The sequence below is a fragment of the Leucoraja erinacea genome, chromosome 24 (assembly GCF_028641065.1).
Source record: "Leucoraja erinacea ecotype New England chromosome 24, Leri_hhj_1, whole genome shotgun sequence".
Lineage (NCBI taxonomy): Eukaryota > Metazoa > Chordata > Chondrichthyes > Rajiformes > Rajidae > Leucoraja > Leucoraja erinaceus.
In genome coordinates, this window is record NC_073400.1 from 29577103 (window position 1) to 29648816 (window position 71714).

At 44.6% G+C, this 71714-nt stretch overlaps 4 protein-coding genes and 1 long non-coding RNA gene across 5 annotated transcripts in view; all 5 read left to right on the top strand.

Annotated features, from left to right (window-relative positions):
• The first annotated feature begins 469 nt into the window (after window positions 1–469).
• LOC129708890 (CMRF35-like molecule 1) lies at window positions 470–7148 on the top strand. Its single transcript, XM_055654940.1, has 3 exons — window positions 470–796; window positions 5127–5447; window positions 6817–7148. Exons 1-3 carry the CDS (start codon window positions 739–741, stop codon window positions 6945–6947), a joined length of 510 nt encoding a protein of 169 aa, XP_055510915.1. The 5' UTR covers window positions 470–738; the 3' UTR covers window positions 6948–7148.
• A 1895-nt stretch (window positions 7149–9043) lies between these two features.
• Window positions 9044–14859, top strand: LOC129708891 (uncharacterized). The gene is made up of 3 exons (XR_008725427.1): window positions 9044–9644; window positions 10511–10557; window positions 11158–14859. It is a non-coding gene; the product is annotated as an uncharacterized LOC129708891 (long non-coding RNA).
• Window positions 14860–16268: 1409 nt separating this feature from the next.
• LOC129708888 (polymeric immunoglobulin receptor-like) lies at window positions 16269–34801 on the top strand. The gene is made up of 6 exons (XM_055654937.1): window positions 16269–16926; window positions 25424–25744; window positions 27588–27893; window positions 29091–29193; window positions 30439–30529; window positions 31306–34801. Exons 1-6 carry the CDS (start codon window positions 16869–16871, stop codon window positions 31339–31341), a joined length of 915 nt encoding a protein of 304 aa, XP_055510912.1. The 5' UTR covers window positions 16269–16868; the 3' UTR covers window positions 31342–34801.
• A 12049-nt stretch (window positions 34802–46850) lies between these two features.
• LOC129708889 (CMRF35-like molecule 5) lies at window positions 46851–57571 on the top strand. The gene is made up of 5 exons (XM_055654938.1): window positions 46851–49978; window positions 52197–52529; window positions 54178–54202; window positions 55045–55154; window positions 56537–57571. Exons 1-4 carry the CDS (start codon window positions 49840–49842, stop codon window positions 55139–55141), a joined length of 594 nt encoding a protein of 197 aa, XP_055510913.1. The 5' UTR covers window positions 46851–49839; the 3' UTR covers window positions 55142–55154; window positions 56537–57571.
• Window positions 57572–67684: 10113 nt separating this feature from the next.
• Window positions 67685–71714, top strand: part of LOC129708991 (CMRF35-like molecule 1) — a 20373-nt gene continuing 16343 nt past the window's right edge. The window contains exons 1-2 of the mRNA XM_055655120.1: window positions 67685–68042; window positions 69704–69740. Coding sequence (XP_055511095.1) covers window positions 67685–68042; window positions 69704–69740 — 395 coding nt within the window. The remainder of the gene's footprint in view (window positions 68043–69703; window positions 69741–71714) is intronic.

Here is a 71714-nt window from a genome sequence, read left to right on the forward strand (position 1 = left end):
TAAATTGGCTTGGTAAAAGTAAAAAAAACTGTCCCTAGTGTGTGTAGGATAGTGTTAATGTGCAAGGATTGCTGATCGGCATGGACTCGGTGGGCTGAAGGGCCTGTTTACTAAACTAATCAGAACTAAATTTAACTGACTAAACAGAACTAAATCTAACTTTGATTAAACACCTCCGAACACCTCCGCTCGGTCCACAAGAACCTACCTGACCTCCCGTGGCTCAGCACTTCAACTTCCCCTCCCATTCCCATTCCGACCTCTCTGTCCTGGGTCTCCTCCATTGCCAGAGTGAGCAACACCGGAAATTGGGGGAACAGCACCTCATATTCCGCCTGGGGAGTCTGCATCCTGCGGGCATGAACATCGAATTTTCCCAATTTTGTCAGCCCTTGCTGTCTCCTCCCCATCCCCCAGCCCTCGGACTCCTCCTCCTCCTTTTTCCTTCCTTCTCCCCGCCACCCCCTATCAGTCTGAAGAAGGGTTACGGCCCGAAACGTTGCCTATTTCCTTCGCTCCATAGATGCTGCTGGAGCCGCTGAGTTTCTCCACCATTTTTGTGTACCTTAAATTTAACTGAGACAACTTCAAATTCTAAAGTTTCAGATTTTATCATCAGTCTCATTCTGGTTTCACAATCAGGTTTCCTGTTCCCTTCTTCCTCATTCTTAATACATGCCATATTTGTCAGACCGTTCAGTCTGAGGACTAAGAGCTGAGCAGCAGGTCAGTGCTAACATGGTCTCCTTGGATAAAACTATGTGGATTCCAATGCTGCTCATTTATTCCCTGCCCGGTAAGTAACAGCTTGATTTGGACGGTCATGTGACCAGACTCTACGGGAAGTACGAGATAGTCACAACGTGCTGGAGTAACTCAGCGGGACAGGCTGAAGAAAAGTCTCGACCCGAAATGTCACCCATACCTTCTATCCAGAGATGCTGCCTGTCCCTCTGAGTTACTCCAGCATTTTGTGTCTATCTTCGGTGTAAACCAGCATCTGCAGTTCCTTCCTTTACATATGCTGGAAATACTTAGCAGGTGTGCCGAGAAAAAGAGTTACCCTTTCAGATCAGAGATCCTTCGACCTAAAACCTAACTCTATCTCTCCCCACAGATGCGCCCTGACCACCTGATTATTTTTTTGTTTTTGTGTTAGATTTTGTTAACCTCCGTAGTTTTATTTTGATATTCATTTTGGTGATCAGAATGTATCTGGGTCTTGTGCACCATTTCTGCAGTGGAGATAGTTAAATGCTTGCAGATGTAAAGATAACTGAACAATATTGGGGCGTGGATCAAGAAAGAGGAACTCAGCGGGTCAGCCAGCATCTGTGTATGTGAAGAGGACCCTGTATCGGGACTGAGCAAGGGAGGCAGGAAAGGTTGAATCAGGATCGGCAGGTGGGCTTGTGTGGGAGGAGAACACCAGAGGGTGTGAATTACCCAAAATTGGAAAATGTAATGTTTGTACCATTGAGTTTTGAACTATCAATCAACATCTTGTGTTCTGCTTGTGTATTCTCTATCAAACACATCCTCTTCATCCAGTTCCATCTTCCTCAACCAGCCCCAACCCTCCCACCCATTAGTACATCTATATGTTGCCAAACATATCTGTCCCCTCTCAGTCCTGATGCAGGGTCTCGATCTGAAAGAACGACTTACACTTTTTTGCCTTCAAACCTCCATGACCCACTGAGTCCTTCCAGTGTGCTGTTTGTTGTTCCAGATTCCAGCATCTGCAATTCTCTTTTGTCTCAATATTAGAGTGTGGTCTTCCAATCTCCTCCTGTCTCCATCACTGTGCCACACATAAATCATGGCCGCCAATGTATCCGACAGCACAAAGTGACAGTGAATGAAAAACAGAGACAATTACAAGTGACTGGGACAGTGGCACAGCGGTGCCTTACAGTACCAGAGATCTGGGTTCGATCCTGACTAAGGGGTCTGTCTATATGGAGTTAGTACCTTCTCCCTGTGACCGCATGGGTTTTTTCCCAGTCCTCTGGTTTCCTCCCACACCCCAAAGACACATGGGTTTGTAGGTTAATTGGACTCTATAAATAGGGAATATGGACTATGTAAATTGTCCCTAGTGTACAAGATACTAGGTCAGCACGGACAAGTTGGGCCGAAGGGCCAGTTTCCATGCTCCACCTTAAACTAAACTAAACTAAAGTAACAGTGTCAAAGTGCAAAGGGACCCTTTCTATTCATGAAACATTGTTTTATTGCTTGCTTGCACTCACTAACAGCAGCCAAGCAATAATGCCAAGACAATTGTCTCCATTTTACAACACTTCCTCTTATTTAAAGTTCAGATGTTGTTTGACGTCCAGTTCCTCTTGGGCTGTGGGTTGCTCTTGCAATGTAGCCATTTCCTTCTTGTTCTTGGACGTCAACTATGCATATTTGTCAAAGTCATCAGCATGCAATATTAATAATTTATTGTTACCAAGTAAATTCTTTTTTTCAATGTTATCACTGATGCTCAGATGCAGGTGAAGGCCAACATTGACTGTCTTCATTCACCAGATCATTTCCGGTAATCTAGTATCATTGCTATACTAGTTTAGTTTAGTTTAGTCCAATGAAGTCCAATTATTGATTGTTCACGGGGGTAAATAGGAGGCCAGGACTGCGCTCTAGCTAGTGAGAGGATGGGTCAGTTGCCTGATGACAGTTGGGAAGAAAACTGTCTCTGAATCTAGAGCATTGGGTTCAAACTTCTGTCCCTCGTGCCTAATGGTAGACAGGTAAAGAAGGAGTGACTGGGATGAAACTGCTCCATGATTATGCTGGTGGCCTTGCAAGGCAGCGTGAAGTGTAGGTGACTATTTCCTAGTTTATAGATGGGAAAGATGGCAAATAAGGTTTACCCTCCATAAAACAGGTCAACGATATACGTGCATTTGGGGGATAAGGTTGTTGTAGGGATCCACAAGCCTCAGTACTCATCAATAGACAATAGGTGCAGGAGTAGGCCATTCGGCCCTTTGAGCCAGCACTGCCATGTAAGATTATTGTAAGATTATTGTAAAATTATTTTAAGATTATTAAGGGTTTGGACACGCTAGAGGCAGGAAACATGTTTCCGATGTTGGGGGAGTCCAGAACCAGGAGCCACAGTTTAAGAATAAGGGGTAAGCCATTTAGAACGGAGATGATCAGCCATGATCACATTGAATGGCGTTGCTGGCTCGAAGGGCCAAATGCCCTACTCCTGCACCTATTGTCTATTGTCCATTGTTTATTGAATGTGATCATGCTTGATCATCCCCAATCAGTACCCCGTTCCTGCCTTCTCCCCATATCCCCTGACTACTATCTTTAAGAGCCCTATCTAGCTCTCTCTTGAAAGTTTCCAGAGAATGGGCAGAGAATTCCACATACTCACAACTCTCTGTGTTTCATTGTCTCCGTTCTAAATGGCTTACCCCTTATTCTTAAACTGTGGCCCCTGGTTCTGGACTCCCCCAACATCGGGAACATGTTTCCTGTCTCTAGCGTGTCCAAACCCTTAATAATCTTACATGTTTCAATAAGATTCCCTCTCATCCTAAGTTCCAGAGTATACAAGCTTAGCTGCTCCATTCTCTCAGCATATGACAGTCCCGCCATCCCGGGAATTAACCTTGTAAACCTACGCTGCACTCCCTCAATAGCAAGAATCATCTATGTAGATAAATGTAGGGGGCGTGGTGAAGTCCTCTGCAGATGAGACAAAGGTCAGCTGGATGGTTGACAGGGAGGAGAAGGCTTTTGACCCCAGGGCGTATATAGATGGACAAATCAGTAGGGCAGAAAAGTGGCAAAGCCAGTTTAATCCAGAGAAGTGAGAGGAATTACATTTGACAAAGAGGTCTAAATAAAGACATTAATATATGGATGTTGAGGGAGTGTGGAGGAACAGAAGGACCTTGGGGAATATTCTCACAGCTCATTAAATGCAATATGACAATTAGTTAGTTTTAGAGATACAGCCTTGAACAGGCCCTTCGGCCCACAATGTCCAAGCCGACCAACGATTACCCGTGCACCAGTTCTATCCTACACCCTTGGGGTAATTTACAGAAGCCAATTAACTTACAAACCTACTCATGTTTGGATTGTGGGAGGAAACTAGAGCACCCAGAGGAAACCCATGCGGTCACAGGGAGAACGTACAAATTCTGTACAGGCAGCATCCATAGTCAGGATCAAACCCGGGTCCTTGGCGCTGTAAGGCAGCCACTCTTCTGCTGTGCTACTGTGCTGCCCAACTAGTGTAAACAGTTAGGACCAAAGAACTGCAGGTGCTGGTTTGTACCAAAGATAGAAACAAAGTGCTGGAGTAACTTAGAAGGGTGTCTGAAGAAAAGTCCCAATCCCGAAACATCACGCATTCTATTTCTCCAGACATGCTGCCTGACCCGCTGAGTTACTCCAGCACCTTGTGTCTATCTTTAGTGTGAAGAGGACTCGGTGGGCCAAAGGGCGTCTTTCCATGCTGTATTTTTCAATCAATTCAATCAATAGAAAAATATCTTATGATCATTAAATTCTCCAATTTTACGTTGCACACCCCCCTACCCTCTCTCACTTTCCTGTGCACCATTTAATCCATGCCTCTTCCTCCCTTTCACCCTGTCCCCTACCAAATATACCCCTCCCTCTGTCTTTACATTTCGGTTCTCTTCCGTCCTTATCTGACAACCTTTTGACCGCTTTTCACCTCCAGTTTTTGTCCACTCGTGAACCAGTCAAAATTCCCCCCTCATCTGTATCCACTTGTTGTGCTGCCTGTCCCGCTGAGTTACTCCAGCAATTTGTGTCTACCTTCCACCTGTCACTTGCCAGGCTTTATCCCATCTCCACCTCTCTTCCAGCTTTCCCCACCCTACTTTAATCAGTCTGAAGCAGGGTCCCAACCCGACACGTCACGTGTCCATTCCCTCCACAGATGCTGCCAGATCTGCTGAGTTACACGGGCACTTTGTGCTTGGCTCAAGGGTAAGTGAATGTCCACACACGGGTTGGACCATTCGGCCCATCGTTGATTAGGGGAAGAGTGGGTGGGACAGCAAACGCTGTGTTAAGTAGATTTGTCCTGTACATGTTCTGATGATTTTTCTTCTCAGTTTCAGGTGCTCTGTGGGCAAAGACACCTGTAAGAGGAGTTGTGGGAAAAAATATCACAATCGATTGTCACTATGGAGCATGGTACCGTTCACACACAAAATACTGGTGTCATGGGTGGAGTCACTGGTGTTCAGTTGTAGTGAAAACAAATGGGCAACACAGACGGAGTGGAAGATGGTCAATCACAGATAACCAGACACAAGGAATATTTACTGTGACTGTGGAGGGTCTTCTCTCTAGCGATACAGGATGGTACAGCTGTGGAATTGATACATCTGGCTTGGATCCAATGTTTAACGTTCAGCTCCAAGTATCTGACGGTACGTTTTACATTTATACCAAGCCAATTAACCTGTAAACCTGTACGTCTTTGGAGTGTGGGGGGAAACCGAAGTTTTCAGAGAAAACTCACGCAGGTCAGGGGGAGAATGTACAAACTCCAGACAGACAGACAAGTACCCGTGGTCATGATCGAACCCGGGTCCCTGGCGCTGTAAGGCAGTAATTCTACAGCTGCGCCACCGTGCCGCCCTTAATGATGCACCATAGGGATCAGTGCCGGGATCTTTGCTGTTTGGCCGAATTCTGTTCTTACCCCTCCTGGGAGTGTGCAGATGATGCCCCTGGATCTTGAATAATGATGAAACGGCAAACAGGGAAATGTCTTTTATTGTGTTGGAAAGAACTGCAGATGCTGTTTTAATCGAACATAGACACACAATCTATAGAGCAGATAGATGCGTCACTGGGTGGCGCCGAGATGGCAGCCTCGCCAGCAGCCTGTGTGTTATTTCGACTTTTTTGTTATTTTCAGTCTGTCTAAAATGTATGTTTTAATGTTTCTCTCTGTTTTTTTTATGTGGGGGGGGTGAGGGGAGGGGGGGGGGGGGGTGGGGGGGGGAGGGGGGGGGGGGGGGGGGTACTTTCCGTTGCACCGCAAGAAGGGGGGGGGGCGAAACCGTTTTCAGTCACTTACCGCAACAGAGATGTGATCTTTCCCCGTGTCACGTCTCCGTCCCCTCCCCGCGGACTAACAACTGGATGGATGCGGCCTTTCCTGGAGACCGGGCTGCATCTTCGCCGCAAGGGCGACGCGGACTTTAACATTGCGGAGCTGTGATCCTTTGCTGAGGATCGCTGTGGAAGCTCTCCGACCGCGGGGCTTGTGGACTTTAATACCGTGAAGCCGCGGAGAGTTTCCGTTCCGCTCCGACGCCGGAGTCTCCATCATCCCGACGAGAGGGCTTGAACATCGGGCCGTCGGCAGTGGCAGTGCTGAGGGTTCAAGGCCCCGACCACCACGGGTAAACAAAGGAGGAAGATGACTGAACCTTGTTGCCTTCCATCACAGTGAGGAATGATGATTCCACTGTGGTGGATGTTTATGTTAAAACTATTGTGTATTGCGTTATGTTTTTAAACTTGTATGGCTGTATGATAACTCAAATACCACTGTACCTTAATTGGTGCACGTGACAATATGTGAACTTGAACTTGAAATGTTGGAGTAACTCAGCGGGACAGGCAGCGTCTCTGGAGGGAAGGAATGGGTGACGTTTCGGCCCGAGACCCATCCTCAGACCCGAAACTTCACCCATTCCTTCTCTCCAGAGATGCTGCCTGTCCCGCTGAGTTACTCCAGCATATTTTGTCTATCTTTAATTGTCTTTTATTTCCTTTTCTCAACAGAACCTGAACCTAATCCTGGATCGTCAACAACAACAGTAGCACTTACTTCAACTACAAAAGTAACATCCGAAAACAATGATCATGCGCCCAGTTCCTCTGACAGGTATAATTTTCACTTGCTTAAGTTTTGATTGGCCTTGCTTTTCAATATGAGAGGTGGAGACACAAGGAACTGTTGATCCATACATAGATACATAGATGGATAGACAATAGTGCAGGAGAAGTCCATTCTGCCCTTCGAGCCAGCACCGCCATTCAATGTGATCATGGTTGATCATCCACAATCAGTACCCTGTTCCTGCCTTGTCCCCATATCCCTTGATTCCGCTAGCCCTAAGAACTATGTCTAATTATCTTTTGAATGTATCCAGTGAATCATCCTGCACTGCCTTACGAGGTAAAGAATTCCCCAGATTCACAACTCCCTGGGTGAAAAGTTTTCCTCAACTCAGTTCTAAATGGCCTACCCCTTATTCTTAAACTGTGGCCCCTGGTTCTGGACTTCCACAACATCGAGAACATGTTTCCTGCATCTCGCGTGTCCAATCCCTTAATGATTTTATATGTGTCTATAAGATACCCTCTCATCCTTCTAAATTCCAGTGAATACAAGCCCAGACGCTCCATTCTTTCATCATATGACAGTCCCGCCATCCCGGGAATTAACCTGGCTGGATGCTGGAACCTTGAGTAGAACACAAAGTACTGGAGTAACTCTAGGTTGTCGAGGGTGGCATGGTGGTGCAGCGGTAGAGTTGCTGCCTTACAATGCCAGAGAGGCATAATCAAGGACCACTCACCCCGGTCACTCCCTCTTCTCCCCTCTGGCAAGATGTATGGAGGTTTGAAAATTCACACCTGCAGAGTCAGGGACATTTTCTTCCCAGCAGTTACCAGGCAACTGAACCATCCCCTCACCAGCTAGAGAGCGACCCTGACCTCCCATCTACCTCATTGGAGACCTTCCAACTATCTTTAATCAGACTTTATTGGACTTTATCTTACACTAAACATTCAACCCTTTAATCACAAATCTATATGCTGTGACAGCTTGATTGTAATCGTGTCTAGTCTTTTCGCTGACTGGATAACACACAACCAAAAGCTTTTCACTGAACCTCGATACACGTGACAATAATAAGCTAAACTAAATTAACGAAACAACAGTTAAACTTGGCAGGACATTGACACCCACCACTAGCCACATCTCCCCATCTCCACCCCTTTCTGCTTTCTGCAGAGACCGTTCCCTCCACATCTCCCTGGTTAACTCATCCCTTCCCACCCAAACTTCCCCGTCCCCAAGTACTTTCACCTGCAACTGCAGGAGATGCAACACCTGTCCCTATACCTCCCCCCTCGAATGCATCCAAGGACCCTGACAGTCTTTTCAGGTGAGGTAGAGGTTCACTTGCAGCTCCTCCAACCTCATCTACAGTTGCAGGTGTGGACTCCTATATATCGGCAAGAATACGCACAGGCTTGGCGATCGTTTCACTGATCTCCTTCGCTCAGTCCGCTTAAACCTACCTGACCGTCCGGTGGTGAACACTTTAACTCCCCCTCCCATTCCCACGCTTACATTTCTGTCCTGGGCCTCCTCCTTTATCAGCGAAAATTAGGGGTAACAGCACCTCGTATTGGGCAGCTTCCACCCCAGCTGTATGAATATTGACTTCTCCAACTACAAGTAACCCTTGCTTTCCCTGACTCCATCCCATTCCCTTTCCAGTACTCCGACCAGTCTGACTCTGCCCAATTATATTTTATCTTTGTTTATTTTGTTGTTACCGTCTCCCAGCTAACAATGATCTATTCTACATTTTCCTTGATCTCCACCCCCTTTGTTTCATTTTCACACCTTACACTTCCTTATCTCTGTATCTCCTTCTCCCCTGAAGGAGGGTCTCAATCCCAAATGTCATCCATTCCTTCTCTCCAGAGATGCTGCCTCTCCCGCCGAGTTACTCCAGCATTTTGTGTCTATCTTCTTCAGTTTTATACCAGCATCTGCAGTTCCTTCCTACACTTATTGACTGTCCACTGGTTTTGAACAAGGGGTGTTTCCTTTGTAAATCTGTAAGCTGTGAGCATTTGTAAACCAATCAGCAGATATATCGACCACGGACAATGCCACTGGCCAGATCTCACACACAATTAGTTTAGTTTTACTTTAGTTTAGAGATACAGCATGGTAACAAATCCTTCGTTCCTCCGAGTCCACGCTGTCCGTCGATCACCCTTTTATATTAGATCTATGTGATCCCGCTTTTTCATCCACTCGCTACAAATTAAGGACAATTTACCAAGGCCAATTAACCCACAAACCCGCACGTCTTTGTGATGTGGGAGGAAACCGGAGCACCCGGAGGAAACCCACTTCATCACAGGGAGAATATGCAAACTCCTTACAGACAGCACCTGTAGTCTGGATTGAACCTGGGTCTCTGGCTCTGTAAGGCATCAACTCCATGCTGCGCTACTGTTGGGTTGAGTTGGGTTTATTCTTTATCCAACATCACAATCATTGGTCGTTATCGCACTGCTGTTTGTGGAACTTGCTGTGGGCAGATTGGCTTTGGTGTTTACCACATTACAGCAATGTGTGCACTCCATTGACTGGGCTTGACTTATCCTGAGCTCATGAAAGATACCCTGCAGATGTTAGACTTTTGTTCTTTACCAAAGGATAGGAATCAATGATGAAACAAGAGTAACCTTTTTGCTTTCTCTGTCCCATAGACCCATAATTTGGCTCGGTATTGCTGGAGTTCTTCTCGTGGTGATATTTGCTGGTCTACTTTGGTGCCTAATGTGTAGACAAAGGAGTGAGTTTCTATGTTTCCTTCATCCTTTCATGATGTATGTGATCATTTCCTGCAGAGAGGGAGAGAGATACAGCATGGAAACAGGCCCTTTATCAACCATCTCTTTATTCCAGTCCTACAATAATCTTATCCAGTCTGAAGAAGGGTCCCGGCCTGAAATGTCACCCACCCTTTTCGTCCAGAGATGCTGCCTGATCCATTGAGTTACTACTTTGTATCTATCTTTGGTGTAAACTAGCATTCTTAACAGTCATTCCTAACTGTCACTGTTTGTCGTTGTCACTTGCGGGGGCGGAGCACCAAGGCAAATTCCTTGTATGTGAATACTTGGCCAATAAACTTATTCATTAATTCATTAATCTGCAGGTCCTTTCTACACACTAATTTTATTCAACTTTGTTCTCTCCATGTTGTTATCAATTCCCCCAAGATTCTACCCCTCGCCTACACACTAGGGGCAATTTACAGTGGGAATTAACCTACAGGCGTGCATGTCTTTAGGATGTAGGGGGAAACCGGAGCACCCAGAGGTAACCCACCTAGTTGGGCTTGTGGTTCTCATGAATAAAAGTGTAGGAAGGAACTGCAGATGCTGGTTATACACCTAAGACAGATTGAAGATGCTGGAGTAAATCAGCAGGATAGGCATCTCTGGAGAGAACGGTCTGAAGAAGGGTCTCAACCTGAAACGCCATCCATTTCTTCTCTCCGGAGATGCTGCCTGTCCCACTAAGTTACTCCAGCATTTTGTGTCCATCTTCGGTTTAAACCAGCATCTGCAGTTCCTCCCTACTCTATATGCATCAAGATGGCTGGTTAAAAATGTCCCTGACATGTTCTTTCAATGTTAACATTGTGTTTTCCAGAATCAGAAGGGAACAAACCTCCCGGAGCAAATAACAATGAAATGCAGGTAAAGACGGCAAAGTATGAATTCTCCGTGTATTGAGAACTTACAAAATTCTGTAATCCAACCTCACTAATCAAGTCACTAATCTGCTTCAATGGTTCTATGGTTCCTTTATCATCAAACGCATCAAGATGCATCAAGGTTATTTTATGCATACAGATCAGACGATTATTTCAAAGGAACAGGGTTCTAATTTTGGATGATCAGCCATGATCACATACACAGCAGCTCGTTCCATACACCCACCACACTTTGTGTAGAAAGTTACCCCTTGGGTTCCTATTAAATCTTTCCCCCCCTCATCATAAACCTATATCATCTGGTTCTCGATTCTTCTACTCTAGGCAAAAGGCTCTGTGCGTCTACCCGATCTTTTCCTCTCATGATTTTGTACACCTCTATCAGATCACCCCTCATCCTCCTGCACTCCAAGCGTCCTGGCCTGCTCAACCTCTCCCTATAGTTCACGCCCACGAGTCTGGGCAACATCCTTGCAAATCTTCTCCGCACCCTTTCCAACTTGACAGCATCTTTCCTATGACATGGTGACTAAAACTGAACACAAATCATCGGACAAACCTTGGTTCCTCTTTTGTTTTTCAGGGTTTGCCAGCAGGAAAACGGAGCATCGTTTATGCAACACTGTCAGACATTCGAAGCAACAAGGAAGCTGCCCATTGTTCTAATCAATATCAAACTGTGTATGCAGAAGTGCAAGTTCAAAGCAAATCGACAGGGTCTCACTCCAGTACTGGGGAGGACAATGTCACCTATTCAGAAGTTACATCTCAAAGCGTCAGCCAGATTGCCCGTCAGAAAGCTCCTTCTCCTGTGCAGAGTATTTATGCCACTGTGACTTCTTAGATAGACCATTGAGTCATTGATTGATTGATTGATACTTTATTACCACATGTGACAATGTCACGGTGATAATTGTTTTTGTTTTGCATACCATAAACAAGGTATATAAAGAGTCACTATGTATAGGGCGCCAACAGTTACAAACTATTCATTACAGTCCCTATTGGTCCCCCTTTGTTCTCGGCTCCCCCACCCCCCCACTCCATGACCCCCTTTGTTAACACACCCCCACCCCACGCCAGGTCCGCTATGTTCTCGGCAGCCCCGTACCTGGACCAGTGCTGTTTGTTGCCCCATCTTTGCGCCATGGTTGCATTGAGGTTTCTCTGCTGTAATCGACAAATCTAGTTACTTTGAAGAAGGGTCTCGACCTGAAATATCACCCATTCCTTCTCTTCAGGGATGCTGCCTGACCCGCTAAGTTATTCCAGAACTTTGTCTCTTTTTTTTGCAAACCAGCTTCTGCAGTTCCTCATTTTTCCACTCCCTTCCTTGGTCCCAATGATCAGCAATTGCCATAAAATTACTGAATCTGGGCCAGCTTTGCAAATAGCAGCCATTTTGCTCAATGCATTGAATGATACCGTCTCCTTCCTCAACCCCATCCCCAACATAGACTGAGAGGTGTTATGTTACAGTGCAAACATCTTCTCTCTACAACTCAAGGTTGTGAGTTCAAATCTCATCACAGCACCTGTGCAAGTAACCCACCTGAACACTTCAGTGCAGAACGAGTGAGTGTGTCGATCTACAAGGCACCTCCTGCATCGCAGGAGACACAGAAATAAAGGAAACAAAAGTTGGAGATGGCAAATATTGTATATTGAAGATGATGAATGTTTTCTTGCGCAGAGGATGTTTCTGCTTCCAGAGATCATGTTGAATATTGAGATTAATAAGACACAATAAAGCTTTTTTTTTTCTCTTCACGTGATGATTTTTGACTCGAGAGTCAAGTGTGTTTCATTGTCATATGTCCCAAAATAGAACAATAACATTCTCACTTGTAGCAGCGCAACAGGTTTGTAAACACAGTTTCGGAGTCAGTCTCAGTTTAGTCTATTGTCACGTGTACCGAAGTACAGTGAAAAGCTTTTGTTACGTGCTAACCAGTCAGCAGAAAGACAATACATGCTTACACTTGAGCCATTACAGTGTATAGATACATGATAAGGGAATAACGTTTAGTGCTAGGTTAAGCCAGCAATTGCTCAATGGATAAAATAACAAGCAAACAAAACAATAAGTTCAACAAATAAAAATAAATAGTGCCTATTGGGATCCATATTCAAACCACTCCAAAAGCCCTGGGTTATGAGCTGCATGACAGGGTGAACTATGAAGAGGATATAGAGAGTCATTGTGGAATGCAGTTGGGTTAACTGAATGCACGAGGATGTGGGAAATGCAGCATATGAGACACGAGGGGAAGAAAGCAGAAATGCTGAACCGTTTTATAAACGGCAAGCGATTGAAATGTCTTCATGTTTAGTTTAGAGATACAGCGTGGAAACAGGCCCTTCGGCCCACCGAGTCTGCACCACCAGCAATTAACACTACCCCACACACACTGGTGACAATTTACAATTTTACCAAGCCAATTATCCTGCACCTGTATGACGTTGAGGAAAGGAGTAAACCGGAGATCTCTAAAAAAAACCCATGTGGTCACGGGGAGTACGTACAAACTCTATACAGACAGTACCCGTAGTCGGGATCAAACCTGGGTCTCTGGTGCTGTAGATGTTGTAAGGCAGCAACTCCACCGCTGTGCCACCGTGCTGTGGAGCAGAAGGGCCCAGATATTCCAGTACATGAATCATTGAAAGTTGACCAACAGTGCAACTTTTAGGAAGGCAAACGGCATGTGGGTAATTGTTGCAAGAAATTTGAATGCAAGCATAGTGACACTTTGGTTCAATGCTATATAGGGTTCTGTTGAGACTGCGTCTGGAATGTTTTGTTGATCTGGTCTTTATACATAATGATGGATATATTTGCAAAGGAGAGAATGCAGCCAAGATTCAACAGAGCTGCTGCCTCACAGCACCAGAGGCCCAGTTTCAAAACTGACTATAGGTTCTGTCTGTGAAGAGTTTGCACATCCTCCCGGTGACTGTGTGGGTTTTCTCTGGGTCCTCTGGTTTCCTCCCTCATTCCAAAGATCTGCAGTTTTGTAGGTTGTTTGGCTTCTATAAATTCTCCCAAGTGTGTAAGATATGAATGTGGGATCACATAGAACTAGTACAAAGGGGCTGGATGGTCAGCATAGTGGGCCAAAGAGCCGGTTTCAACACTGTATTTAAACTAAACTAAAAATTCAGCAGTCTATATTCTGAAGAAGAAGGGTCTTGACCCGAAACATCACCTGTTCCTTATCGCCAGAGATGCTGCCTGACCAGCTGAGTTACACCAGCTTTTTGTGGATAATCTTATGGAAGCAGGTACAGGAGATGCCACAGCTAGTGCATCTGTCACACAGCTCCAGTCGTCTGGGTTCAATTCCGAACTTCATTGCTTTCTGTGTGGAGTTTGCATGTTCTCTCTGCGATTGCATTGTTATCCTCTGGATTCTCCAGTTTCCTCCCATACCCCAGAGCATACTAGGTGGTAGAATAACTGGCAACTGTAACATGCAAGAGAATAGGCAAAGGGATGTAGGATGGGGACAGATTAATGGGATTAATCCCAAAGCTGGTATGGAATCAATGGGCCTAATGGGCTCCATATATTAATAGGTTTTGATAGGGTAGCTGCTGGGATGAAGCTTCCCCTGTTTATAAGGGGCATCTGACTCAAAATATGAGGTCAGTCATTCAAGAATGGGACAAGAAGAAGCCTCTTTACAAGGAACATGGTGAATCCTCAAAGTTCTCTCACCAGGAGACCATCGAGGCTCAATCACAGTAAAAATCAATATTTTTATTAAAAATTATAGGAAACAAAGGATATAGAATCCATTCACAAAAGTGGTGCTGTGTCAACCATGATGCCATTGAGTAGCGGAGAAAAATACTGAAGATAGACACAAAGTGTTGGAGTAACTTAGCGGGTCAGGCAGCATCTCTGGAGATAAAGGATAGGTGACATTTTAGGTCGAGACCCTTCTTGAGACTATACTCTTGCTTTATGTTGTGTTCAAACTATGAGCACTGCATGGTATGATTTTTGGCACAGTGCTGTTATCTTAGTTGAATGTTGTTTCGAACAATAAAGGGAGTTAGATTAGATGCTCAGTTTTGTTAACAGCAATACAGATAAGATGCCCCCCAGAGCCTACAAGTGGACAGCTTTTTCTCCATCAACCTGCGGCACAGTGGCCCAGTTGGTAGAGCTGCTGCCTCACATCGCCAGAGACCCGGCATCCATTAATCCCTCAGCTACTTTGTCAGACATGATTTCCCTCCCATAAATGCACCATGATCCTGTCCCAATTGCTTGCTGAGATCACATGCTATTAGCATATTGAAGGCGTCCAAAACACGTCTCCTCCCAGAGATCCTTACTCATTGAATTTGCCGAACCTAATGAGTATTGAACTCAGACACAATCATTTGATGACCGCTATTAGTTCTTTGCTGATTGTGTGTCCAATCGTACACCTACTGTACCAGGGTCAAGACACAACTCCAAGTGATGCTTTCAAGTGGTTAGTAATTCTTATCGCCACACAGGCTAACTTTAAGGGCAGCAATCTGCCTTGAAATAGATTAAAGTGAGATATAATGATTTCATTACCTTCTTTGTCCATTATTAACACTGTGTACGATTGTATACCAACCTCCCTTCCATTGACTCCATCAACAAGACACGCTGCCTTGGCAAGGCCACCAGCATAATCAGGGATGAGTCACACCCTGGACACTCCCTCTTCTCCCCTCTTCCATCAGCCAAGAGGTACAGAAATGTGAAAATGCATATCTCCAGATTCAGAGTCAGATCCTTCCCAGCTGTTATCAGGAAACTGAACCATCCTCTCACCGACTAGATAGCGGTCCTAACCTCCCACCCACCTTATTGGAGACAGCCAGACTATCTTTACCCGGTCTTTACTGGACTTTATCTTGCATTAAATGTTATTCACTTTATCCTGTATCTGTACACTGTGGATGGCTGTTTGTAATCATGCATAGGTAGGCAAAAACGAAGGAATATGTGACGTTTCGGGTCTCGACCAGAAACGTTGCCTATTCCTTTGCTCCATAGATGCTGCCTCACCCGCAGAGTTTCTCCAGCATTTTTGTCTACCTTCGATTTTTCCAGCATCTGGAGTTCTTTCTTAAACAGTAATCATGCATCGTCTTTCTGTTGCAACAAACATCTTCTCACTCTACCTCGGTACACATGACGATAAACTAAACTAAACTAAACTTGCCAACTGGACAGTGAATGACATCCTGGCCAAAGGTTTTGTGAAATGAGCAATAAGAGATTTTTTTAAACTTACAATGTTGTTGAGGTTTAGTCGGAAATCCAATCCCCTTCCCAACCAGTAAGGCTTGCTGGGGAAGTCGAACTTTTGGCAATTGTGGGTCAGGTTTGTATTGGGTTACTTAGCTGGTTGCGAGAATCAAACTTGGAATGAAGCAAAACCCATCAGGAACAGTGGTGCAGCGGTAGAGCTGCCGTGTCACAGCGCCAGAGACCTGGATTTGATCCTGGCATCATGCGCTGCCTGTGTGGAGTTTGCATGTTCTCACTGCGACAGTCGGGTTCTCTCCAGGTGGTCTGGTTTCCTCCTTCATCCCAAATATGTACAGGTTTGTAGGTTCATTAGCATCTGTAAATGTCCCCCAGTGTGTAGGATGTGAATATGGGATAACATTGGACTACAATGGTGTGGAATTGGTTGGCCCGAAGGGACTATTTCCATGCTGTATCTCCAAACAAAACTAAATCGCCCACCATTAACAAGCTCCAGGCATGAAACGAGACCTGCCCTGAGATCAAAGTCCCAGCCTGGATCACACCCATCAAAGTTCAGAACAAATCCCGTCCAAATCGGCATGACTTGCCCACCACAATCAGCCATTTCTGGTCAAAGGGTGACCAGAGAGGTGGGTGTGGGACTATGCTACCTGTCCTGAAGACCTCTGTAGCCAACATCCAGCATAGATATGGTGGTCCTCTCCCAACTACAGAACAAGATGATTCCACAGGCGTTGGCACAATCCCTTCTGACTTTGTCCAGTTATCTGGACCTCGTAAGTTCATGCCATGGGAGTAGCATGGAGTCATAGCATAACTACATTCTATCATGTGATTAAAATTCACTTTAGATTCGTGAAATCATTTATAGCCAAGGGGAACTAGCTGGTTGTCAGCTATTGGCTTACTCTTGTTTCACATTCCGGTTCCTTGTTTCTTTCTTCATCATTTATATTGTAACATTTCCTCTCGATGGGCATTTATTTAGTTCTCTGGACTAAGAGCTGAACAATAAACGTCCCAGCATGGGGTCTGCATCTAAAACGATGTTGGTGCCAATTCTTCTCATTTGTTTCTTGCCCGGTGAGTAACATTCAGCATTGGACATTCTGATAATTAGTATTAGTTTGCACGTTATACACTGTTGCCACTGCAGAGATGCAGTGTTATTAATGTGTTATGTTTTATGTAGCATTCCTATCTGTCACTGTATGCCATTTTGTCATTTGCGGGCGGAGCACCAAGGCCAATTCCTTGTATGTGAATACTTGGCCAATAGACATTCATTCATTCATTCATTCAGATGGTTAAAAATGTGTCGCCACGTAAAGCTGCAAAATGTTCAGCACATAATAATATGACCAGTATTGGAATATAGTCATGTAAACACTCTCTCTCTGTAACATGGTACTACACAAATCATCACCAATGTATCCAATGTGTACTTCAAGTAGCCTTTGCTTTCCCTCTGTCTCCATCACCTCCCCTTCTCGCCAGAGATGACGTCTGACCCGCTGCGTTACCCCAGCATTTAGTCGATCAAAGACACACGGCACTCCCTCCACGTACTGCAATGGGAAATGTTGAACCTAAACCTTAGCACATTCAAAGAAAATTCTGTGAAAGCCAGCCATTGGGAACAGGCGGCATCTCAAATGAGGAAGCACCAGAGTGACTGTCCAATTTAGCATTTGGAGAAGTTGTGGTAATCTCTCCCTTCTGAGAAAAACCAGCTGCCTTACAACAGACTCTGCTGCTCGAGCTGTTCTACACACTGTGCTTTCCCCAGCCTCTGAGTTCTCCTTCAAGGCATTTGTCTTGTGGCTTGTGAGCCGACCTGGACTGATGTGATGATGTGTCTCCACCCCAGCTCCTGAATCTGCAGAGTTTCACATGTGTTAGAGTCATAGAGTGATACAGTCTGGAAACAGGCCCTTCAGCCCTTCTTACCCACACCGGCCAACATGTCTCAGCAACACTAGTCCCACCTGTCCACGTTTGGTCCATGTACCTTCAAACCTGTCCTATCCATGTACCTGTCTAACTGCTTCTTAGATTATGGGATAGTCCCTGCCTCAACTACTGCCGAAGTTTTTGAGGGAGGAAGTGTTATCGTAATCAACCAGTGGATCTGCTTTCACAAGAAACAGAAAGGTATTTGTTAACAATAACAACCTCCCCTGAGCTTAAATTAATATCGCAGTTTGTAATATTCTTTCTGCAATTAAATCAGGTTTATCAACGGTTTACAATAAAAAATGTTCTGAACTCCCTTGACCATTCTGCCGTGTGAAAAAGACACCTCATGATATGGTCACCGGATGTCCAGTTTGAAACATCAGTGGCTGATATCAATGCTCCACCACAGTGGAATGGGATTAAAATGTTTATTTCATTCCGGCAGCTTTCAGACCTGTTTGAGCCACAAAGTGCTGCCGTATCCCTCTTGGGGTTTCCGTGGTTGACCCATAGGCTAAGTATGTCATGGGTCACCACACTCAACCTGGACTGTGGTGGGTAGGCCCGGAATCCCACCAGTGAATTGGGCGTTCCTGGTCCATATAACCATATAACGATTACAGCACGGAAAACACAGGCCATCTCGACCCTACTAGTCCGTGCCGAACTCATAATCTCGCCTAGTCCCATATACCTGCGAGTTAGGTTTTTACCAGACCTAGAATATGAATGTGATGCGCTGGGGTAATCACCATGTTATCCAGTCTAGATTTATGGAGTGTACGAGAGCTATAAGCATGAGCGTTTTTAACATAGATTGAGCAAGCTGAGGGATCTGGCTGGTGCCATTCTCTGAGATATGTCAATATCACACCGATATCCCATACATGGTAGAACCTCCATGCTCTGCTGACGTTTTAGATAAGCAGACAAGGGCTCCATGCTGTATTTAGGCACTGTAACTCACCTTTTAGTCATGGTGTAGATGTTCCAGAACTCCAATACGTCAGTGGTTGAATAGTTTTGGTATGTTGTCCCTGCGTTGGCATTTTACCCATGTTAGCTCTTGGTGACTGTTCGCAGGGATGCCGACATGGTGGTAATGGTTCCTTTGGATAATCCCAGTCCCTGGTAAGGTCTATTCAAAACCTGCACCCAGGAGTTTGATGTTTTTCTGGCATGGGTGGCTTATGCCTGATACTGGGTTGAGTCAGCAACCATGGTCCATTAGGGAAATCCATAGGTGACTCGCCCACCATGTCGTGATGAACTGGGAACCATGGCTGTGTAGGCCGGTCGGGCACCTTCAATATCTCGGAGACAGATTCCATGGGACTGATGAGGCAGAAGGGAGGAAGGCAAAGCAGACATTCCCCCTTACAGCGTGTAGGCATCTATCGCTGCTGCCTCTGATCTGGTTCCTAAGTCACATACATAGGTTACTGGTGATTCCGTTTTGTGCAACCAAATTGATATCTGGCTTTCAAACTGCTTAATACCTTTAGCAGATATTTTGGGTTTGACATCTATTCAATGTTATCATAAATTTTTACCCGTGACGTGGTGTCTCCCACTGTGTTCTAGCTTCCTAGGACATAGGCAGCTGATAGTTAAAATGTCTTTTGACACACCATTGCCAGATCTGTTTGACCAATTTGTTGCACAATAATGATTTTTATGCTCCCCATATGGTTGATATAAGCCACCACCATAGTATTATCAATCCGTAACCACATATGTACGTGCTGCATTTGAAATGCATATGCTTTTTAGCCCAATAGGCGATCACCAATCCCAATAGTTGATAAGTGTAGTAACGATGTTTGTGAATTGGTCCATCTGTTACCTGTGATAGATATGGAGTTTAGTTGCTCCCCAGCCTAAAGTACTGGCATCGATTTTTAATAATCAAGTTGGGATTGGTGATGATAATAGGGCAGAGAACTATGCAAAATATATGTATGCCCACCACTGTAATTGTGATATAGCTTCAGTGGGTACAATCATGATTTGATTATAGTGACCCAAGTACCTTGGCAAAGTAACAGTCATATGGATGGAATTGTTATTGAAGCCCAGATAATCCATGGTAGTTAACGGCTTCAATTCTGGTTTATCTGGGCGTGGGATGGGGGAGCTTTAGCAGAGAGCTGTTTCGTAGCTAGAACTGCTGCCACAGCTAATTCCTTTGTTTCCCCTAATATGAGGATATCATCCAATATAGCCATGATTATGCTTGCTTTTTTCTTAATATTTTCATGGCCATTTTTAATATTTATAATAGTTTAGGGCTGAGGTTAGACCATTGGGAATGCTCTATACTCTCATAGTTGCCCTAACCGGGATATCCATTATCCAGGTAAAAATTTTTAGGTATCTATAATGATCCTAGTGTATGGGTATAAGATAGTTAGCATCTTCCATATCAATGCTCGCCATAGGTATCCTTTGGAGATGTCTGGCAGTGACAAAAACCCGTCTCCATCTTAAAGTGTATATACTCAACAGATTTATTTAGTGATATTAGATCAATGATGATGCTACATTCACCATCTTTTGTAGTTTTGGTGAATATATTCGATACAAATTCCAATGGTTCATGTTTACTCCCATGATCCGTTTAGTAATGAGCCTTTCTAGTTCAGATTGACCTTCTCACTTCTCTTTCTTAGAGGGAGAAAATGCCCTTTGGGCGCATTGCTGAACTGGCGGTAATATGCCCAATTTGAATTTGTTTTTTATCCACTAATACTGTTGAGTATATTTTAGTTATTTGTGACTTCCCATGCTTTATCAACTCCTGCCCCCCCCCCCCCCCCCCCCCAGTTAGTAGAACACCCTTATTTAGTGTAAAACTGGGAGGAACCAGACTACCTACCTCCATGTTTATTGTTTTTTTCATGAAGGCCTAGTTTTGCTGGTATGCTGGTGCTGTCGGTATTTTCCCACGGCTCCGCTCTGGGCCCCTGTCTAAAAAGAACTATGGGGGTAATGTGAAGCGGTCGCCAGGCTTTCACCAGCCTTGTTCGATATTGCTCGTGGGATGCCGAGGGGTGCTGCCAGCTGGGTGTTGGATGCGATGTCCTGCTCGTTCCATGGCCTGCCCTCATGAGGCGCACAGGTTTAGCTGCCTCTCTCTTCCCGCAGCAGCGGTTTGTATGCCCCGTATATTGGGGTTGTGGGCAGGTCGTATATGCACAAATGTCAGTCGAGTATCCCAAATTTGGGAACATCTTAGGCGTCAGCACACTCGTAGTGCAACGGGATAGTCTCATCCTGGGGAACCACCTTGGTGATCATGGCGTCTCGCCTGCCAGGTAAGTATATCCGTGGAAAAAAAACGAGCAAAGGCTGACATCTTGACCCTTCTGTTAGGAGCTTCAGATTCGCTGCTTTTAGCTCTTGTCTGCGAGTCTGCTGACCCAGCTGCCTGCGGATTTGCCTCTAGAAAGGCCTACTCCTCCTGCAGGGCTTTGTTTGGGAAGATGGTCGCGTGGAGGAGCCATGTAGTGGCCCACGACACCCAGTAGCTCTTCCTGATCCTGCTCCCCTGGCATACTGCTGTGTTCTCGTCCGCCTGCCCAGCGTTTAAGCCAGCCAGCCCAGCCCTGGCCTCCTTAGCTAGCCTCAAAAGAGGGAGCAAAAGGGTGTGCTATAAATTGGAGGAGGCATAGCTCAAACTTCCGCTGTTGCATCAATCCCTCGACAAGGGAGATGGCTAGTGCAATAGCACTGTCAGCTCCCTTGGCATTCAGCCAGTGCCCCTTTTTTCCTGGAGGTTTTGAACTCCATGACCTCCTCTGGCTTGGGGAGACATACATACTTATTTTTGCTGTCTCCACCTGTTCCAGTGTTGGAGGAAGGTGATTCCTGTAGAACCTGTAATTTTGGTACGTTTTTTGTCTTACCTGTAGTTAGAGGCTGCCTGCCGTTTTTCAGGCGGCATTGTAGCGGTTCCCGGGCGGCGATTCTCCTTGTCAGGAGTCTGCAGGGCTGCCGGTCGGGTTTTTAAACTTCCCGCCGGTCCGCTGCTGTTACCAAACAGCTGTTCAGCGGACCGGCATCAGCGCAGCTCTCTATCAGCGGTCCGCAGCGTGTGCGGTCCCGTTAGCGCCTATCCCCCTCCACTGTCGGCTCCTTCGCTGGAGTCGAACGGGGGCCGCTTCCTCTGCTGCTTTGCTCCCCCTGGAGCAAAAACCACAAGGCCCGATTAAGGTAAGTATTTACCTCACGTCCTTGGTTGCGGCACCTGCGCACTGGGCTGGGATCTTCACGGAATCACTCACGTGACTCCGAAGTAAAATTGTCCTATCTGGGACACATGACAATAAAACTCTCTTGACTCTAGTACAAAAATGCTGGAGAAACTCAGCAGGTGCAGCAGCATCTATGGAGCGAAGGAAATATGCAACCTTTCGGGCCAAAACCCTTCTTCAGATTGATGGGGGGCGGGGGGGCAGGGAGAAGAAAGGAAAAAGTAGGAGAAGGGGCCGAGGGGGAGATGGGAAGGGGAGGAGACAGCAAAGGCTAACGGAATTGTGAGAATTCAATGTTCATGCAATGGAGGAGGCCCAGGACAGAGAAGACAGATACGGAATGGGAGGGGGAGTTGAAGTGCTGAGCCCGTTCCCTCCGTAACTCCCTTGTTAATTCTTCCCTTCCCTCCTGCACCACCCCCTCCCCAGGCACTTTCCCATGCAACCGCAAGAGATGCTACACTTGTCGCTTTACCTCCCCCCTTGACTCCATTCAAGGAGCCACGCAGTCGTTCCAGGTGCGACAGAGGTTCACCTGCATCTATTGCATCCGCTGCTCTAGATGTCAGCTGATCTACATCGGTGAGACCAAGCGTAGGCTTGGCGATCGTTTCGCCGAACACCTCCGCTCGGTCTGCATTAACCAACCTGACCTCCCGGTGGCTCAGCACTTCAACTCCCCCTCCCATTCCGTATCTGACCTCTTTGTCCTGGGCCTCCTCCATGGCCAGAGTGAGCACCACCAGAAATTGGAGGAACAGCACCTCATATTCCGCTTGGGGAGTCTGCATCCTGGTGGCATGAACATTGAATTCTCACAATTCTGTTAGCCCTTGCTGTCTCCTCCCCTTCCCAGCTCTCCCTCAGCCCTCGGGCTTCTCCTCCTCCTAACCCTAACCCCCCACCAGTCTGAAGAAGGGTTTTGGCCCGAAACGTTGCCTATTTCCTTCGCTCCATAGATGCTGCTGCACCCACTGAGTTTCTCCAGCATTTTTGTGTACCTGGGATTTTCCAGCATCTGCAGTTCCTTCTTAAACATCTCTTGACTCTTGACTTGGACGTAAGCATGAAAGGGTTCTTGGGGAAAAAAGAGGTACCTTAAATTTAGTTGCGTCTGTTTGGGTAACTATGGTAGGGTGAAGACTATTCCATGCTTTAATTGTGCGGGGTTACTCCATGGAGCAGCCAGCAACTCTGGATAGAAGAAATTGGGTGACGTTTCGGGTAGAGACCCTTCTTTACCCTCCCTCTGGTTTTAGTGTTTTTAGTTTAATTTAAAGATACAGCGTGGAAACAGGCCCTTCGGCCCACCGAGTCCACGCCGACCACCGATCACCTGTACACTAGTTCTATCCCACACATTAGCGGAGTAAGTCAAGAGTCAAGAGTGTTTTGTTCACTCACGTCCCAGTTAGAACAATGAAATCCTTACTAGCAGCAGCACAACAGAATATGTAAACATAGTACTCTGTAAACAATGTTATAAACGAGAAAACAGAACGGTGTATATTTATATATGAATATCTATCTATCTATCTATCTATCTATCTATCTATCTATCTATCTATCTATCTATCTATCTATCTATCTATCTATCTATCTATCTATCTATCTATCTATCTATCTATCTATCTATATATCTATCTATCTATCTATCTATATATCTGTGTGTGTGTGTGTGTGTGTGTGTGTGTGTGTGTGTGTGTACGGCATTTTGCTTTTGAAACGTATCTCCTCAAAAACCTGACACAAAAAAGCGGAGATTTTTACAATTTCCGTAGCGATTTATCTTAGGAGTTCAGAAATCCATTCCTTGGTCAATTATTTCCCCAGATTTTGAATAAATCTCTCTCCCCACCCCTCCCCCACCCTCTCTCTCTCTCTCTCTCTCTCTCTCTCTCTCTTCCCACCTCTCTCTCCTTCTCTCCCCCACCTCTCTCTCTCGTTCCCTCATCTCCGTCTCCCTCCCCCCCCCCCCCCCCCTCTCTCCCCCCCCCCTTCCCTGTACCCCCCTCCTTCCCTGCCCTCCCCCCCTCCCTCCCTCTTCCCCCCTTCTCTCTCTGCCCTCACTCTCTAACCCCCCCCCCCCCTTCCTCTCTAGACGCGCCTGCGAGTTGGGGGCTATGCGTCAGTAGATAGGGCGGTTGTGGGGTAAAAGGAGCAAATGAATAATATTAATATATTGACAAGGGGGGGTTAGTTAGCGTGTGTGCGAGGGGGTAGTTAGTGTGTGTGGGGGTGGTTAATGTGTGTGACGCCGCATGCCACTCCCCCCCCCCCCTCTCCCCTCGCAACCGCACGTTGGGGGTACATACACAACGGGTCTCCACTTGGTCTAGTTACGCTTCAAATTCTCAAATTGACAAGAGGTCCGTTTTGTTTAAAATTTAGATGTTTATTTTGTTAGTTCACTAATCCTCGTGGGTAGAATGTTGGTCAACAGCGCTCCCGCAATGAGTAATCATTTACTTCTCATTTTGTTTTGCCTCTGTTGTGCTTTTGTCTAATTCAGCAAGGCCCAGCCTTAACCCTGATGCTGTTGTGAAACTGATTGTGAGTGAGAGGGGATCACTATCCAGAATCCCATATATTTTCCTGGACGTATTTTCTCACTCGGTCATTAAAGCGAGCCATTTAGTTGGTAGCTATAGTGAGGTAATTTGCCGAATATTGTACTCTGTGGTCTCCTTCCATTCACAACTGCTGGATCTTCTGGGAAGTCACCAGCCGACACTAAGGCCGGGAGATGCCGCTCCCAGCAGCGTGACGAGCGATAGAAACGCCGGCAATGCTGAGGGGGCAGAGACAATGTTGGTTTGGAAGATAGACACAATATACTGGAGTAACTCAGCTGGTCAGACAGCATCTATGGAACTAAGGGATAGGTGCTGTTTCGAGATCTAGACTCTTCTACAGAGTCAGGGGAAATGGAAGAGGTATAGACGGTTGTGTAGAGAGATATAGAACAAATGAATGAAAGATATGTAAACAAGTAACAATGGTAAAGGAAACAGGCCATTGCTGTGCGGTGAGTGAGAACTAGTTACAGACAATGAGATTCAACAAGAAGCTGGTGCAACTTGGGTAGGGGAGGGATGGACAGAGGGGGGGATGTAAGGTTTACTTGATATCAATATTCATACCATTGAGGTGTAATTTGCCGACGGGAAATATGAGATGTTGTTTCCTACCACTAGGTTGGAGATGGCAGAGACGTTTCCAATTGAAACGAGGGCAAGTCCATTCAGTGATGGATGATCTGGTCCAGTGTTGGTGCGGGGGTGAATGTTGTCCAACACACCCCTCATCATTCCGAATATTCAGCTGATTTTTCCTGTTCATTTTCAGAAGATTTGACCTCTCAGTTTCAGGTGCGGTGTGGGGGAAGGAACATGTAAGAGGAGTTGTGGGAAGAGCGATCACAATCGATTGTCACTATGAAGCAAAGTACCGCTCACACACAAAATACTGGTGTCAAGGGTGGACCCGCCATTGTATAGTTGTATTGGAAACAAATGGGCAACACGGACGGAATGGAAGAGCGTCAATCACCGATAACCCGGCACGAGGAATATTTACCGTGACTGTGGAGGATCTTCGCTCTGGAGATACTGGATGGTACAACTGTGGAATTACTACATCTGGCTACGATCCATTGTTTAACATTTATCTCCAAGTATCTGACGGTACGTTTCGCAGCGATTGACTTGACGTCTCCACTGAAATGCCTGATCCATGTTTTCTCCGGGAAGGGTCAGGGCAGCACCGATATCCCGAGGCTCCGCAGCAGTGCAGAGACCTGCGGGGAGCGGGCGGGGGTCGGGAAACCCCACTCATGTTGCTCTCACCCAGTGCCGGCTCTGTCCCGCTCAGCACATTTCCCTGCCTCTGAACTGTATGAAATGTCACCCTGTCAGAGGTTTGCATTCCCACTAAAACTAATAATCCGACAGATCAGGTAGAAACAAGTGGTCTGGTCTGAATACCTGGAGAATCATAAACAGGGAATCAGTCCCGTGAGTTCAACAGACTGCATTCAATACTCCCGGGGCAGGCCAGCCCGCACCCCGCCCCCACCTCAGGGACCATACACCCTCTCCCCACCCAGCGGTCTCTCTCCCTCTATCCCGTCAATGCGCCCCCACCCCCAGCAGCCACTCACCACTGACCACCCACCGCCCGGCAGCCAGCCAGCCTCTCCACCCGGCCCAATCTCGGTGGAAATTTGAGTAAAGCAATCCTAATCAGACCTTTCAGGAAACTCCCGGCGACCTCCAGCTTCCCCGAGTTTCTGGGATTCTCAGACTGACAATATCTCTCGCTGTCTCCACCCCGATATCAGCATCAGTGGGTTCCCTTCCTGTTGCAGGTCACTTAATCCAAGCACAACTATAGCCTCTCTCTATAGCCACCGAACATTGGACAGGTGTACGACACGTGAACAAAACCATAAGTGCTGGAAGAACTTAGTGGGTCAGGTAGCATCTGTGGAGGCAATGGACAAAACCAACTCGAGTCTGAAGAAGGGTTTCGGCCCGAAACGTCGCCTATTTCCTTCGCTCCATAGATGCTGCTGCACCCACTGAGTTTCTCCAGCATTTTTGTGTACCTTCGATCTTCCAGCATCTGCAGTTCCTTCTTGAACACTCGAGTCGTGACCCTCCTTCAGACAGACGGAATGAGGGAGGAGAAAACTGGAATTGAGAGATGGGAACGGCACCAAGCCTGGCGAGGGATAGATATATAGATAGATAGATAGATAGATAGATAGATAGATAGATAGATAGATAGATAGATAGATAGATAGATAGATAGATAGATAGATAGATAGATAGATAGATAGATAGATAGAGATGAGATAGATAGATAGATAGAGATGAGAGGGTTGATCAACAGACGGGTGGAGTGATATAAGTGAGGAGGAGACCAGATAAGGAGAGGAGGAACAGTGAAATGTGAAGCAGGATTGAGGGAGGGATGGAGGGATGGAATTGACCGCGTGGAGGGGAACGGGGGCGGTATACAAAGGAAACGGGGAACTCGGTGGGAGATGTGACGAGTTTATGAATGTACAGAAGCGGGGATGGTGGAAGGGTGGCTGGGATGGGGTGGAAGTTTCATGGGGGGGAGGGACGGTAGTGAGGCATTAATTGAAATCCGCGAATACAAATGTTCATACCGTTGCGTTGGCCGATTGTTAAGGGGAATATGAGTTGCTGTTTCTGTTTCAAAATAGTTTTGGCAATGGATGGACCTAAACAGGACAGAAAGGGGTGAACGGGAAGGTGACGTAAACGATTAGCAACCAGCATCCCCAGGCTCGCTCGTGGCAAGTGTTCAGCGAACCGGTCTCCAAGCCTCCGTTTGGGCTGGCCGATGTCAAGGTCGAGGTCATATTGCGAGCACCGAAGGCAGGAGACGAGGTTCGCGTGTACCTCTTCAAAAGTCGAGGTACAAGGGTGCCAGAATGGGAGAGTCGTTTATATTCAGGTGTTGACTTTGTATCCATTATTTGCTCCTTTCCCACAGAACCTGTGTCTGTTCCTGTGCTTGGATTACTATCACCAGCCAATGTCCCCAGTGTCGGAGGCTCAGTGACAATGTCCTGTAAGTCTGAGCGGGGATCTCTTCCCATTCGCTACACCTGGTATGAAAATACCTTAAAGATCTCAAATAACAACCTGGATCTACGTTGTCAATACTTCAAACAACAAAGCCATCAATATTACTGCAAAGCCTCAAATAATAACGGGACAGAGTCCAGTGAAATGGTCACTGTGGCAGTGTCCAACACCGGAGAGAATTGCAGTTATATGGTGCATTTCGGTAACAATGGTAAGTACGAAACGTTACCCTGCCCAGGGCCCCGAAATCTAGGGGCCTCGGCCAAAGCAGGGCTCGAAATTTACTGTTGCCCAGGTGCCAATGGCCATCTAACGTCCTGCCGGGCAACCTAAAAGTTTTGTCATTTTGCCTGGCATGGCAAGCACCCGGGACACCTGCCGTTTAACTCTGAGTGAGTCCCCTCTTTATCTCTCTCTCTCTGTTACTCTCCGTCTCCGCCCGCCATCCGTGTCTGGGCCGCCGGGCTCCTCGTCCGCCGGCACGGCCGGCCGCCTCGCACATGCGCACTGCTACGGCCAGCACATCTTCCCCCTGCACATGGGGTAGAGAGGGAGGGATAGATCTGCCGTGATTGAATGGTGGAGCAGACTGTTTGGTCAGTCCCATATCTGAGGAAGGATGTGCTTGTTCTGGAGAGGGTCCAGAGGAGGTTTACATGAACGATCCCAGGAATGAGTGGGTTAACATTTGATGAGTGTTTAAGAGGGAACTGCAGATGCTGGAGAATCGAAGGTTACACAGAAAAGCTGGAGAAACTCAGCGGGTGCAGCAGCATCTATGGAGCGAAGGAGAAGGGTTTCGGCCCGAAACGTTGCCTATTTCCTTCGCTCCATAGATGCTGCTGCACCCGCTGAGTTTCTCCAGCTTTTCTGTGTAACATATGATGAGTGTTTGACAGCACTGGGCCTGTACTCGCTGGAGTTTGGAAGGGTGAGGGAGGCCCTTTTTGAAACTTACTGAATAATGAAAGGCCTGGATAGAGTGGATGTGGAGAAGATGTTTCCACTAGTGAGATAATCTAGGGCCAGAGGTCATAGCCTCAGAATTAAAGAGTGTTTCTTTAGGAAGGAATTCTTAAGCAAGACGGTAGTGAATCTGTGGAATTTATTGCCACAGAATATTGTGGAGGCCAAGTCAATGGATATTTTAAGGCGGAGATAGTACGGGTATCAGGGGTTATGGGGAGAAGGCAGGAGAATAGGGTTAGGAGTGAGAGATAGATCAGCCATGATTGAATGATGGAGTAGACTTGATGGGCCGAATGACCTAATTCTGCTCCTATCGCTTATGAACATGAACTGATGAACTTGATGTGCCAAATGGCCTAATTCTGCTCCTATGCCTTATGAACTTAAGATTGCAAGTGAAAAGCAGGTGATGCTGAATTGTATTTCCTTGACCCAACAGAACATAAAGTGACTGAACGAATGATGACTACACCTTTTGCAAGTACAGTAAAAAGATCCAATGAGAGTCAAAATGACTCCACCCGATCCACCTGCACTGAATGGTACAATTATGTTATTACTGCTGTTGTGATTGGCTCTGCTTCCTTATGATATTTAATTGGAAGAGAATTTCCTCTTTCATTTGCTAGTTAAGTGCATCAGAGTATTGACTTCAATCGATTCAAATGTTGAGATCGGAGTACGAGAATGATCTAAGATCCAGCATACACTCAATGGGCCAAATGGACTCTAGCTATTTTTTTGGGTTTTTAGTTTTAAAGAAACAGCACGGAAACAGGCCCTTCCACCCTATGAGTCCATGACATCCATAGATCAGTCTGAAGAAGTGACTCAACATGAAAAACATCATCTATTCCTTCTCTCCAGAGGTGCTGTCTGACCCGCTGAGTTACTCCAGCTTTTTGTGTCGATCTTCCATCCCCCCGTTAACATTAGTTCTGTGTTGTACCACCTTATTGTTCACTTCCTACACATTAAGGGCGATTTTACAGATGCCAATTAACCTCCAAACCCGCATGCCTTTAGGATGTGGGAGCAAACCAGAGCACCTGCAGGAGAACCACGCGGTCATAGGGAGAATGTAGAAATCCACGCAGATAACATCCTGAGTTCAGGATCGAACCCAGGTGTCTAGCGCCTTAAGAGAGCAGCTCTATCAAATGTGTCAATGTAACAAAAAAAAGATGAGAGAGTAATTTTTGATTCATCTCTTGATGATACACCTCCATAAGATCACCCCTCGTCCTCCTGCTCTCCAAGAAATAATCACCTAGCTTGCTCAACCTTTCCCTATACATCAGTCCCTCGAGTCCCGGCAACATCCTCGTTAATCTTCTCTGCACCCTTTCCAGCTTGACAAAATCTTTCCTGTAACATGGCGACCAGAAATGCACACAATACCCTCAATGTGATGAGGTTCCAGGGTTACGCAGAATGACATCTGATCACATAGGATTTAAGGCACAGAAAAGATCAACTGAACTGGTCCCATGCTGGTGTTTACATACCACTCGTCACTTCTCCCATCTTTTTTTATCTAACTTTATCAACGCTAGACACAAAATGCTGGAGTAACTCAGCGAGTCAGGCAGCATCTCTGAAGAACATGGATAGGTGAAGTTTCGGGTCGAGATCCTGGACGGTGGAATTTCCCAGGTGAACTACCTGGGCTCTGTTGCTGTACCCTGCTCCATGCAGAGATTTCACAGCAATCAGGCTATGAATGTTTCCAACACGAACAAGTCTGTTTCCTCCCACTGATTCTGTATCTTTCCCCCTTTGCTCAGTTACACGATATGGAATGTGGGACGCTGGCTGTACTTCGCTCTGCTTGGGATCTGCAGCATCTCAGTCTCATTGTTCACAAGTATAAGGAAGGTATGTTTTGCGGAGATCATCAGAATCGCTGAATGCTTCCAAATGCTGTCCATTAATACCTTCAAACATGCTGATAAAATAAAACAAACGAAAAGCGTTTAGATAAAGTACTTCACAAATATAGGCCAAACCAATGCTCTACGAAGATGATATCAATTGGTCTTGACAAGATGTTTGTGTGCAGAATGAACTGAAGTGTTTGACGTAGATGTTGTAGTGTCATTGAATCAGAGAAATACAACTGGGAAACAGGCCCTTTGACCCACTGTAACAAACGCAGACCATCTTATCTGAACCCAGTTCCCTCTCCTCTACTTTCAGTTTGAAGAAGGGTCCCGACCTGAAATGTCACCCATCCTTTTTCTCCAGAGATCGTGCCAGACTCGCTGGGTTACTCCAGCACTTTGTGCCGATCAGGCCATTGATCACCCGTACGCATTAGTTCGATGTTATCCCATTCTCTCATCCCAACTCCCAACACACTAGGGGAAATTCACATTGGCCAATTAACCTGCAAACCCACAAGTCTTTGGGAGGTGGGAGGAAACCGGAGCTCGCGGAGGAAACCCACATGGCCACAGCGAGAACATGTAAACTCCACACAGATAGCATCAAAGTCAAAATCCAAGCAAATTCTTGGACGCTGTGAGGCAGCAGCTCTATCAGCTGCATCACTGTGCCAATTGGAAGCAGAATTCTGTTGTTAGTGGCCTTGTGAAATACAGCACAATTCCCAGAGTCAATTAATCTGATGACTTCTAAGTTTTTTTTTGCAGGGACCCATTGAACCAAAACCTCACAGCTTGCCGTAGAAGGCAGAATGAAGATCCACTGGTGATAGTGACTGAGAAACAACTCTCCAACAAGACCAAATGATCATTATTATTTTGAATGAATGAATGATTGAAATAATTAATTAATTAATACTTTATTGTCACGTGTGACAAGTCACAGTGAAATTCTTTGCTTGCTAACCCAAGGTATGCAAATAGTCGCCCATAAAGGGCATTGACAAAGTGTTTTTCATTTTGCTTTCATAATAGACTGCACAGAATTAATGCTTCTTCTGCTAAAATTATTAACTTAGTTTACACAATATTCACTCAGTAAAGGTGCCATTTAAACAATGTTGCTAGCCTTTATAGCAATGACTTATTATTTTGTGTTGTGTAGCATGACATTGCAGTTATGTGGAATAAATTGTATTCAATCCTGGAAATGCCTCATGGTTTTAACTGTGAAGAATATTTAGAAGAGGGAAACTATAAGCTATGACATCCCATCAGATCAAATGTTCTGGAAGTACTTTTTCTCATGAGAACATCACTGTAATATACTTTGCTGAGCTGTTTTCAAGTCAAGTCTGTCATTCTTATGTGCACGTATGGTGAGGTGCAGATACAATGAAAATCACGCTTGTGGCAACATCACATACACGTAGACACATAAAAATATAAATGATACATAGGGCGGCACGGGTGTACAGCGGTGGTGTTGCTGCCTTCATTTCAGCGCCAGGGACGCGGGTTCGATACGGGTGCTGTCTGTACGGAGTTTGTATGTTCTCCCCATGACCAAGTGGGTTTTCTCTGAGATCTTTGGTTTCTTCCCACACTCCAAAGACGTGCAGGTTTGTAGGTTAATTGGCTTTGGTAAAATTGTAAATTGACCCTAGTGTATGCAGGATAGTGCTGGTGTGCGGAGGAGATAGCTGGTTGGCGTCAACTAGGTGGGCCAAAGGTCCTGTTTCCATGCTGTATCTCTAAACTAAACTCAACTCAACTAAGACGTCCAATTCCACTGAAGGAAAGTCACCGTATCTCTCAAACTAATTGGCACTTTACTCAAAGCAATGGGTTCCATCTGACAATCTTGTTCTCTTTAGTCACTGCATGTGAAAACAGGTGAGACTTAATTTTATTTCCTTGCCTCAACAGAACTTGAATGAACTTATGAAGGAATGATGAATGAATGAATAGGTTTATGAATGAATAGGTTTATTGACCAAGTATTCACATACAATGAATTTGCCTTGGTGCTCCGCCCGCAATTGCAATATGACATACAGTGACATTAGGAGTGACACCTAAAACATTAAACATTAACAATAACATACATTTTAATAACAGAACCAATGACAACCACACTATCTCCAATTACAAGATTGATATCAACAGTACTCAAAACAAATATAGTGCAAGGTATATTCTTCTCAACTTTTTTTACGCGCTGGAACTGAATCCATGTCGAGGACATTCGGTTGATTTTGTATTGTTAAACGCAAGCAACAAGAGTGCTTGATTGTCATATGTACCGACAGAGGGGAAATATATTGCTTTGTTTCAGTAGCACAACGAATCTGCAGATTTATAGAGATGTACAGCACGGAAACAGGCCCTTTAGCCCAACTTGCCCACATCAACTAAGATGCCCCATCTACTCTAGTTCCTCCTGCCAGCGTTTGGTCCATCTCCTGCTAAACCAGTCCAATTCATGTAACTGTCCAAATGCCTTTAAAATATTTTTGTAGCACCTGCCTCAAATACCTCATCAGTTAGCTCATTCCATACACCCACAACTAACTGTGTAAAAAAATGATGCCCCTCAGGATCCTATTAAATATTTTCCCTTTCACCTGAAGCCTTGTCCCCTGGGTCTTGATTCCCCTACTCTAGGTAAGAGACTTGTTTCCCTTGCCCCTAACTCTGTCTGAAGAGAGGTCTCGACTCAAAACACCACTTATTCCTTTACTCCAAAGATGCTGCCTCGCCCAATGAGTAACTAGGTTTTAGAGTCTATCTTCGGTTTGAATGAGCATCTGCAGTTCCTTCCAACAAATACCCTATCTATTCCCCTCATTGTGCTTGTATACACAATGCATACACTTAATAGAAAATGTACAAAAATGAATTAGTTAATAAGTCCAATAAGGACAAAAAAGAACTGATGTCTTTAGTGCAACCAAAGACTGCCCATACATGATAGTTGAGGTTAGTGTGCAGTGTTCAAAAGCCTAATTGTTGCTGCTGAGAAGCTGTTCTTGAACCTGGAGGTCACGGTTTTCAGGCTCCTGTACCTTCTTCCCAATGGCAGGAGTGAAATGAGAGTGTGGTCAGTGTCATAGAGTCATACAGTGTGGAAACAGGCCATTCGGCCCAACTCGCCCACACCCGCCAACAATGTCCCAGGTACACTAGTCCCACTTGCCTGTGCTTGGTCCATATCCCTCCAAACTTGGCCTATCCATGTATCTGTGTAACTTAAACTTCTTAAACGATCAGATAGTCCCAGCCTCAACTACCTCCTCTGGCATTTTGTTCCATATACCCACCACCCATTGTGCGAAAACGTTACCCCTCAGATTCCTATTAAATCTTTTCCCCTTCACCTTTAACCTATGTCCTCTGGTCCTCGATTTCCCTACTCTGGGCATAAGACTTTGTGAGTCTACCCGATCTATTCCTCTCATGATCTTATACACCTCTTTCAGATCACCCATCTGCTCTACAACACTACCCAGAGGCCTGCCATTTACTGTGTAGGTCCAGCCCTTGTTCGACGTCCCAAAATGCAACACCTCACACTTCTCTGTATTAAATTCCATCAACCAATGCTCCGGCTACCAGGTCAATCGATCCAGATCCTGCAAAGGGGTTATGAGGAGAAGGCAGGAGAATGGGGTTAGGAGGGAGAGATAGATGAGCCATGATTGAATGGCGGAGTAGACATCATGGGCCGTATCACTAATGACCTGATGACCGTATTACCAAATATTCCCCACTCGTGCCAGGTTTTTGACTCTTTTCACCTTTTTCATTACTCTATGAACATTAATTTATGTTTGAAATGTGCTGGGAAAATTTGAAACTCGAGAGTTAATCTGCAAGATCATTGTGATTTCATACACAATGTCCTGCTGACTTCTTCCTCATTTATGTTCCTCATAACGTTTCTACTTAAACGTTATTTTGCAATGAAGAGGAAGAGCTGAGAGACTTATGAGTGACAATAAACTTAACTAGCTAACTGACTAACAAAAACCTTCAAAATGTAAACTAACAATTAGTGCTAAAATATATTTTTGATATAGTCTAGTCGTTTTTGCAAAGTGGAAATATATGCTTCATTGTTATCATGGATAAATGAGGGATTGGAGGGGATGACTGCGGTGAAAAAGGTCCTTTAATATGTTGGCTGCTTTCTTGAGGCAGGGTGGCACAGTGACACAGCGGTAGAGTTGCTGCCAGACACCTGGGATCAATCCTGTTTTAATAATTTTTATTGTTTTATACAATTTTTTAAACAAAACAAACCAAAAAAAAAAAACTGAAAAAGACAACAGGAAAAAAAAAAAGGAAGGAAAAAAGAAAAATTAAAAAAAATAAAATAAAACAAAGCCGCCAGGCATAACAGTATTGGTACAATCCACATGGTGCTACACAGTCAGGCATTGCAAAAGCAGAAGTAAAGGTCACAGGACTACATCACTGCAGATAATATGAAATTGTGAAATTATTGGACTTTGAGATGGTTGATAAATGGTCCCCAAACACTTAAAAAGTTGTTTGGTACCTTGGAGTTGTAGAAGCGTATCCTTTCCATCTGTATGATTATTATCATTTCATTGAGCCATTTTACGAAGCAGGGGGGTGTAGATGATTTCCAGTCTGTTAGGATCATTTTCTTGGCTGCCACCATACCAAGCATCAGTGCTTGTTGTTCTTCAGACGTGAAGTACAAAGCAGTCTCTGAGCATCCAAAAAGTGCCAGTTCTGGATCAGGGAGAATATCTTTTCCATAGACCCCAGAAAACCACAAATATTTTAGACCAGTATCTTTGTATATGAGGACAGAGCCAGAAAATATGTGTTAAAGAACCATCTGCACTTTTGCATCTGTCACATAATGGAGAAATAGCAGGGTAGATTCGATGTAATTTGGTCTTTGAGTAATGGAGTCTGTGGATGACTTTAAACTGAATCAGTTTATACCTGACATTGATCGAACAAATTTGGATTCTGGTCAGACCTTCATTCCAAGTGTCGTCAGACACCTCGAAATTCAGCTCAGTAGACCAGGCTTCTTTCAGATGGGTAGTGGATACAGAGGTGGTGAATAGACTCACAAAGCGAGATATTAGATGTTTGGAGTCTGGAGGAAGCTGCAGGAGCTCATAGAGTGGGCAACTGTCAGGCATGGTTTGAAAATTTGCAATTTGATTTTTAACGTAGTGCCTAATTTGGAGATAGCGAAAAAAATGAGAGTTGGAAAGGTTAAATTTTGATTTCAGCTGATTAAACGAAGCAAACTTTTTGTCAATATATAGATCTCTGAGGGTCGCAAGGCCCTTGTCCCTCCAGACAGCAAACACCCCATCCGTCTGTGATGGCAAAAAGGAGTGGTTGTGACATATGGGGGTGTAAATAGAGACATTTGACAATGTACTGAAACTTCTTATCTGATTTAAAATTCGAATAGAATTTCTTAAAATGAAGTTCTCACCAACCAACTTATGTGGGGATTCTGTTTTGGAAAAAAGCAAAGTACAGAGGGAGGAATTTTTCACTGCTGTGTTTTCAATGTTTAGCCACGAAGGGGTATTATTATTATTATCCAAAGGTTCATCTGGGAATCCCCATTGCCAGTAAATCAGAGCTCTAGCATTGGCTGCCCAATAGTAGTGCCTAAATATAGGAAGGCCCATGCCTCCCTCATTTTTTGGCTTTTGAAGATGTGCCTTTGATATACGGTGGGCTTTATAGCCCCAAATGAATGGAAGGATAATGGAGTCCAATTTTTTTTTTTTAAATGATGAAGTAAGAAAAATTGGAAGATTTTGGAATAAATATATGAATCTAGGAAGAGACACCATCTTGATAGCGTTAATACGCCCCACTATAGACAAGGGTAAAATCCTCCATTTCTCTATGTTCAGTTTTAACTTTGTAATCATATCAGCGTAGTTGAGTTTGAATATAAGTTTGGGGTTTAGGGGTATTTTGAGTCCTAGATATGTAAAATGGTCATATACTATCTTAAATGGTAGAGCCTCAAGACAATCTGAATCTATATTGTCTGATAAAGGCATGAACTCACTCTTACTCCAGTTGACTGTGTATCCAGAAAGCTTGCCAAATGATTTAATAAAATCTAACAAGGGAAGAACAGAGGCTTCTGGATCGGAGAGATATAGTAATGTGTCATCGGCGTAAAGCCGCACACGACTTTCCACATTCCCCACCTTTATACCCCTGATGTTTGGGTGACTCCTGATACCTATTGCGAGGGGCTCCAGAGCAATATCAAAGAGTAAGGGGGACAGAGGATCTCCCTGTCTGTTCTCATGATCTTATACACCTCTTTCAGATCATCCATCTGCTCTACAACACTACCCAGAGGCCTGCCATTTACTGTGTAGGTCCAGCCCTTGTTCGACGTCCCAAATTGCAACACCTCACACTTCTCTGTATTAAATTCCATCAACCAATGCTACGGCTACCAGGTCAATCGATCCAGATCCTGCAAAGGGGTTATGAGGAGAAGGCAGGAGAATGGGGTTAGGAGGGAGAGATAGATGAGCCATGATTGAATGGCGGGGTAGACATCATGGGCCGTATCACTAATGACCTGATGACCGTATTACCAAATATTCCTCACTCGTGCCAGGTTTTTGACTCTTTTCACCATTTTCATTACTCTATGAACATTAATTTATGTTTGAAATGTGCTGGGAAAATTTGAAACTCGAGAGTTAATCTGCAAGATCATTGTGGTTTCATACACAATATCTTGCTGACGTCTTCCTCATTTATGTTCCTCATAACGTTTCTACTTAAACGTTATTTTGCAATGAAGAGGAAGAGCTGAGAGACTTATGAGTGACAATAAACTTAACTAGCTAACTAACAAAAACCTTCAAAATGTAAACTGACAATTAGTGCTAAAATATATTTTTGATATAGTCTAGTCGTTGTGCAAAGTGGAAATATATGCTTCATTGTTATCATGGATAAATGAGGGATTGGAGGGGATGACTGCGGTGAAAAAGGTCCTTTATTATGTTGGCTGCTTTCTTGAGGCAGGGTGGCACAGTGACACAGCGGTAGAGTTGCTGCCAGACACCTGGGATCAATCCTGACTACGGAGATTGTACGTACTCCCAGTGACCGCGTGGGTTTTCTCTGGCTGCTCTGGTTTCCTCCCACATTCCAAAGACGTGCAGGTTTGTAGGTTAATTGGCTTCTGTAAATTGTACCTAGGGTGCACGATAGAACTAGTGTATGGGTGATTGCTGGTCAGGGCAAACTTAGTGGATCAAAGGGCGTGTTTCCATGCTGTATCTCTAAACTAAACTAAACATGACAGGAACAAGCCCTCGGGCCCACAATGTCCATGCCGAACATAATGCCAGGAACCAGGCCATCTCATAGATGAACTGAGGCCGAGGCCAATTTCAATTTTAGAATTTCAAGCAGAAGCCCCTCAATTTTAGAGGCACCCAAATCAAGATCCCTTTGAAGCAGACAGGCATGAGGCCCATGCCAAATGCCACTCGTTGCCCCCCCCCCCCCCCCCCTCTGAGAGTGCTTGCCCTGAACAAACCCTTATCTGCCTGCACATAATCCATATCCCTCCAGCCCTGCACCTCCATGTATTTATCTAAAAGTCTCTTACATCACATCAGATTTGAAGAAGCTGTCCCTGAAACTGGCGGGGTATAATTTCAAGCTTTTATATCTTCTGCCTTGATGGGAGAGGGGAGAAGAGGGGACGGCTGGGATGAAAAAGGTCCTTAATTATGTTGTCTGCTTTCTTGGGGCATCGTGAGGTATAGATGGCTCAATGGTGGGATACAGTGCATCTTCAGAATCTATAACATAGATATGTGACGTTTCGGGTCGGGGCCCTTCTTCAGACCCGTCAAAATGTAGAAACAAGAAACCGAAGATACTGGTTTACACAAAAGACACAAAGTGCTGGAGGAACTCAGTGGGTTAGACAGCATGCCTGAAGAACAAATAGAAAAAAATAACTGCAAAAGCTTGTTTACAAAAAGAACAAGCAGTTTTGTTTGCCTCACACATTTGAGCATTAATTGACACATTGCTCAACAATTGACTTCCAAGAAGAACACAGTTTTGCAAAGAATACAAACCACTTCCTGATTGTGGTTTCGAAGAGCTAGGTTTAAAGGCAGTGAAATACTAAATTTGATCTTAATCTTAGCAAGGTAATGAGAACAATATTGTACTCATCTCTACACGTCCACATTATATAAAATTAACAAACAATTGTTCCTTCCTATATTTTCTAAGTTGCTTCATACGTTTGTTGTTTGGCCAATAAAATTTAATAATAAAGAATGTAACGCATTACATTATGTTTAAGAACTGCAGATGCTGGCAAAATCGAAGGTAGACAAAAGTGCTGGAGAAACTCAGCGGGTGAGGCAGCATCTATGGAGCGAAGGAATAGGTGACGTTTCGGGTCGAGACCCTTCTTCAGACTTATTTTATGATCAGTATTGCAAGTGGCAATATAAACTGGAAGGTACAAAAACAAGACTTCTGCAGAATGTTTAATAGCCAAGCTCCTTGAAAATTCCAGAGCAGATTGGGAAATTGATTGAAAAAAATGAATTAACTCTGATACATAGAATATTAGGCTGTGGGCCGAGCATCAAAAATGTGTCTAGAAATCGGTTTTCGTGACCCAAGTCACCAAACTACATGAAATTTTCCACAGATTTAGATGAAATATAATTGAGAAGGATGTCATAACTCATCATTGCCTAAAGTTGCACATTAATTAATTAAACTAATTAGAAAATGAAATCGGGAAAGCGCCATCTAGTGGCCAATGCCCACATTACACCATGGGCAGCCTATTTCCGTGTTGCAGTCCATTTAAACTGTATATTATTATACCAAATTAACATCCACCACAGTGAGTTCACCAGGCACCTCCTCACTGTGATGGAAGGCAAAAGTCTTAAGTCTTTGTCTCAACCCTTCTTATTCTCCCTCTGCGCCGAGGCGATCCAGGCTTCAGATGCTGTGACCCCGCCGGGCGATGGTAAATAATGTCAGTCCCGCGGCTGAATCCGAGCTCAAAGCTGCCGAAGCTGCGGCCCGGGGTGGTCGAAGCTGCCGAAGCTGCGGCCCTCCAGTCCAGCGGACGCAGCTGTTGTTGCGGAGGCTCCGGAGAACAGGTCACCAACCTGTGACTATGAGCTCCCGACGATGTCGTCCACTGGGCCTGCAGTCGGGTCGGGTCACCGCTTCCGCCGGAACACTGCCCCAGCTCCGAGGCCAGGTTGCCGCTGCCTCCGTCGCTGCCCCAACTCCGAGGCCGGGTTGTGTGCTAGCATGAGTGAGTGAGTGAGTGAGTGAGTGAGTGAGTGAGTGAGTGAGTGAGTGAGTGAGTGAGTGAGTGAATGAATGTACAGCTTCGAAATCTCATTTTCTCACATTATAAAAGGGTGCAATTAAATTAATTAAAGTCCATACAGATAGATTTTCATAAATTCAGACTTTAGATCTTACCTTTCAGTTCCAGTTGATTCACAAAGTTTGACTGCAGCACTTCAGCATCGACTTTGCTTTCAAGACTTTCTTCCTCTTCTATCCTCTTAGCAGCACATTCTTCAGCCTTCTTAATGCTTTTCTCACTAAATTCAATTACCCTGCTGTAAGTTTCCACGACATGTATTCCACAGAACTAGAAAGAACCTTCATCGGAATCTCCAGTAAAGCAGGCATCAGTGAAGTCCTCTCAGCCATGTTGTGTGCTAGCCTGAAGCAAAGCGCGTGATTGGCCAACTGGCATACAACTCAATGTTAAACATGCTTTGATTGGACTAAAAATACCCGAAATTTAATAAAAAAATATGCAAGTCTTGTTCATGACGAGTTTCAGGGGTGATTTATATATTTTTACATAATATGTGAAAATTTCATGTAGTTCTGTGACTTGGGTTTCGAAACGCTGGGAAAAAGCTCCTCGCCCCACAGCCTATATGAGTTATTATGAAACTTTATGAAACATGTAAGAGCCAAAAAACTGCTCAAGGCACTCAATGGGTTAAGCAGAGTCCGCAAGCAGAAATAAATTGCCAACATTTTGGTCTAGACTGCACCAGGATACCTTCTTGCTTCAGATTCCAGCATCGATAGTTTAGTGTACCTCCATTTATAAAATATGAGTTTGGTCACAATAGGAAGGTTGCGAAATCGTTGCAGAGGTACATGAGGGATTTAGAAAAAGTAACTTAGGAATGAAGGACTTTAGTCTGGTGGATAATTGATCAGCGAACAGCGAACAATTGATCTCCTGAGAACAGAGAAGATTGCAAAGTGATCAGGTGGAGATGTTTAAAATCAAGGTAAAATGCAAATTCCAAATGGAAGGCATAGTGGCATAGCGGTAGAGTCAAGTCAAGTCAAGCCTATTCGTCACATACACATACGAGTTGTGCAGTGAAATGAAAAGTGGCAATACTCGCGGACTTTGTGCAAAAAGACAAACAAACAAACAACCAAACAAGCTACAAACAGAATCACATATTCTTTTACATATTAAATATTGTGGGCGGAAGGAAAAAGGTTCAGTAAAGTTGTCCCTGGTGAGATAGGAGTTTACAGTCCGAATGGCCTCTGGGAAGAAACTCCTTCTCAACCTCTTCGTTCTCACAGCATGGCAACGGAGGCGTTTTGCCTGACCGTAGCAGCTGGAACAGTCCGTTGCAGTGGTGGAAGGGGTCTCCCATGATTTTATTGGCTCTGGAGTTGCACCTCCTGATGTATAGTTCCTGCAGGGGGCGAGTGAAGTTCCCTACTCTCTGCAGCGCCTTCTTGTCCTGGGCAGACAATTCCCAAACCAGATGGTAATATTTCCGGACAAGATGCTTTCCACAGCCGCTGAGTAGAAGCACTGGAGGATCCTCGGAGACACTCTGAATTTCATCAATTGCCTGAGGTGGTAAAGGCGCTGCCTTGCCTTACTCACGAGTGCTGCAGCGTGTGATGTTCATGTCATATCCTCAGAGATGTGGATCCCAGATATTTAAAACAGCTCACCCTATCCACAGTATCCCCATTTATCCTCAATGGTGTGTACGTCCTCGGATGATGTGCCCTCCTAAAGTCCACGATCAGCTCCTTAGTTTTTTTGATGTTCAAGAGGAGGCTGTTGTCCTGACACCAGAGTGCTAGATCAGCCACCTCCTCCCGGTAGGCCTTCTCATCGTTGTCTGAGATCAGGCCCACCGCCACAGTGTCATCAGCAAACTTGATTATTGAGTTGGAGCTGAACCTAGCCACACAGTCATGTGTGTACAGGGAGTACAATAGAGGGCTGAGGACGCAACCTTACTGCCTTACAGCCTTGACAGAGACCCAGGTTTGATCCTGGCAATGGGTGCTGTCTGCACTGAGTTTGTACGTTATCCCTCTGGTCACGTGGGTTTCCACCCATATTCCAAATACGTGCAGGTTTGTGGGTTTTAATATAACCTCAATGACCATATCTTAACATTGTTAAATAGTTAAGAAGCAGATGCTGGGAAATCGAAGGTAGACAAAAATGCTGGAGAAACTCAGCACTCATCTATGGAGCGAAGGAAATAGGCAACGTTTCGGGCCGAAACCCTTCTTCAGTCGAAAGGACGGACAGCTGCTGGCGAAGCTGCCGGCTCGGGATGCCACCCGATGCTGGTTTAAACTGAAGATAAGACACAAAATGCTGGAGTAACTCAGAGGGACAGGCAGCATCTCTGGAGAGAAGGAATGGGTGATGTTTCGGGTCGAGACCCTTCGTCAGACTATTCTATATTGCCCCAAAGTATTCAAAATTTATCACCTCATTTCTCTGCAATAAATGAATGTCATATGTCTAGGAAGGAACTGCAGATGCTGGTTTCACTTAGACCACAGCTAACAAGGTTTTCACCAAAACCACAGCTGACAATGTTTTTTTTTTTCACATAGACCACAGCTAACACTGTTTTTATTCATCTCGATTACAGCGAACATTTTTTTTCCATGTAGACCACAGCTAACACTGGTTTGTTTCACCTAGACCACAGCTCACATTAGCCAGTCTCCTTTATCATCGTTACTTTCCACCATTTCTTTCATTCATTTGTTCTATATCTCTCTATATTACCGCATATATCTCTCTTGCTTCCCTTTCCCCTGACTCTCAGTCTGAAGAAGGGTCTCAACCCAAAACGTAATCTATTCCTTTCCTCCAGAGATGCTGTCTGACCCGCTGAGTTGCTCCAGCTTTTTATGTCTACCTTCCGCCATATGTCTGTCCATCCCGCCAGCAAGTCTATGCACTCCCGAAATTCAACAACATCCTGGATTGCAGTTCACAATGCTATTTCGTTTTGCATCAGCTCATTTAAAACTTGTGGCTTGCAAATCCAAGTCTAGGTCACTTATATCCTAATTTGAGGAAGGACATCCTTGTGATTGAGGCAGTGCAGCGTAGGTTCACGAGATTGATCCCTTTGATGGTGGGACTGTCTTATGAGGAAAGATTGAAAAGACTAGGCTTGTATTCACGGGAGTTTAGAAGGATGAGGGGTAATCATGTAGAAACCTATAAAGTTATAAAAGGACGGGACAAGTTAGATTCAGGAAAAATGTTCCCAATGTTGGGCGAGTCCAGAACCAGGGGCCAGTCTTAGAATAAAGGGGAGGTCATTTAAGACTGAGGTGAGAAACAACTTTTTTGCCCAGAGTTGTGAATTGATGGAATTCCCTGCCACAGAGGGCAGTGGAGGCCAAGTCACTGGGTGGATTAAGAGAGAGTTAGGTAGAGCTCTAGGGACTAGTGGAGTCAAGGGATATGGGGAGAAGGCAGGCACGGGTTATTGATAGGGGACTATCAGCCATAATCACAATGATGGAGGTGCTGGCTCGAAGGGTCGAATGGCCTCCTCCTGCACCTATTTTTATGTTTCTGTTTCTTTTTCGATTTTTAAAAATCCAACACCAATCTCACTATTGACCTTCCTCCTGCTCAATAAGCAGCCAATCACCCATATTCCTCTGTAGTAGCGAGTCTTGGTCCCCTTTACTCTGACTCCGTTGGATAAAGGGTCTCGACCTAAAACATCACCTATTCCTTTTCTCCAGAGATGCTGTCTGACCCACTGTTACCCCAGTTTTCAATGTCTTTCCTCTGTAGTATGATACTTAACCATCTTCAAGGTTTCCAGGTCAGTTTACTGTCACATGTACCAATTAAGGTACAGTGAAATTTGAGTTACCATACAGGCAAACTAAGTGAAAAGCAACAAGACTCACAACCATATAAAAGTTAACATCAACATCCATCACAGTGGATTCCACATTCCTCACTGTGACGGAAGGCAATAAAGTTCAAACTTCTTCCTCTTTGTTCTACCATGGTCGGGGCAGACAAACCATCTGCAGTCGGGGCAGTCAAAGTCTCCGCAGCCGGTGATTGAAGTCCTCGTCGGGGTGATCGAAACTCCCACATCGGGCCAGTTGAAACTTTCTCCACTGCATGGATCTCCCGAGTCCATGGGACTCTTACCAGAGACTGCGAGCTTCACAATGTTCAAGTCCACAGGCCCCGCGGTTAGAGCTTCGATCCCCAGCAAAGGGATCGCAAGCTCCGCAATGTTAAAGTCCCGCAGTCTCCCGCGGCTTGGAGCGCCCGTCCGTCTCCAGGAAAGGCCGCCAACTCCACAATGTTAGGCCGCAGTGGGGACAGTGATACGATACGGAAACAAACCGCATCTCCGTCGAGATAAGAGATTGAAAAAAAGTTTCCCCCACATAAAACAAACCAACGAAGGCTGAAACATACTTTTAACACATACTAAAAATAACAAAAAGAAGAAAGGACAGACAGACTGTTGGCGAGGCAGCCACTGCTGGTGGCACCACATGGTGTTCCTATCCATAAATGCCCCTTTTATGTTCTTCATGTTCTTCAACTTTACTTTTATTCCTGATATCTGCCATTTATCCTGTTATTAAAACCATCTGGAAGCTCATTTATACCACATTAACTTCATTACCATCAACTTTATCTGTAATTTTACCGGAAAGGATCAAATTTTTGAATATGATTTCCTCTATGCCTGGAAGGTCATGTTTAACTAATCTTCTTGAATTTTTTGAAGAGGTTACTAGGGAAATTGACGAGGGTAAAGCAGTGGGTGTTGTCTATATGGACTTTAGTAAGGCCTTTGACAAGGTTCCTCATGGAATGTTGGTTAAGAAGGTTCAACTGTTGGGTATAAATGCAGGAGTAGCAAGATGGATTCAACAGTGGCTGAATGGGAGAAGCCAGAGGGTAATGGTGGATGGCTGTTTGTCGGGTTGTAGGCAGGTGACTAGTGGGGTGCCTCAGGGATCTGTGTTGGGTCTTTTGTTGTTTGTCATGTACATCAATGATCTGGATGAAGGTGTGGTAAATTGGATTAGTAAGTATGCAGATGATACCAAAATAGGGGGTGTTGTGGATAATGAAGAGGATTTCCAAAGTCTACAGTGAGTTAGGCCATTTGGAAGAATGGGCTGAAAGATGGCAGATGGAGTTTAATGCTGATAAATGTGAGGTGCTACACCTTGGCAGGACAAATCAAAATAGGACGTACATGGTAAATGGTAGGGAATTGAAGAATGCAGTTGAACAGAGGGATCTGGGAATAACCGTGCATGGTTCCTTGAAGGTGGAATCTCATATAGATAGGGTGGTAAAGAAAGCTTTTGGTATGCTAGCCTTTATAAATCAGAACATTGAGTATAGAAGCTGGGATGTAATGTTAAAATTGTACAAGGCATTGGTGAGACCAAATTTTGGAGTATGGTGTACAATTTTGGTCGCCCAATTATAGAAAGTATGTCAACAAAATAGAGAGAGTACAGAGGAGATTTACTAGAATGTTGCCTGGGTTTCAACAACTAAGTTACAGAGAAAGGTTGAATAAGTTAGGTCTTTATTCTCTGGAGCGCAGAAGGTTAAGGGGGGACTTGATGGAGGTCTTTAAAATGATGAGAGGGATAGACAGAGTTGATGCGGACAAGCTTTTCCCTTTGAGAATAGGGAAGATTCAAACAAGAGGACATGACTTCAGAATTAAGGGACAGACGTTTAGGGGTAACATGAGGGGGAACTTCTTTACTCAGAGAGTGGTAGCGGTGTGGAATGAGCTTCCAGTGGAAGTGGTGGAGGCAGGTTCATTGGTATCATTTAAAAATAAAATGGATAGGCATATGGATGAGAAGGGAATGGAGGGTTATGGTATGAGTGCAGGCAGGTGGGACTAAGGGAAAATAATTGTTCGGCATGGACTTGTAGGGCCGAGATGGCCTGTTTCCGTGTTGTAATTGTTATATAGTTATATGGTTAAACAAATCTGTGCTGTGATTTCCCTTAATTAATCGATTTCTTGCCCAGTTCTATTAATGCTGTCTAGTTTATTTTAGTTAGTTTATAGATACAGCACAGTAACAGGCCCTTCGGCCCACCGAGTCCATGCCAACCTGCGACCCCCGCACATTAACACTATCCTACACACACTAGGGACAATTTACATTTATACCAAGCCAATTAACCTATAAACCTGTATGTCTTGAAGTGTGAGCGGAAACCGAAGATCTCGGAGAAAACCTACGAACCTTCAAACCTGTACGTCTTTGGAGCGTGGGAGGAACCCTGAGCACCCGGAGAAACCCACATAGGTCACAGGGAGAACGTAAAAACTCTGAACAGACAGCACCCGTAGTCAGTATCGAACCCAAGTCTCTGGCGCTGTGAGGCAGCAACTGCTGCGCCACAGTGCCGCCCAAGATCAAAGATCCGTCTACGATCAATATTTCTAAAAGCTGGAATTATTGCAAAATCAAGTCTATTTTCAAATGAAAAACATGAATATTGTTTTTAAAATGCCCTTATCAATCATAGTAACAATTAAGCCACAAAGTTGTTATGTAAATCTATCTTTCACTAACATTCTTCAGTAAAAACTAAATCATAGGCACAAACAAATCAATGACATTATTGACGTGAAACAGCTGAACAAACTATTAAAGTCAAGTGCAATTCAAAATGGACATTTGCCTTTGCTACAAGTTGTGAATGAGTCAATAAATGACTGGTATATATTCCGTCATCACTCCACCAACAGTACTTAGTTGGTCATGTACTGGGATTCCCATGTCGGCAGTCCCCATGAACAATGAGATTATGGAACTGTTCCAGCTGACATCTCTTCACTACACCAGGAGAGGGAGGAAGATACTAGATTTGCTGTAATCAGCAGCACTTGCACTGCGATAATAACATTACACAATTTCCTCTCTTTTCAAGCCTGTGAATTTGTGGCTGCTTTCAGAGGGGAAATAATAGATAGTGGAGCCTAGAGGCTGTGGTGTGAAGGACAGCCCCGGAACCAGGGAACAGCCAGGGCTACACGATGACACAGCGGTAGAGTGGCTGCATTACAGCACCAGAGACCCGGGTTCGATCCTGACTGCGGATGCTGTCAGTACAGAGTTTGTACATTCTCCCCGTGACTTATGTGGGTTTCTCTGGGTGCTCAGGGTTCCGCCTACACTCCAAATACGTACAGGTTTGTAGGTTAATTGGCTTTGATAAAAATTGTAAATTTCCCCTAGTGTGTACGACAGTGATAGTGTAGGTAATCGCTGGTGGGCACGGACTCGGTGGGCCGAAGGACCTGTTTCCACGCTGTATTCTAAACTATAACTGAAGGGCCTGTTTCTGAGCCGTGAGGCCATGACTATGTCTCTAAGTAGTTCTATTCCCAGGTGATAGTTTTGAGGCCAGGTAACTTATTGAATTATTTGAACAAAATGCGATATCCTGGACAACATTTACAATACCTTTCCTGTGCCATCATTACGAGAACATTTCTATCTTCTTGAAATATGGAAGATCCTTCCAACAAATGTGATTGTTGATTTCTAAGGCATTTGGTGAAACATGGCACTGTCTTGCAGAACAATAAGAGCAGTGAATATTTTAATCCTATTCTGGAATCTAGGCCTGCTCTTAAAAAGACAAGTGTAAGTATTTTAACCATAAATGAGTTAGACAATAGACAGTAGACAATAGGTGCAGGAGTAGGCCATTCGGCCTTTGAGCCAGCACCGCCATTCAATGTGATCATGGCTGATCATTCCCAATCAGTACCCCGTTCCTGCCTTCTCCCCATATCCTCTGACTCCACTATCTTTAAGAGCTCCATCTAGCTCTCTCTAGCATCACTTCCTATTTTATCCAAAACAGTAAACTTAAAAAAACTGGTCTTGCCAAATAAATGTTCGGCATGGACTTGAAGGGCCGAGCTGGCCTGTTTTCCGTGCTGTAATTGTTATATGGTTATATATGGTTCTCGAGAACATGAAGGAGGAAGTTCTGAGTTTATGGCTGTTATTTCCATTAATCCATTTTTTACCACTCTATCTACTTGTGTTACCACTTCCAGTGAGTCATGGATATGGACCAAAAGATCTCTCTGCTCATCAATGGTGTTAACCTTAACAATTATCAATTGTGACCAACCTTAACACCATAAAGAAATGCCATTTGAGTCATGGTTGAGGTGTTAAAATTATATCTTACTTATAAAGCAACTTTAACACAGTGGAACATTTCAAGGCTCTGCACAGGTGAGTTCTTAAATAAAATATTGTTCCCACACCACATGGGAGGTATTTAGACTGGAGATATTAAGAGGTACACTGTTCAAAAGATTGATGAACAAAATGACTTCTGCCCCACTCACATCATCAGCCTGAAGTCCGGGGAGATTTTGCAACCAATGGATTTATTAAAGTTCATTTGGAAGTTTGGCTCCAGTGTGACCGAAACTGGGTTGAATAATGAACATGCAACAACAGAAACAGGCACTTCCTTGTGGAGCCTTTTATAAAATAACCAAAGTAACTGAAGTGGAAATAGATGCCTACAGATCTCATCAATATTGTGGGGAAAAAACCTGATCATAGTGCAAGCAGGGAATTAGTTTAGTTTAGTTTATCCATTACTATATTTCCATAGCATCATAGAGTGATACAGCATGAAAACAGGTCCTTCGGCCCAATTTGCCCACAGTAACATGCCCCGTCTACACTAGCCCCACCTGCCTGCGTTTACCCCATAACCCTCTAAACCCATCCTACCCATCTACCTGTCTTATTGTTTCTTAAACGTTGCAATAGTCCCAGCCTCAACTACCTCCTCAAGTAGCTCGTTCCATGCACCCACCATCATTTGCTTGAAAAGGTGACCCTTCAGATTCCTATTAAATCTTTTCCCCTTCATGTTAAACCTATGTCCTCTGGTTCTCTATTCTCCTACTCTTGGCAAGAGACTCTGTGCTTTTACTTTATAATTGTTACGTGAGCCAAGGTACATGTGACAATAAGACTATAGATGATTACAATCAAGCCGTCCAAGTGTAACGTTCAACTTCTCACGTATGTCCATGGCACAATCCTGGGTCACATTGTTTAGATTAGTTTGGTTTATTGTCATGGGTACCAAGGTGCAGTGAAAAGCATTTCTGTCTCATGTTATCCAGTCAGCGGAAAGACTACACATGATTAAAATCAAGCCGTTCACAGTATCAAGGGAATAACGTTTAGTGCAAGATGAAGTCCAGTAAAGTCCAATTAAAGATAGTCCAAAGGTCTCCAATGAGGTGGATGGAAGGTCAGAACAGCTCCCTAGTTGGTGAGAGGATGGTTCAGTTGGGTGATAACAGCTGGGAAGAAACTGTCCGTGAATCTGGAGGTGTGCGTTTTCAAACTTCTGCATGTCACTGCTTTGCAGATTTTGAATTCTTATCTGTCCTGGACCTGTTTAGATCATATGCAATCAAGACAAATGTCAAGTATAATCGGTAGAGTGAAGGTAAAGATACAGAGTGCAGAATATAGTTCTCAGCATTGAGAAATAATTTAATCACCAGATCCCAAACATCAGTCCTTAAGATTTATCTTTGCTCAGCCACAGCTTAATATCCAATCCTGAAACTTGCAACAAAGCTAGAATGAGCTTAGAGTAAAATATAAAGACTTCTATCTTCTTCTTCTTCTTCTTGCGTATGGCGTGCACAGCCTAAAGTTGTCAGACTACTTGTTCAATTTGATCTTATTTGAATTTGCAAGTCGGGTTGATTGCATTAGTCGAAACAGGGCGGACTACACGAAGGTTGCAATCCCCCACCCAAGGCTTCTATGATTCATTCTGTCACCAGTCCCATGCTATTGCTATAAATATACTTACTGTAACGAATGGTAATTTCGAAACTCAAGCAGAGCTGTGCAAAGATACAAAATAGGAACAATATCACAAGTTCCACTGGAATCATATTTGCTTTCAAAACGTACACTATGGACTTTGTATTTCTTTATTTCATGATCACCATTTCGGGTAAGTGCCTGCAATTGCTGTTGGCTGCATATTGGTACATGATAATAGATAGATTAGGTTTCAGTGGAACTAAGGATGATTGGGAGAAGTTGGCTTGCCTAATGATAAGATTGTTCACATCAACAGTGGGGCGACACGGTGGCGCAGCGGTAGAGTTGCTGCCTTACAGCACCAGAGATCCGGGTTCAATCCTGACTATGGTTGCGGTCTGTATGGATTTTGTACGTTCTCCTCGTGACTCCAAAGATGTACATATTTATGTCAATTGGCTTGGTATAATTGTAAATTGTCCGTACTGTGTGTAGGATAGCGCCCGTGTGCTCGATTAGCTGGTCGGCGTGGACTCGGTGGGCTGACGAGCCAGTTTCTGCGCTGTATCTCTAAACTAAACTAAACTAAGTTTGCTTGTATGGATGTGAAATCATACAGTCTCCATTATCCAACCTCTCTAATCTGCAATGTATATTGTTCACAGAAGATCAAACATACCCAACTGGATGATCGAATCTGAGTGTCCGACCCCTCTTTGTACTTGTGGGAGGTTGATGCACACAAGTCGGTCCTCTTGCCTCCTACCTTACGATAGTGACTGCATCAAAAATCTCATGATTGTCTGCAAATTGTTTGGAAATTCTCTGACGATGTTTCAAGTCATCCTTGTTTCCTTCTACTTTGTGCAGCATCTGTTCGTGATAGATTGCTTTGAATTTTCTTTCCAAATAAATAAAGCCATTTTAAGCATTTTAATTCTGAGCACACTTATCCGTTATCTATACTTTTTAAATTGATTTCGGATTCACTAACTGGGCTGGATGCCAACCCAAACATGTCGCTTATCCTTCTCCACAGATGCTGCCTAACCCGTTGAGTTACTCCAGCGCTTCATGTCCTGTTCTGAGCCATATTGTGTCAGTATAAGGATGGTTAGGTGATTGGGGAAAAAACAGGTGCAATATGACATGAAGAATTGTGAAATTATCTATCTTGACATGAAGCAAGGAAGAGCAGGATATTTTTTAAGAGCTTCCAGCGTGGTTAAAATTTGGCATTCCTTGCAATCCCGCTGTCCCGTTTGTGAAACCATTTCAATTATGTGAGGAGTTCAGGAAGTGAAAAAAAAGTACTTAAAGCAATGTATATATATCTTGGGATGAAGTAAGGACAAAATATTTTATTCAGCATGAAATTATGATCTGCCAGTTTCACATTTAAACAATCAAATGAAACAGGTGTATCTTCCCGAGAGTAGGTGAATTGTGCACCAGAGGACATAGGTTTCAGGTCAAGGGGAAAAGATTTAATCTGAATTTGAGGGGTGACTTTTTAATACATAGGGTGGTGGGTGTATGGAACAAGTTGCCAGAGGAGGTAGTTGAGGCTGGGACTATCCCAACATTCCAGAAACATAGACAGGTGCATGGATAGGACATGTTTGGAGGGATATTGCCAAACATGGGCAGTTGGGATTAGTGTAACTGGGACATTGGGCCAGTGTAGGCAAGTTGGGCCGAAAGGCCTATTTTCATGCTATCACTCCATGCCTATGTTGGGTGAATTAGAATTTGGTGAGAGTTAGGACATTGGAAAAGCAGCCAACATAACCAAACACTTGTCTCACCCTAGTCATTCCTTTTTCCTGTTCCCATCCAGCAGAACGTACATAAGCTTGAAAGAATGCATCACCAGACTCAGGAACATCTTTCCCACTGTAATCAAGCTGTAGAACGGTCCTTCCATAAGCTAGGGTACTATCCTATTCACCTCTATCCCAATGCAGACATTGTACTTTGTCTATGAAACTGATGCACTACAATGCTTAGAACTATTCTGCACTCTGTATCTTCCCCTTTGCTCTATTTATTGTACCAGTAGGATGATCGCATTTATGTTATGTTTGTTTAGTGTAATTTAGTTTAGTTTATTATGGTCACATGTACCGAGATACAGTGAAAAGCTTTTTGTTGCGTGCTATCCAGTCAGCCGATAGACTATACATGATTACAATTAAGTCATCCACAGTGTACACATACAGGATAAAGGAAATAACATTTAGTGCTTGGATTGCAGGCAAAACAAAGCTTTCCACTGTACCATGGTACACTTGACAATAATGGACCTAAACATGGAGCAAATGTTTGAAAGTCCTTTAGTTCTCTAGTTATTAATCTGCCACAAATATTATGTTTTAATATGCATTTTATATTTTCACACTGAACAGTTACAAATGCTGCTCTAAGTGGACCACGTGCAGTAAATGGAACAGAGGGGCAATCAGTCCATATCACATGTACATATAATCGATATTTCAGCCACTTCCCAAAGTACTGGTGCAAAGGCGGTGACTGGATGAGATGTACCATTCTGGTACAAACCATTGGCCATAACAAGACAACGTCTGATGGCAGAATATCCATTACAGATGATACCAAAGTCGGGGAGTTCTCAGTCACCATGGAAAATCTCACCCTGAATGATGAAGGGTGGTATTGGTGTGCGATTAGGAGAATTGTCATTGACCTGCGAAGTCGTGTGAAACTTAATATCATTGAAAGTAAGGCTTGAATATACTTTTGTAAACGTCAATGCTCTTACATAGTCTGCTGTGTGAATTATTATATAGTTTGCGGTTTACATAGCTTTTAACAGAATTATTATTCTAGAAAGAAATTAAGATATTTTCTGTTGGAACATTAATTTTTAACTATGTTAATCTTAATTTTAATTTAACCTTTAATTTTTAATTTAAATTTAACCTGTAATTTAAGTTTTCATTTAATTTAATTTCAGTTCAACAGGAACATGGATAGAATAGGTTTGGAGGGATACGGGCCACCGCAGACAGCTGTGACTAGGGTAGCTGGGACATGTTGTGGGCAAGTTGGGCCGAAGGGCCTATTACTACGCTGTTTGACTCTTCCATGGCTCTATGGCTCTAATTTAAATGTTAACCTAGTCATTGTACTAGTTTCACTGCCATCCTGGAGAGTTTCTCTCTGTATAACTCATTTACACCTAGCTCACAGCTATCAATAGCCTGTCTCCTTGATCATCGTTACTGTTTTGCATATCTTTCATTCATTTGTTCTATATCTCTCTATATCACTGTCTATATCTCTCATTTCCCTTTCCCCTGACTCTCAGTCTGAAAAAAGGTCTTGACCCGAAATGTCACCTATTCATTTTCACCGGAGATGCTGCCTGACCCCGCTGGGTTACTCCAGCTCTCTGTGTCGATCTTTCTAAACCTCGTCAAAAACCTTGGTGTGATATTTGACTCAGCGTAGAAATTTGACAAACAAGTCAATGCTGTGGTAAAAGCTAGCTTCTTCCAGGTTCGGACGATAGCTAAAATAAAACAATTCCTCCATTTAGACGGCCTCGAAAAGATCATCCGCACATTTATCTCCTCCTGCCTCGATTACTGCAACTCCCTTTACACTGGCATCAGCCTATCTTCCCTGTCCCGCCTGCAACTGGTCCAAAACGCCGCAGAGAGACTCCTGACGTGCACACGAAAAAGGGACCACTTCACCCCGATTCTGGCCTCTCTCCACTGGCTCCCTGTGCGGTACCGAATAAATTTCAAGATCCTTCTTTATGTTTACAAAGCCCTTAACGGGCTTGCTCCCACCTACATCAAAAGTCTTCTTACCCACCACACCACCTCCAGGTCCCTCAGATCGGCCGACTTAGGGTTACTGACCATCCCGCAGTCTAGGCATAAGCTCAGGGGTGACCGCGCCATTGCGGTTGCAGCTCCTAGACTGTGGAAAAGCAGCATCCATCTTCCCATCAGAACTGCCCCCTCCATCGACTCAAAAGACTCATCGACTTAAAACTCATCTTTACTCTCAAGCCTTTCTTGACGTCCTCTGAGGGAGGGCTATATGTATGTATTTATGTATGTACTTAATCTATGAACCAATGTTGTATAACGTTAGTACCTCCACCAATGTAAAGCACTTTGGTCAACGAGAGTTGTTTTTTAAATGTGCTACAGAAATAAAAGTGACTTGACTTGACTTAACTTCATATTAAACCAGCATCTGCAGTTCCTACCTACACATTACATTTTCACTTTTTGTTTGTGAACAAATTGATGGGTTAGATTAAACATGTTATAGACATTTACCTGCACTACTAGCCAACAGTAACTGACCTCAATTTTAACAAGTCATCATTTACTTTTTCAATCACAGATCCGTCAACGTCAAAGGATATCTGGTAAAGGCTAAATCTTTATAAAGTTATATCTTCTAAATACTTACACTATATCTGCATAGCTATAGTGATGAATACTTCTGTACAAGGGGTTATCACTGCTTCTTGGTGGTTTCACTGGTCAATGTTTGTCTAGAAAGTTGGGGGAGAATGTGGAGAATGAAGGATTATTTATTTACGGTTTCAGAATCAAGGGGAATATTATAGAACATGTAAAAGTGTACAATATGTGGCAGAGAATCAAGATGTTGGATTGCACTTTAGTTCAGATTAGTGATACAACGTGAAATTGATCCCTTGGCAACAAATGATCACCTGTATCCTTGTTCCATCCTATACCCAGTGGACCATTTACAGAAGTCTGAAGAAGTGGCCTGGCCCCAAATATTACCTATCTCTGAACTCCAGAGATGCTCCCTGACCCGCTGAGTTACTCCAGCACTTTGTGTCCCCAACAGTCTTGCCCAAGTAAATATGGGCGGCACTGTGGCGCAACGGTAGAGTTGCTGCCTTACACAACCTGGGTTCGATCCTAACTACGGGTGCTGTCTGTACAGAGTTTGTACGTTCTCCCGTGACCGTGTGGGTTTCCTCCGAGATCTTCAGTTTCCTCCCACACTCCAAAGACGTACAGGTATGTAGGTAAATTGGCTTGGTGTAAATGTAAATTGTCCCTACTGTGTGTAGGATAGTTAATAAGTGGGGATCATTGGTCGGCGCAGACTCGGTGGGCCGAAGGGCCAGTTTCTGCACAGTATCTATATTGCTACAAATAATTGGACGCACATCCACCTGTACTCTTATTAAACGCCTTTGATTAAACTGTTTTGCCTCTTTCCTCTTAGGAAACATAATACTAACTACAATTTCATATGGAGCATTTTGCGTTGGATATTCTTTGCCATTCTGCTTGTCTGGGGTATCGTGACCACGAGAATGTAGGCAAAGAAAACAGGTAAGATTTATTTTATTCACCCCTTTCTGCATCTTTAAATTCAACATTGACAACACATTGGAGTAACTCAGCAGGTCAGGCAGCATCTGTGGAGGAGATGGATAGGGGATGTTACAGGTCAGGACCTTCCTTCAGACAGATGAGGGAACACCTTGCTGGGAATTAAGTTAGTAAGTTCATGTGATAAGAGCAGAGTTAGGCCCATTCGGCCCATCAAGTCTACTCCGCCATTCAATTAAGGCTGATCTATCTCCCCCTCCTAACCACATTCTCCTGCCTTCTCCCCATAACCCGACACCTGGATGTAATAGCAATCTCTGCAAGGGTAAAGCTGTTGCCTCACATGCCAGAAACCTGGGATTGATCCTGAGCTCAGGTGCTCTCTGTGTGGAGTTTGCACGTTCTCCCTGTGATTACGTGGGTTTTCTCCTGGTGCTCCGATTTCCACCTCCCCCCCCCTCATATCCTCAATCTTTCCCTCTTAAACCCATTCTCCTACCTTCTGCCCATTACCCCAGGCACCTTTTATAACTATTTCTAAGAATTAATTAAAAATTAAGTGTCCTTTCCTCCTTTCCAGTCCATCATGTCAGGCGATAGCAAGGAATATCCAGCAGAGATTGACAGGTTCTTGATTAGTACAGGGGTCAAAGTCCACGCGGAGAAGGCAAGAGAATGGGGTTGAGAGGGAAAGGTAGATTATTCATGACTGAATGGCAGAGTAGACTCGATGGACCAAATGGCCTAATTCTGCTCCTATAACTTACGAACATAAACTTTCTTTAGGATAAGCCTGCATTGCAGTTCCTTGTAGTTACATATTCCTTGTAGGGTGCCATGGTGACGCAGCGGTAGAGATGCTGCCTCACAGCGCCAGAGACCCGGGTTTGATCCTGACTATGGGTGCCGTCCGTACGGAGTTCGCCCCGTGCGTGACCTGTGTTGGTTTTCTCCGGCAGCTCCGGTTTCCTCCCACACTCCAAAATGCAGGATGGTAGACTACTTGTCTTGGTAAAATTGTACATTGTCCCTAGTGTGTGTAGGATAGCGTTAGTGCACCGGGATCGCTGGTCGTCACGGACTGGGTGAGCCGAAGGACCTGTTTCTTAGCTGTATGTCTAATCTAAACCTAAACATACTGCTAAATCGGTAGTTTGCTTCTCTTTTAGACAAGTTCTATCCTACCCACTAGGGACAATGTACGGGAAGTTACAGGTGACCTGTCGGTTGCCCAACCTGTCGGAGATTCTGGAGTTCTCTGATTTTATTCCTTTTGTTCAGCATGTGTGTATAATGATGATTGCCAAGTACAAAATTGCAGGACACAAAGACTCAATTCTGTTTTGCAAGATGCAAATTGTCTTTCATTCTTTGCCTTCCAGGGCGAGAGCGGTCTGTCACTCTGCACCACTGCCCCATAACTCATCAGCTCTTTCAACACTGAAAACCATCCAGTGAACTGAAGAACAAGGACTATCCTCAATGTATTCCTGTTTATCACATACACACCACCGACTGGCCGACTGATCTGATGTAAATACTGTGCTCTCAAAGCATTAGTTCCCTTACAAGGTCTCTGCTCCCCAATAGAAGGGGAATTTGTTTTCTCCAGTTTTTAGTTTATTGTCACATGTACCGAGGTATAAGGACATATGTGATAGGAGCCAAATTATGCCATTCAGCCCATCAAGTCTACTCCGCCATTCAATCATGGTTGATCCATCTCTCCCTCCTTACCCCGTTCTCCTGCCTATTCCCCATAACCTCTGACACCGAAGAATCTATCTATCTCTGTCATAAAAATACCCATTAACTTGACCTCCACAGCCTTCTGCAGCAAAGTATTACACAGAGTCACCACCGAGCGGGCGACAGCATCCTTTGCCAAGGATCGCCAGTGTTGGAGCTCCGACTGCGGGATGGAGCAGCGGTCTGCGGAGCTTCTAGCCGCGGCTGCGGCGCGGTCTTTAACATCGCGGAGCTGTGACCCTTTGCCAAGGATCGCCAATATTAAAGCTCTGACCGCCGGGCCTGTGGATTATAACATCATGAAGCCGCAAGAAGCGGCTGATTCGGGAACTCCAAGCCACGGAGTGTGTTCCGATCCGTTCCGACATCGGAGCTTCGATCATCCCGACGAGATGGCCTGAACATCTGTAGCAGCGACTGCGGAGGGTTCAAGGCCCCCGACCACGGGTGAATAAAGGAGGAAGATGACCAAACTTTATTGCCTTCCATCACAGTGAAGAATGATGATTCCACTGTGGTGGAAGTTCATGTTAAATTCTATTATGTATGGTGTTCATTTTACTTGTATGGCTGTATGTTAACTCAAATATCGCTGTTCCTTAATTGGTGCATGTGACAATAAATGTGAACTTGAACTTGAATAATCTCTGTTAAGCCCATGACTGCAGACTGCTAAGCAGAAAAGGGGGGGGGGGGGGGGGGGGGGGGGGGGAATCAGCCTCTAAAGAAAAGCCAGTGGTTCAAACTGGTCACCGAGTGATCTTACTTCAATTATATCAACCCACTGTAAGCTTGTTCAACGAGAACCTCAAAGTTTGTTCCAGCTGGCCTCCGTTGCCTAAAATGTCTCGAAACGGTTGAAGTTCCTCATCTTGTGCTTCACTTTGGTTGCAATGAATGTGGGAGGAACTTTGTCACGGCCGTGCCAGTCCCAGCGACTTCTTCCTCCATTACATATGTGCTGAAGTGTAAAGCTTCACACTGAATGTTATTTTCTGGACTGAGAATGTTCACGTTTGTTCATAACAGTGATAGCTATGACTAACTTTTACAGAAGAGGAGTTTAGCTTAGTTTAGTTCAGTTCAGTTCAGTTTCGAGATACAGCATGGCAGCAGGCCCTTCGGCCACCTAGTCCGCACTAACCAGCGATCCCCACACACAAGCACTATCCTACACACACTAGGGATAATTTACAATTATACCAAGACAATTACCATACAAACCTGTACTCCTTTGGAGTGTGGAAGGAAGCCGGAGATCCCGGAGAAAACTCACACTGGTCACAGGGAGAACGTACAAATTCTGTACGGATAGCACCCATAGTCAAGATCAAACACGGATCTCTGGCACTGCGAGGAACAAACTCTACCACTGTGCCATTGTGAGACCCTGTGTAATTTCGACCATTAAACCTTTAGTGTTTTTCCTGATTGCTTCCAACACAGTAATGTCAATTCCCCTGAGAATTCTCCAATATTCCAGCAGAGATGCGAGGAGATTCACACAGAATTACATGAAATAGGGAACTATTTACGATTGTCACGTAGCATTAACAGCTGGGTTGGTTATTTTGGGCAGTCAATAACCAATTTCTCATTCTTTGAACCAAAGATCAGAAACTATTTTGTGTACTCAGCTCAAGTTGCCAATGTACAATGCAGGTTGCTAACGCTCACAGTCAGGAACTAGTTTAGTTTAGTCGAGAGATAAAGCATGGAAACAGGCCCTTCGGCCCATCAAGTCCGTATCAACCATTGATCACCATTCACACGATAGATGTTACCCCACTTTCCCATCCACTCTCTACTGAGGCCAATTAACCTACAAACCTGTACGTCTTTGGGAAGTGGGAGGTCGGAGCACCCGGAGGAAACCTAGGGGGTCAACCTGCAAACTCCACACAATCAGCACCCCAGGTCAGGATCAAACCCGGATCTCCTGGTGCTTTGAGGCAATTAACTTCACAATTATGCATGAACGCAACATTTTATTTGCACATTATTTGGTCTTGGTTTAATGAAAGCCAGCCATGTTTGCAAAATTACTTGTTTATCAATAAAGCAGTCTCTGAATTCTCGTGATTTAAAAAAAAAAGGAAACGTGGTATAAACTATTTTGTGGAAAAATTCACCACACTCATGAGATTTTTTTTTTTAAACTGTCATCACTTCTGCACAGTACTTTCTAAAACTATTGCAGACATGGGGAAACCTGAACTTCCTCACTGTCTGCATTTATTTCATCATTTGGGGGTTGTAGTGTTGCTGACAAGGCATGTGCGTATCGCCCATTCCTTACTGCCCTCGTTGAAGTGGCTGTTAGCTGCCTCGTTGAACCATTGCTATCCTGGCAAAGGTTCCATCACAATTGGGGAGTGTGTTCCAGACTCAGACACAGCCAACAATATATTTTGAAATCAATATGGTGCGTGACTGGAACTGATGAGTTGGAAGCATGACTTGATGACTCAGAGCATAAGAAATAGAAGCAGGGGTTAGTCATTCAATGCTCAATCTTGCTTTAACACTAATGGCACTTACATAAACTAGGGTACTGTCAAATTCACCTCTACCCCATTGTAGACATTGGACTTCCTATATGGAACTGATGTGTTACTATGCTGAGAACTATATTCTGCACTCTGTATTTATGCTTAAAGATACCTCACGGAAACAGGCCCTTCGGCCCTCCGAGTCTGGACTGACCAGTGATCACCCATTCTATCTTGCACAATTCTCTCCTACGCACCAATTTACAGAAACCAATTAACCTACAAGCCTGCATGTATTTGGAATGTGGGAGGATACCTGAGCAAACTGAGAAAACCCATGCGGTCATAGGGCGAACATACAAACTCTATGCAGACAGCACCCATTGTAATCCCAAAGACGTGCGAGTTTGTAAGTTGAAGATAGATATAAAGTGTTGGAGTAACTCAATGAGTCGGGCAACATCTCTCAGAGATTCTCTGGAGTGAAAGGTTGGGAGACGTTTCAAATTGGGCCCATTCTTCAAACGGGGTGTGAAGGGTCCAGAACTGAAACGTCACCCATCCTTTTTCACCAGAAATGATGTATAACCATTGAGTTACTCCAGCACCTCACATCTATCTTCAGTATGAACCAGCATCTGCGATTCCTTTCTACACAGGTTTTTAAGTTAAGTAGCTTCTGAAAATTGCCCTTAGTGTGGATGGAACTAGTATACGGCTGATCGCTGGTCAGTATGGACTCAGTGGGTCGACAGGCTCATTTCCACACTGCATCTCTAAACTAGGCTTCACGGCTACCACTGCTGATGTTGCTTTTGTATTCCTGGAATTTAATGAACAATTGTCCAGTTGCTTTGCTAGATTTCATCTTCCATTCACAAATCATTGTTCCAGGTCAACATGTATCCAATTCAGCAATGTAATTACTCTGATACAGTACGCACTTTTAAACAGTAACTGAGCAATGGGGATCATGGGCGACTGACAATAGTGTTGAACCAGCCAGCTTCCACCTGGTCCTTCCAGGTGGTGGTATCAGTTGGACCGAGCTACACTTGAAGAAGCTCAGACCAACTTAAGGACAAAGGACATTTATTGCCACATTCGCCATTTCTGGCGTAATAAAATTTGAGTTGCCATTTGCAGCACACCAATAAAAGTAAGACACCATATTAAAAAGAATTGAACATACAACATAAAAACATCCCTCCACAATGGTTTCCACTGTGAGGGAAGGCACAAAGTCCAGTTCTCTTCCCCTTGTTCACCCGTGGTCGGGCCTATTGAGGCCTCCGCAGTAGCCGCAACGACGGTCCGATGTTACAGGCCCTCTCGCCGGATGATGGGGCTTCGGCGTCGGGAGAACACTCTTCAGCGGCTTGGAGCGTCTGGAACTGGAGCTTGCTGCCAGAGACCACGGCTCCCGAAGTCCACAGGCCTCGCTGGTCGGAGCTCCGACACTGGCGATCTCGGCGAGAGCTCCCATGCTCCGCGGTGTTTCAAGTCAGCGCCACCTGCAGCTGTAATCTCTGCAATGACAACTCTGCGATGTTGGCAGTTGGCGGTCTCAGCACTCCGGAGCCCATCGCACGGCGACCCAGGCAAGGCATCGCCCGCTCCGCGATGGCGTTCCAGCGCTGTGCCACCGCAGCCGAAGCCCTGTCCGGTCCCGGCAGGAAACGCCGCTCCAGTCCCATTGATAGGCCGCGAGGAAGGGGTGAAGATACAGCCCGCAGGAAAGCCGCATCTCCGACCAGGGACTGAGAGAAAATAGTGTCCCCCGCCTCCCCCCCCCCCCGCCACATAAAAAGGTTAGACCTCCAAACGAACTTTTAACATTCTAAAAATTTTTTAAAAGGGTGAAAGGACCGACAGCTGCAGGCAGGTCTGCCATCCTCGACTGCGCCCCCTCGATGCCTTATGAAATTATGATAGGGGTTGAGAGAGGAAAATAGATCAGCCATGATTCAATGGCGGAATAGACTTGATGGGCCAAATGACCTATTTCTGCTCATATGTCTTAGGGTCAATGGCTATAGCACCAAATGTGGTCTTCATTGTAAGTCCTATCAAAGTTACCGTGCGAGTCCCGAAGTTACAACAGAGTTCTATTACTGAGACCCATTGTAAGAAAGGAAAGAAAAGGTTGAGAGGGAATATAATAAAAAGGATGGTACACAAAAAATCTGGAGAAACTCAGCGGGTGCAGCAGCATCTATGGAGCGAAGGAAATAGGCAACGTAATAAAAAGGATGTTGGTGTATACCAAAGGTAAACACAAAATGCTGCAGTAACTCAGTGGGACATGCCGTATCTCCAGAGAAAATGGATATGTGACCGTTCAGGTTGGGACAGAATCCTAGAATCATACAGCATTGAAACAGGCCCTTTGGCCCAACTTGCCCATGAAAACCAACATGTCTCGTCTAGGCTAGTCCCACCTGCCTGTGTTTGGCCCATATTCCGCAAGACCTACCTTAGCCATGTACCAGTCCAAATGATCCTTCCCCAGGCTGATTGTGGAGGGAGAGGGGACCTGCAACCAAGAAAAGACCAGGATAAACTAGGGCTAGCAATAGATATCTGAACAAGGTTTAGAGGGATACGAGCCAAATGTGGGCAAATGGGACTAGGTTAGATGGGGCATCTTGGTCAGCATGGGCAAGTTGGGTCAAAGGCCCTGTGCTATATGACTCAATAGGAGTAAGCCAAACTGCTTGTAAGTCTGAAATGAACAGGAAGTGCGTGGGAGAGAAGCACATAAATAGCTACAGTATGACGGGAAAGTTCACAGGGGCGGGGTGAGCGGCCACCAGCTGGCTTCACTGAGTCCTTAGACTTTTAGACTTTAGAGAAACAACGCGGAAACTGGCCCTTTGGCCCATCGACTCCATGCTGACTAGCAAGCAGGAGTGTTATCCTACACACGAGGGACAACTTACTATTTTTACCGAAGCCAATTAACCTACAAACCTGTACATTTTTGGAGTGTGGGAGGAAACCGGAGCACCCGGAGAAAATTGCCGTGTTAAACTATTCTCCTCTGTCTGCACATGATCTATAGCCATTCGTTCCCTGCAGATCCATGTGCCTCTTAAAAGCCATTCTTGTGTCTGTCTCCACCACCACTTCTGGCAGTGCATTCAAAGCACCCAACACACTCTGTGGAAAAAGTTGTCCCGCACATCGCCTTTGAATTTTCTCCCCCCTCACCTTAAAGCTCTTCCCACTAGTCCTTGAAATCTCTACCCTGGGCAAAAAGGTTCTAACCGTCTACCGTATTTCGGCCACTCACAACTATATATACTGTAGTTCTATCAAGGTGGCACAGTGGTAGAGTTGCTGCCTTACAGTGCCGGGTTCAATGCCGTATGTATTTTCCATATGGAGTTGGTACATTCTCCCCGTGACTGCGTGAGATTTCACCGGGTGCTCCAGTTTCCTTTCACACTCCAAAGACGTGCAGGTTTGTAGGTGAATTGGCTTTGGTAAAATTATAAATTGTCCCGCATGTGTGTAGGATAGTGTTATGCCCTTGTCCCACTTAGGAAACCTGAACGGAAACCTCTGGAGACTTTGCGCCCCACCCAAGGTTTCCTTGCGGTTCCCGGAGGCTGCAGGTGGTTGCTGGAGGTTGCAGGTAGGGAGACTGACAAAAACCTCCGGGAACCTCACGGAAACCTTGGGTGGGGCGCAAAGTCTCCAGAGGTTTCATTTCAGGTTTCCTAAGTGGGACAGGGGCACAAGTATATGGGGATCGCTAGTCGGCGCGGACTGGGTGGGCCGAAGGGCCTGTTTCAGTACTGTATCTGTAAAGTATCTCTAAAGTAAAGCATAGTAAAGGTCTCCTCTCAGCCTCCAGCAAACCAGTTATAAAAGACCCAGCCTATCCAGCCATCCTCACATCTCGGCCCATCCACAATAAATAATCCCAAGAATGATAATGAGTTTAGATGTAAATTTGTTCGGCAATTTTTTCAGCAGAGCTCATCATACCAAATGCATTATGCAGGATTTGAAGCATTTAATAGGGATTGCAACAGCTATAAGATTTTTAACTCTACTTGCAACAGTCTTTTCATCACGAACAATCACACAGTGGATTCAATTCTTCCAACAAGGCTCAGAAAGCAAACAATTAGGCTTTCACAGGGGCCTGGGCATTGTACAATGGATGCCTTGGTACTCATTTATGGGGATAAATCTGAGGCTATCAAAACAAGAAGTTGCACTTTCTATTCTCCATTTGAGTTGAGGTCATGGTCTTGCAAGTGTGGAGGGGAAGTGGAAGTTTACACACAGCTGCACAGAAGTAGGACCTCAGACGAAAGAGCTGCTTTTAAAGTGGAGTTAACAAGAGTAATTAAAAATGGGTCTTACTCTTCTCCTGTCCGTTGTTTTTCTCTCAGGTAAGAAAACCATTGCCTTGCTTGGATTTTTTTTAAGTGTTGGAAATTTGGATTTGGATCTGTCTGACCAAGGATCTATTGGAATTGCTCGCAACATTCGGTTCATCGGTACAAAATATCCTTCAACTGCCCTTCAGCATGGAATTTTCTTTTAAATTCATAAAGTTTCATTTTTAACTCTCAGAGAAATGTAATTGTGTGTGTCGGAAGGAACCTCGGATGCTGGTTTACGCAGAAGATAGACACAAACTGCTGGAGTAACTCAGCGGGACAGGCAGCATTTCTGGGTTGAAGGAATGGATGACATTTTGGGTTGAGACCTATCAGGGAGAGCATAATTGTGAGAATAAAGGTTTTTTTTTAAAACGTCAATTTTTGTGCAAAGTTTGGAGAATCATGGGAGAAAAAAAAAACAAACATGTTTAAATGTAGTTTAAAAGCTTTCATTTCCTGTAATGGAAAATTAAGAAATTTAAAACTGGATTGAAAAATACAGATTTTTGTTGGGATTTGAAGAGGCTTTTAGATAGGTGCAAGGGGATGAAAGGAATGGAATGGAGGCTAGACACAAAAAGTTGCAGTAACTCAGCGGGACAGGCAGCATCTCTGGGGAAAAGGAATAGGTGATGTTTTGGGTCGAATGAAAGATATGCAAAAATGTAACAATGATCATAGCTTTCATATATTTCATTTATTTGTTCTCTATCTCTCTATATCAACATCTATATCTCTCGTTTCCCTTTCCTCTGACTCTCAGTCTGAAGAACGGTCTCAACCCAAAACTTCACCTATTCATTTTTTCCAGAAAGGCTGCCTGACCCGTCAAGTTACTCCAGCCTCTTTTGTCTATCTTTGATTTAAACTGGCATCTGCAGTTCCTTCCTACACATATAATATCCTGGCATCATGATCAGCACAGACATTGTGGGCTGAAGGGCCTGTCCCTATACGGCTCTTTTCCATGTTCTACATTAGCTAACCGCGTTATCTTTTAACATTAATATTAACCATAGTACAACTACAGCAGCCAGTCATTATCCATATAAAGTGGTAGTCTAATATGGTGACCTGTTTCTGGCATTGCTGACCAGTAGTAATGAGCCCCTGCATGAATGCAATGAGGTTTAATTGAAGCAACTTTGTACACTCTTGTTTTGATCGGGGAATTTTTGTTCGATTGCATCTGTCAAAACCATTCACGAGCCGATTAGTTTAAAGAATTTATAAATAATTCTGCTGAGCTGAATTACATGAAATGAAATTGCTTAATTATTACCGACAGGCCAAACTTGTTCAGGATTTGGGTTTAGTTCTAGTGTAGATATACAACGTGAAAACAGGCCCTTCGGCATCATGTTCAGCACAGACATTGTGGGCCGAAGGGCCTGTTCTTGAACTGCACTGTTCTTCATGCTGTGTTCTATTAAAATGCCGTTGAAAAATTATTTATTGGTTATGAAACACTTTGAAACAACTTTGAACAATGAATGGCACTGTATGTGTGATCGTTCTTCTGTTAATATTGTAATTTCCAAATAGAATTTCTCTGAGTTCAACCTATTTAGTCAGACAGAATCAATCAACGTATTTTTTCATGATAGAATTGTGCTAAAAGACAGAAAGAGGAAGAGATGAGATGGCAGATCTCAGAGGTGAATTTAAATTATTTGTTGGATTCATAGAATCCCTAAATCTCCTAGGGTTTAGTTTAGTTTCTTAATGTCACGTGTACCGAAGTACAGTGAAAAGCTTTTGTGCTGCATGCTATCCAGTCAGCAAAAAGACTATACAAGGTTACAATCAAACCATCCAGTGTACAGATATGGGATAAAGGGAATAACGTTTAGTGCAAGATAAAGACAGTTCAAAGGTCTCCAATGCAGTAGATGGGAGTCAAGACTGCTCGACACCTCCCATCTAGTTGATCTAGTTTTTGATTTACATGGATCCAGTTTTAACTTAAAATGTAATTTCTTGGATTACCCACAGACTTTGCAAAATGTTCTTAACAGATTAGCTAGGTAATGGACCACAAGTACTGAAGAAACGTCTATGATCACCATTGAAGGTGCCAGGGACAAGATAATGCTAATGCACGTTTTATATTGAATGGGTAAATGAGGAGGATATTAGTCTGGGAGGAGTCTTCCTGAAGTGGAACGCCAGACTACATAAAAGGACTACTCTTTCTGATGTTTCTATATGCCATTCTACACTGGTCACCCTGAATTGACAATGCAATGGGACATTTTTAAAGAATGACTCACACAAGTCAGTAGAGGGTGCACATTTTGTACGCTTCCATTTTCTCTGGGGTATTTAGTGTCATTTGGTTCAATGGTTGTTGAGGCAGGGACTATCTCAATGTTTAAGGAACAATTGGACAGGTAATTGGATAGGACAGGTTTAGAGGGAGATGGGCCAAACACAGGCAAGTGGGACAAGTGTAGATGGGGCATGCTGGTCAACATGGGGCAAGTTGGGCCGAAGGGCCTGCTTCCACACCGTATGACCCTATGGTTCTTTACTGAAAGTGAGATCATGTCCATTTGCATTTGAAAACAAATGGACCTAAAAACTTTGCAACTATAATCACTTCCATTAAGATTGTATTTTCAGCAAAACCATACATTTAGTTTTAGTTTCAGAGATACAGCATGGACACAAGCCCTTCAGCCCACTGAGTCCGTGGCGACCATTGATTACCCATTCACACTAGTTCTATGTTATCCCACTTTCTCACCCATTCCCTACGCACTAGGGGGCAACCTATGGTGGCCAATAAACCTACAAATCACAAGGTCACAGGGAGAAAATGCAAACTAGAACATCAAACTGTCTGCAATTTGGTTTTGGACAGAAATGCAGAAGTAATCAATTGTTAGTCAAACAGTCAGACCAGGTGCAAGGTAAGAGAGGCTAAGATGACCTGGAAGCAAGCCCTTCAGCCCAACCTGTCCCTGCTAACCCTCATTTCTTTAATGAATGAATGATACTTTATTGCCACTTGTACCTAGGTATAGTCAATTGCTTTGTTTTTCTGGAGAACATGGACAGGTGATGCTTTGGCTCAAGTCTGAAGGGTCCCGATCCAAACATCACATATCCATGTTCTCCAGAAATGCTGCCTGACCCATCGAGTTTCTCCAAGGCAGTACACCATGTGTAGAGCACCACAGCCTAGACTGTACTCCACGTGTACAACACCACAGCCTAGGCTGTACTCCACATGTACGACACCACAGCCTACAGCCAATACTGTACCCCACCATTGATCGCCAACTCGCTGGTCACCAGCCGCCTGCCACTGCGGACTGGGAGAGTCTGTGTTCCACGTGTACATGGAGTGTGTGACGTTGCAGCCCCTGTTCCATTACCTGAAGGGGCTGCTCCTCGTCTTCTGCCTGCACTTCATCCCCACCATCCTCGTCTTTGGTTAGGGGAGAGGGTAGGAGGGCCGAAGATGTCCTGGTTGGGTTGCTCCTAGGCCTGGCCAAGCTGGCCATCCGCAAATCACAGCGACAGGCAGGAGGGGTGCTCTGCCCGAGCCGGCTGCCTGATCCTTTTGTGGGGTTACGTCCACGCCCGGGTAGTACTAGAGAGGGACGACACGCTGTCCACGGGTGCCCTGGGGGATTCCCAGGACCGCTGGGCACTGTGTGGGGTGGAATGTATCCTCAATAAGGATACGAAAATAGTGATTTCATATTGAAGAATATTTACTTTATTTTGTGTTACGGCAGTGGGTTGTTTGTATTTTTGTGTGTATTTTGGTAAATAGTTGATTAAAATTATTTGTGGTTTAAAAAGAAAACATGTGTCACCATCAAAGGAGCTCATTAGCGCCCAACAGTAGCAGCGTTCCCCTCTTGTACATTTGATGCATGTTTTTGACCTCTCAGTGACACACGCCGACATCAATGGGCCGAGCGTGGCAACTGGAATCGTGGGAGGCGTAGTGGAAATCACATGCGAATTCAACAAGCACTTCAGCAGCGAACAGAAGTACTGGTGCAAAGGATACTATCGACGAAGCTGCGTGATTTTAGTTCAAACGCAGGGCCTTGTGAGGAAAAGCAGAGATGGCAGAATAACGATAACAGCTGATAATAACAAAGGAGAACTTAAAATCCGAATGGAGGGACTAACAAACGCCGACAAGGGCTGGTATTGGTGTGGAATAGAAAGGTACCACCTTCTGGACCCATTATATCCTGTGGAGCTTAATGTTCGTGAAGGTAAGATGTAGATTTGTGTTCATATAATGCAATTTGTCTCTATATTTTTGTTCAACTAAGCATATGGTTGGACACTAAACTGAACATGGAACATTAATATAGAAAAGAATATAGATGCTAGTTTCTCCCCAAACAAAGATACAAATTGCTGAAGTAACTCCATGGGTCAGCCAGCATAGTCAAGGAGTCATAGAGTCATAACAGTGTGGAAACAGGCCCTTCAGCCCAACTGACCCATGTCCCATCCATACTAGTCCCACTTGCTTGTGTTTTGCCAAAATCCCTCTAAACCCGTCCTACACATGTCCAATTGCTTCTTAAACGTAGCGATAGTACCTGCCTCAACTACCTCCTCCAGCAACTCATTCCATAAACCCATCCGCCTTTGTGTGAAAAAGGTGCCCCTCAGAATCCTAACAAAGCTCTCCCCCTTCATTTTAAACTTATGCCCTCTCTGGAGATCTCTGGAGAACATGAATAGGTGATGTTTCGGGTAGGGTTGCCAACTTTCTCATTCCCAAATGAGGGACAAATCCCCAATGGCAATTTGTTGACCGACTGGGCCGTGGCTGGGTGAATGATGAGTTGGCCCGGGTGCTGCACTGCACACAAAGCCCGGCCGGTGGGCCAGCTGAGGAGTTTTGGCCCGGGCTGCGTGCCTTCGCGCGCAAAGTCCGGCACTCCGTCCAACTCATGAACCGATGATCGGCCGTGAGAAGGAGGGGTGGTGGTGACGGGGCGGTAAGCCAAGTTCGGAAGGTCGGACAGCTGGCCAGGCTGCCGACCAACGGGGCCACGGGCGAGGCACTGCTGCTGCACTCCATGGACTGCACTACGTCTGGACGGGTGAGACAGGGCCGGACGCCCCGACCCGACAATCCGCCCGACCCGAGAAGTAACAGTCAAATATGGGACAAGGGTGGTCCTGTACGGGACAAACCAATTTATCCCAATATACGGGATGTCCCGGCTAATACGGGACAGTTGGCAACCCTAGTTTCAGGTCAAGTCTGAATAAGGGACCCAACCCGAAACATCACATGTCCATGTTCTCCAGAGATGCTGCCTGACCCATTGAGTTACTCCAGCACTTTGAGTCTTTTTTTCAGTGTGATTCATACTTTTGGTTTTAAAATTTGGATGAAAGGTGGGGTTTTCTTGTACCTCATCTCCCGACCTCCCAAAGCCTTTCCACCATTTACAACACATAGATCACCCATGATATAATGGTGGAGTAGACTTGATGGGCCGACTGGCCTAATCCTGCTAATATAACTTATGAACATGAGCAGACAAGGCAGTAACATAATGGAATCATCTGCACTTGCCCGCAAGAACGCAGCTTGAATCTGGCCCGGCTCACCTGCTGCAGATTGAGGACCCACAGAAACCCACCTGGAGAATCAAAGGACACTGTTTATGAAGCCACCTTGTTAATAGATTAACAAAGACATTAGGAGAGAAAGAAAACAATTAAAAGATCAAGGTCTGACCTGCAGTTCACTGATTTCTTTGCCACTCCGTTTGTTTTCTCTCTCTACCTTCACTTGTTAATTTATTAGGATGTTCTTTCTGTTTGTGTTGCATTATAACAGTAAATCCACAACTCAATGTTGGTGAAATAGTGAAAGATAAAATTATGTTTTCATACATTTTACCAGCTCAAGCGCTACTTCCTTCGGACAAAGAAAGACTAAGGTAAACATCAAATATATTTTTCTCATTCTGCACAAAAAATAACAAATGGACTATATTGCGCTAAATATTGAAAGAAGGATATCAATAGTATGGTCAAAGAATCTTGGAGTTGTACAGCATAGAAACAGGCCCTTTAACCAAACATGTCTATCCTGACCATCGTACCTGTGTACCTATACACTTCACTGTATTAATTCCAAATAGCTTGGGATGGCAGGGCGGCAAAGCGGTAGAGTTGCTGCCTTACAGTGTCAGAGACTCGGGTTCGATCCTGATTAGAGGTGCTGTCTGATCGGAGTTTATACATTCTCCCTGTTACCTGCGTGAGTTTCCTCAGGGATCTCTGGTTTCCTCCCACATTCCAAAGACGGCAGGTTGGTTGGTTAATTGGTTAATCCTGTATGCATTGTAAATTGTTCCTAGTGTTAGGATACTTAGAAACATAGAAAATAGATGCAGGAGTAGGCCATTCGGCCCTTCGAGCCTGCACCGCCATTCAATATGGTCATGGCTGATCATCCACCTCAGTATCCTGTACCTGCCTTCTCTACATACCCCCTGATACCTTTAGCCACAAGGGCCACATCTAACTCCCTCTTAAATATAGTTGCTAGTGTATGGGAGTCGCTGACTCAGTGGGCCGAAAGGCCTGTTTGTGCTGTATTTCTGAACTAAATTTCAATGTCTTGCTCATTCAAATATTCATTTAGTTACCTTGTAGTATTCCTGCCTCCAGTACACACTCTGGCAGCTTATTCCAGATACCAACTACTCTCCAAGTTATTCACCTTTACACCTCCTCCCTCTCACCTTAAAAATATTCCCTCTAGTTTTTGACACCTCCACCATGAGAAACAGACTGTGGCTCTCTACAATACTGGGCCTCTCATTATTTCATATATCTCTCTATCTTGTCAGCCTCCTTTGCCAGGGAAAACAGACAACTTATCCAATTTCCTCCCATCACTCGTGCCTTCTAGTCCAGGCCACAGTTGAAGCAGTTCAAAGAACTTAATAGAATAAAGGGTTGTCTTCGTTAAGAAAATTTTGGTCTGGTCCAGAATTGCATATCCACTGAACCTCAGAAGACTGAAAGGTAACTTAATGAAAAAGTGGCACATCCTTAAATCTGGAGATGGGGAGACTGCTCCCTCTTGTGGGAATAGTCTAGAATTTGGAGTCCATGTTTAAAAACAAGGGGCGTTCATTTAAGACTGAGATGAGAGGAAGTTATTTTCTCTCAGATCCTATTAAGTCTTCGGAACGTTCTTCCATGGAAGTGGAAGTGGAACCTATGACTATATTTTCGGAAGAACGGTCTGATGAGCAAGGGTGTGAAAGGTTATAGGGGGACTGTTGGGGTAACGATCTTGATCGATTGATTGAAACATGCAGCAGATACAAGCACACTGGGTCCATGCCGGCCATCGATCAGCTATTCACTCTAGTTCTATGTTATCACATTTCCACATCCACGTCCTACACACTAGAAGCAATTTACGGAGACCAATTAACCTACGAATCCACACGACTTTGGGATGCGGGCATTCTTTTTAGATATGATAGTCGCATTTAACAGGCTTTTAAATAGGGACATGGAATGGCAGGGAATCACGTGCAGGCAGATGAGATCCGTTTAACCTGGCATCATGTTCGGCACATACATATTGTGGGCCGAAGGGTCTCTACTGGTACTGTACTGTTCTTTGTTCCATGACGCCGGAGCACCCAAAGGAAACCCACGTGGTCTCAGGCAGAACGTGCAAACTCCACACAGACAGCGGCTGAGGTCAGGAGCTTATTAAAGGGCAGACAGAGCAGGTTTGGGGAGCTGAGTAGAACATTGTTCCTGATTTTTGAGCGAGTAAATATTTTTAAGATTTCCTTTCCCATCAGAGAGATGGTTCCCCTGGTGTCGGCTGTATCTATACTGACAGAGAGCAGTAGAATGAAGACCATTGAAGGCCCAGCATT

Coding starts and splice junctions, on each gene's coding strand:
- LOC129708889 (XM_055654938.1), top strand. CDS start 49,840: ATGGTAATTTCGAAACTCAAGCAGAGCTGTGCAAAGATACAAAATAGG. Junction 49,979..52,196: donor TTTCATGATCACCATTTCGG/GTAAGTGCCTGC, acceptor CACACTGAACAG/TTACAAATGCTGCTCTAAGT. Junction 54,203..55,044: donor TCAACGTCAAAGGATATCTG/GTAAAGGCTAAA, acceptor CTTTCCTCTTAG/GAAACATAATACTAACTACA.
- LOC129708888 (XM_055654937.1), top strand. CDS start 16,869: ATGGGGTCTGCATCTAAAACGATGTTGGTGCCAATTCTTCTCATTTGT. Junction 25,745..27,587: donor TTATCTCCAAGTATCTGACG/GTACGTTTCGCA, acceptor CCTTTCCCACAG/AACCTGTGTCTGTTCCTGTG. Junction 30,530..31,305: donor TGTTCACAAGTATAAGGAAG/GTATGTTTTGCG, acceptor TTTTTTTTGCAG/GGACCCATTGAACCAAAACC.
- LOC129708890 (XM_055654940.1), top strand. CDS start 739: ATGGTCTCCTTGGATAAAACTATGTGGATTCCAATGCTGCTCATTTAT. Junction 797..5,126: donor GCTCATTTATTCCCTGCCCG/GTAAGTAACAGC, acceptor TTTTCTTCTCAG/TTTCAGGTGCTCTGTGGGCA. Junction 5,448..6,816: donor TCAGCTCCAAGTATCTGACG/GTACGTTTTACA, acceptor TTTTCTCAACAG/AACCTGAACCTAATCCTGGA.